The sequence below is a fragment of the Mobula hypostoma genome, chromosome 6, assembly GCF_963921235.1.
Source record: "Mobula hypostoma chromosome 6, sMobHyp1.1, whole genome shotgun sequence".
Classification (NCBI taxonomy): domain Eukaryota; kingdom Metazoa; phylum Chordata; class Chondrichthyes; order Myliobatiformes; family Myliobatidae; genus Mobula; species Mobula hypostoma.
This window is the reverse complement of record NC_086102.1, coordinates 143,176,347-143,248,435: the sequence shown is the minus strand read 5'-3', so window position 1 is coordinate 143,248,435 and position 72,089 is coordinate 143,176,347. Positions and strand designations below refer to the sequence as shown.

At 40.9% G+C, this 72,089-nt stretch overlaps 1 protein-coding gene across 1 annotated transcript; it reads right to left on the bottom strand.

Moving 5' to 3' along the window:
• Positions 1-19,962: 19,962 nt before the first annotated feature.
• On the bottom strand, positions 19,963-48,585 carry LOC134348461 (ETS translocation variant 5-like). Its single transcript, XM_063051883.1, has 13 exons — positions 48,423-48,585; positions 47,824-47,987; positions 47,565-47,652; positions 47,428-47,475; positions 47,242-47,295; positions 37,788-37,914; positions 36,150-36,425; positions 33,609-33,847; positions 32,128-32,196; positions 27,709-27,777; positions 26,486-26,655; positions 23,222-23,323; positions 19,963-22,077 (listed from the first exon to the last, which is right to left on the bottom strand). Exons 2-13 carry the CDS (start codon positions 47,872-47,874, stop codon positions 21,859-21,861), a joined length of 1,512 nt encoding a protein of 503 aa, XP_062907953.1. The 5' UTR covers positions 47,875-47,987; positions 48,423-48,585; the 3' UTR covers positions 19,963-21,858.
• Between the last annotated feature and the right edge of the window lie 23,504 nt (positions 48,586-72,089).

Below are 72,089 nucleotides of genomic sequence, written 5' to 3'. Positions count from 1 at the left end.
ACAGGTGAAGTGTCGCCCCATCTGGAAGGACTGTTTAGGGCCCTGAGTGGTAGTGAGGGAGGAGGTGTAAGGAGAAAATATGCCTTCCCCACCAGAGAGCAGCAGACCGTTTTCTTCTTCTAATATCATGTTATTCCCTTCTTTTTCAAATATTTCTTTATTTCCTTTTTATATGATACTACGGTAAATAGATGACAATATATTAATGTTATGATAACCTTTCAGATAGAATACTGTATATTCTAATATTTTCTCCTTTGACAATTCAGAGATAGTGACTTATTATTTATTTATCAATAGAAACAAACAGTTACAACTGCTTTCTCAAAATAGTCCTGAATTCTGAAAATCTCTGTCATATTCCCTGTTAGTGGAAACATGTAATTTTTTAAAATAAAAATTATTTCCTGTTTGTAATTTTATATGACTGTAATCAGCTTTATTTTTAAAATATTTTTCTGAATTATTTCTACAATTTTTTTAATGGTATCTTGCTTGTCAAAGCCAGTAAGTAGTGTTCCAAAGTTCAGCCATAGCAAACTGAAGGTGTGCTGTGCCTCACTGGGTATCAGTCTGGTGTTTGCACAGGGCTGCTGTTCAGATGCTTCACTGGAAATCCTGGGAAAGTGCAGGAGGTTGGAGCTCCAGGCTGGGTCTCCCATCAGAAAATGCTCAGACTGAAAACTCCTGAGGAAGCAGAGTACTTCTGCACTTCCAAGAGAGGCCCTCTGAACAGGTTCAGATTCTCAGTACTGTGTTGTCCAATCCACAAAATATAGTGCATTCCTGTCACGGGGGAATTTGTTTTTTCTTCCTGTTGTGGAAAGGCTGGCAGATTTAAGATAATATGTTAGAATGAGAATCAGGCATAATATCACTGCATATGCCGTGAAATTCGTTAATTTTGGGGCAGCAGTACAGTGCAATACATGATAATATAGAAAAAACTGAAATGCAGTAAGTATGGATAAATAATAGTTACTTTAAATAAGTAATGCAAAAATGAAAGTAAAAAAGTAGTGAGGTAGTGCTCATGGGTTCTCTGTCCATTCAGAAACCAGATGGCAGAGGGACAGAAGCTATTCCTGAGTCAGTGAGTGTGTGCCTTCAGGCTTCTGTGCCTCCTCCCTGATGATAACCATGAGAAGAGGACATGTCCTGTGTGGTGGGACTCCTTATGATGGGCTCTTCCTTTTTGAGGCACTGCTCCTTGAAGATATCTTGGATACCATGGAGGCTCGTGTCCACGATGGACCTGACTAATTTCAGCACTCTCTGCAGCCTATTCCTGTGCAGTAGCCTCCCCTCCCCTGCATACCAGACAGTGAAGTAGCCCGTCAGAATGCTCACCACGGTACACCTGTAGAAATTTGCGAGTGTTTTAGCTGAGAAACCAAATCTCCTCAAACTCCAAATGAAATATAGCATCTGTCTTGCCTCCTTGATAGCTGCATTGATATGTTAGGTCCAGGTAAGGTCCTCAGAGATATTAACAGCCAGGAACTTGAAACTGCTCACTCATTCCATTTCTGATCCTTCTATGAGGACTGGTGTATGTTTCCTCAACTTACCCTTTCTGAAGTCCACAATCAGTTCTTTGGTCTTCCAGCTCTTTGAGTGCAAGGTTGTTGCTGCCACACCACTCAACTAGCTGGTATATCTCACTCTTGTATGCCCTCTCATCTCCATCTGAGGTTCTGCCAACAATGGCTATATCATCAGCAAATATATAGATGGCATTTGAGCTGTGCCTTGGCACACTCACATGGGTGTAGAGAGAGTAGAGCAGTGGGCTAAGAACACATCCCTGACATGCACCAGTGTTGATTGCCAGCAAGGTGGAGGTGTTATCTCCAGTCCACACAGATTGTGGTCTTCCAGTTAGGAAGTTGAGGATCCAGTTGCAGAGAGAAGTACAAAGGCCCAGGTTCTGCAGTTTTTCTATCAGGACTGTAGGAATGATGGTGTTAAATAAATTAAGGAAACTTAAGGAGGAAATAAATTGGTAACTTGAAAGGACTATATGAAAGCATGACAGCATCAAATTCAAAATATTTTTCACAAGAGAATTAGGTAAGTATATGAAGAGGTAAAACATAGCAAAAAAGGGTGTGTGATTAATTGGATAGTTGAGAACAAGATTAAATGAGAGCATTTCCCAGGATCACACTCTGGGTGAGATAAACCAGCAGGGTACTTTGAATGACTAATGTGGCAATTTCCTTACCTTTATTTCTACTGATTTTAATGGAAATTAAATTGGGCTCATTCTAATACAAGCAAGTAACATGTAGCAGTGGAGCTGAATATGAATGATTCTGCTGGATTACAAAGATTTCGCAGTAACAAACAGGACCTGTGAACAATCTGGTAAATTTTGCCACAGAGGAACAAATGAAAAAGGAATTACAGCTGCTCATGAATTTGTATATGTTTTATTTGGCAAGTGCTTCATTTTTGTCTAGTTTCTGGGTTCTAGATCTTTTTCCAAAACTGATCTCTGAACATTAACACGAGGATTCTGCAGATGCTGGAAATTCAAGCTGCACACATCAAAATTGCTGGTGAACACAGCAGGCCAGGCAGCATCTCTAGGAAGAGGTACAGTCGACGTTTCGGGCCGAGACCCTTCGTCAGGACTAACTGAAGGAAGAGCTAGTAAGAGATTTGAAAGTGGGAGGGGGAGGGGGAGATCCAAAATGATAGGAGAAGACAGGAGGGGGAGGGATGGAGCCAAAAGCTGGACAGGTGATTGGCAAAAGGGACATGAAAGGATCATGGGACAGGAGGCCCAAGGAGAAGGAAAAGGGGGAGGGGGGGAAGAACCCAGAGGATGAGCAAGGGGTATAGCCAGGGGGATAGAGGGAGAAAAAGGAGAGACAGAGAAAGAATGTGTGTATATAAATAAATAATGGATGGGGTACGAGGGGGAGGTGAGCCATTAGCGGAAGTTAGAGAAGTCAATGTTCATGCCATCAGGTTGGAGGCTACCGAGACGGAATATAAGGTGTTGTTCTTCCAACCTGAGTGTGGCTTCATCTACAGTAGAGGAGGCCGTGGATAGACATTTCAGAATAGGAATGGGATGTGGAATCAAAGTGTGTGGCCACTGGGAGATCCTGCTTTCTTTGGCGGGCAGAGCGTAGGTGTTCAGCAAAACGATCTCCCAGTCTGCGTCGGGTCTCGCCAATATATAGAAGGCCACAACGGGAGCACCGGACGCAGTATATCACCCCAGCCGACTCACAGGTGAAGTGTCGCCTCACCTGGAAGTGTCTCCCTCCTGACACTTATCCTTGTAAGCGGAACAAGTGCTACACATGCCCTTATACTTCCTCCCTTACCACCATTCAGGACCCCAGACAGTCCTTCCAGTCCACTAGCACTCTTCGAAGTTTCTGTGGTGTAATTATCAACACCTTGTCTACCAACATAGATCCTTGTGCTTTCTGTTGGTTGTGAGTACTTCTTCATTACTTTTCCTGGCATCAATGAAAATATGTAAGTGATGCAACAAAAGCATCTTAATGAAAATAAAATCCTTGAAAACTTTTCTTTTGTTGGAGATAGAAAACATATGATTTTTGTGTGTCCATACGTGATTTATGTCCTGCCATAGAGCAGTGCACAATGAACAATATGGTCTACTTGGTTGAAAATTACTTTAAATTGTTCAGTATTTGCAGACAATGACTTAATCAGTCTGTTATCTCTCCTGTTAAATTGAAAGTAAGTTTCCATTCAAATGCATGTTTTGAAGCATAAGGCATCTCTGTTGTGTGGACCAACTTTGCTTTCTCTTTCACCGTTACTTAGATGAAGATATTCAAAGAATTTGCAAGTACTTAAGTAAACTAGCAAACCCGATTGCTGACTGTTGTAGATTTTGCACTATTTCCATTTTACTGATTGGTTATTTGGCTTTGCTAAGTGGCCATACATAGTTTGTATTTCTCCCAGGATCCCTTTAAGAAGCTTGTTTGAAACTTACTTAATGTGTAATATCTTTTGAATGGCACATGTACCTCATTACTCCAAACATTTTGAAATCTAATAAAAGCATATGGCCTTGTAAACCCTGATGAGCTGTTATTCCAAATTGGACATGTTTTCCTCATGAAATTGTGGAACTTTTTTTAATAATATTTGTGGTGTGAGATCCACGCTTTGGCTCTGTTTGAAAGCTGTGGAACCAGGGAGAAACAGATTTGATTCCTTGCTGCAGCTCTCTGTTTCATAATCTTAGTCTACTCTTCACAGAAGCAGATGCTGGTGAGTCATACATCCTACTGTGTTTGGCACAACACAAGGGCACTTCCTGTACCCTGTTAGATTGTATTCAAGTTGCTAACATGGTTAAAGAGGTAGAATGAACTGCAGCAGCTATGAAAGATTATTCCTGTTAAAAGCAACTCAGTGTCTTCCCTTTTAAAGTAAAACCTTCGAGGTCAGAGGTCATTTGTTGGTACTTGAGGAAAATGCCTGCAGTTCTGTTCAAAATTTAACAGGCAGCTAATTTATTTTAATTCTGTTGTGCTGGAAATGTTGTTCGGAAATAAAACCTTTCTTTCTTCATGGAAATTTGTTCCTATTCACCATAAAATTTTCTGTCGTTTATTGTCTAAACAGTCAAACTGTTGAGTTCACATGTGGATATCTTGAAAATACCTGTTTTAGAATGCCTTTGATTGGAAAGTTACATATAATTAAATTGTGTAAGACTTATTGATTCCTGTTTCCATAACATACGTTGATATAAAAATACTACTCATTTGTTTTGACATTTTGAAAGCTTGTAGTTCAAACTATTATTCATCAATGAAATATTAATGTCTGCTTCTAATATCCATTTGAGAAACCATTGTTTGATGCAAATATTTAGCTGCATCAAGTAAGTACTTTTCCCATTACCCCTGGTTCTGTGAGTTATTCATGTTGGTGTGAAAGAAGCTGCCTCCTCATGCTGGGGTGCGCTTCCATAGACCACAGTCAGTGCCGATCAGTAATAACAGCTCCTCCTTGCTGACAATCAACATGGGCGCACCTCAGGGATGTGTGCTTAGCCACTGCTCCACTCTCTCTACAGTCATTACTGTGTAGTTAAAACACCATCTATAAATTTGCTGATGACACCACTATCGTTGGCAGAATTTCAGGTGGTGATAAGAAGGCGTACGGGAGCAAGATAGTTGAGTGGTGTCACAACAACCTTGCACTGAACATCAGTAAGACCAAAAAATTGATTGTGGGCTTCAGGAGGGAGAAGTTGAATGAATACATACATCTCAAATTTCTACAGTGATGACTGGTTTCATCACTGTCTGGTATGGAGGGGCCACTCTGTAGGATTGGAAAAAGCTGCAAGGGGTTGTAAACTCTGCCAGCTCTATCATGGGCAGTAGCCTCCCCAGCATTGATGACACCTTCAAAAGGCAATGCTTCAAAGAGGGAGCATTCATCATTAGGAACCCCCATCACCCAGGACAAGCCCTCTTCTCATTGCTACCGTCAGGGTACAGAAGCCTGAAGACACACACTCAGCATTTCAGGAACCGCTTCTCCCCCTGCACCATTAGATTTCTGAATGGACAATGAACACAGGAATGCTGCCTCACTTTTTTTGCTCTCTTTTTGCACTACTTAATTAATTCAATTTTTATATACACTTACTGTATTTATCATTTTTTAATTAATATATATTGCAATTTACTGCTGCCACAAAACAACAAATCTTATGACCTAAGCGTGTGGTATTAAGCCTGATTCTGATTCTGACTCAAGTCAGCCTTGCCTGAGAAGTGAATGCTTGCAGTTTTAACCATGCAGGACTAACAGTTCGTGCTGATCGCTCTCACACCCTACTATTATAAAAAGATTATTCTTCAGTAATCACTGAACCATAATCTGCAAACAATCTACTGTTATGGAGTCATAGAGTCATACAGCTTGAAGCAGACCCTTTACCCACTGAATCCACACCAACCACTCATTTACACAAATCCTTTGCAAGAAGATAACAGGGTTCGGTACTGTGGTCAATTAGCTCTCTTCCGAATCAATAGGAATAATAACAATCTTAAATACAATTTTATAGCAGCTTTAATGAGACAAAACTTCCCATGATGCTCCTGAGGAGTGTTGCGAAACAAAACCTGACAGTCTCCAGCAGTGACTCTAAAGCAGATGATAGAAAGCTTTATCAAAGAAGTAATTGTAAGGAGTGCTTTAAAGCAGGAAAAAGAGTTAAGGAATTAGAAATGTTTAAGGAAAGAACTCTAGAACTTAGGAGCAAAGGAAATGAAGACACAGCCAGAAATGGGAGAATGATTAAGTTTGAGAATACACAAAGGATTCATGTAAATTAGTAGTTGTGATTTCAGTGGGCAGAAGGGCCTGTTTTGAGCTGTATGACTATGACTCCATAAGTGCAGTTTGCTTGAGAGGAATACAGAGAAACAGAGGGGTGAGACCATGGAAGGATCTGAAAGCGAAAATAAAATATCTAATGATCCGGATCTGGGCCGTACCCTCCAAATATCTGGACCTGCCTCTCGATTTTTTTGCACTACCTTACTTTCCATTTTTCTATTTTCTATTTATGATTTATAATTTAAATTTTTAATATTTACTATCGATTTGTAATCCAGGGAGTGGGAAGCGCAGAATCAAATATCACTGTGATGATTGTACGTTCTAGTATCAATTGTTTGGTGACAATAAAGTATAAAGATGCTTTACCTAATGGGAACTGAACAGGGCTAATGGGTGAAATGTATCTGCAGTTTCTTTTTGATTTTTAGAAATGAGTTGAACTTCGTCAGTAGAGGTTTAATTGACTTCAAGTTGATGGAGAATGTGGCGAGAGAAGCTAGGCAGGAGAATATTGGAGATATTACAGGTTAAATAGCATGAATGAGCACTTCAGAAGTAGTTGAGCTAAAACAGTGGAAACGTATCATGTCCAGCTTCAGATCAATTAGTGCAGCATTGATCAGAAATGAACCCTGACACTTTCTGATTGACATGGCATGGTGCATGTTCTGAAAGTAATTTTTATAATTAATTAAATCTCTTCTACAGTGTGAAAGTTTAACAGCACATCCATTTCTTGTGATATCTCTGTTTCCATTGGTTAACTGTATCGGTTGCTATGGTCTCAGATGCTTAGAGTTGATCACAGAAAAGTGATTTAATTTTGGGCAAAGAAGAAGCAAATCATTTTGGCTTCAGCTACTAAGGTCACATTGACTGAGTACCAGCTGAGATTTTATCAAATCCTTGAAACCCAGGAAAAGCTAAGGTGTAACCTTAATCTAAATTTAATATAAAGTGAGCTTAACCGAAAAGCACAAAACTGTAGATGCTGGTAATTTGATATAAAACATTAAATCCCAAAAGTCCTTAGCAGGTCAGCTTGATGACAATAGACCATAGGTGCAGGAGTAGGCCATTCAGCCCTTTGAGCCAGCACCACCATTCACTGTGATCATGGCTGATCATCCACAATCAGTACCCCGTTCCTGCCTTCTCCCCATATCCCTTCACTCTGTTATCTTTAAGAGCTCTATCTAACTCTTTTTTGAAAGAATCCAGAGAATTGGCCTCCAATGACCCTACAATGGAAACATTCAGATGAAAGATTATTGACTTGAAATGTTAAGTTTACTTCTCTCTTCATGGACACCGGCTGAATGATTGAATCTACGTTCAAACATGGACCAATGAACTAAATTCCCAGGGTTAGCTGAGAATGACTGCTCTTGATACGGGGAAGTATTTGTCTGATGAGGAATCAAGAAGCCCTAGTGAGAGCCCAGGTTAGTAGACATGGGAAAAAGACTCCAAGCTTCCTAGGCCCAAGCATATTCAGCTGCTCTATCAATGACTGTCTCTTCACAGTGCAGCCAGTCATAGAGGCTTTTGCTGATGACTGAATAATGTTCAATTTCTGTTGCAACTGGGCAAAATGTTAGTGCAGTCTATGCACGGGTATGCAAGTTCTACATAGCATTCTGGCATAGATCACCATCTCCAAAAATACTCTAACCATTTATTCTTGGTGTTCATTGGCATTACCTTCATCCTAGGGGTAACCATTGACCAGAATCTCGACTGAACCAGTCAAATAAATACCTTGTCTACATTTTTGGATATCCTCCAATGAGTGACTCACATCTGATATCCCAGTGCCTTTCCTCAACCATAAGGCACAAGTCCACAACCAGGGCATCAAAAGGTATGGGGAGAAGGCAGGGGAGTGGGGATGACTGGAAGAATTGGATCAGCCCATGATTGAATGGCAGAGCAGACTCAATGGGCCTAATGGTCTACTTCTGTTCTGAAATGAGGAGGAGAAGATGGCGGCACGACGGCAGTGCACGTGGCCTCTCCGGTGGTGAATATCTGTTTTTTTGTCAAGTAGGGGACCGTGCACAATTCTGATTTGATGGAGACGGATGTGAGAGTGTGGAGGAACATCTGGAAAACTTATGAAATGCCCGCTTCGCTGCCGCTGCTACTGTGTGGTAACTGGAATCTCCAGAGCAGAAGGCCCCGAAATCCTCTGCTTTGCTTGTTTCAGTGGCTGGGGCAAGGTCGAATGCGTTTGGCAGAGGATGGCGCTCGGGAGACTGTATCGGAGGGGCTGGTCAGAGGCTTGAAGTTTTCGGACCGATGGATTCAATGTCGGTTTAAGGCAGGGAGTTTCTCCCTTTTGCCGCTGCTATCGGGGACTCGGGAGTCGATCAACTCGGGGACTTTTGAGACTTTTTTTACTGTGCCCATGGTTTGTTCTTCATCAAATTATGGTATTGCTTTGCACTGCTGTAACTATATGTTATAATTATGTGGTTCTGTCAGTGTTAGTCTTTGGTTTGTCCTGTTTTCTGTGATATCACTCTGGAGAAACATTGTATCATTTCTTAATGCATGTATGCATTTCTAAGTGACAATAAAAGAGGATTGAGTGTTCTCATAATCTAAATGGTGCTCCTATATCTTATGGTCTTATGGCCTTAAGTATTGGGTATATGGGAATACTCTACTTGCCTGGATGAATGCATTTCTAGTGTCTAGAAGCTTAACACCATCCAGAACAAAACAACTGCTGAATCTTGATAGTATAAACATTTGTATGCTTCACCTGCTATTGCTTGTCCAGAAAATCTGAATGCTTCAACTAAATCCATGCCCTCTACTACCAAGAAGGACAGGTGCATGGGAAGATAGAGTTACCTTTAAGTTGCGAACTATTCTGACTTGGGAATACTGTATGGTATTTCTTCATTGTAATTCTATCCCCCACAACAGTGTGAAAGTAGGACTACAAAACCTCAAGAAGGCAGTTCACCACCAAATTCTCCAGCGTACTTCAAGATGATCAAGCAGTGTTGAGATCCTGTAGCTGCAACCTAAAAATGTAAAATTAATAAATTACATTAAACAAAAGTATTTGATGGTGACCCATGACAAGTGATCAAAAGCTTGGTCAAAGATCTCCTCAAAGAAGGGAAGAGTAGTAGGGAGACAGAAAACTTTAAATAGGAACTCTGGGACTGAACAATTTGCCAGTTTTAGTCACAGGCTCCGAAGGAGAAGGGGTTAAATCAATGCAGATCTTTTGGGCTGACAACGTGTGGGCTGGATTTAGTCCATCCCTATGAATTTATGAAGTCAGATTAATTCTTTGCAGTCAACATGTGCTTGATTGAAATAAATGTGAAATTATGAGCTGGTTAATCTTAGATTGATTGCTTCAACTCGCTCATTTTTTAGCATATAATTTTCAGATTTTTTTATGAGATGGTCTCTTAAAAAATCATATTGTAGTGGAAATTTACATCAAACCAGAACAAGGGAATGGATCCATAAGACATAAGACCAGAATTCGGCCATTTGGCCTATCATGTCTGCTCTGCCATTCGATCACTGCTGATTTATTAGTCCTCTAAACCCCATTCTCCTATCTTCTCCCAGTAAGCTTTGACGCCCCCGACTAATCTAGATCCTATCAATCTCTGCTTTAAATATACTCAATGACTTGACCTCCACAGTCATATGTGGCAATGAATTCCATGGATTCATCACCCTCTGGCTAAAGAAATTCCTCCCCTTCTCTGTTCTAAAAGGATGTTCGCCTACTCAGAGCTTATGTCTTCTGGTCCTAGACTGTCTCATTAATGGAAACATCCTCTCCGCATACACTCTATCTAGGCCTTTTTATATTTGTTATGTTTCAATGAGATCCTTCTGTCCCCTTATTCTTCTAAATTCCAGTGAGTACAGGGAGTACGCTCCTCATATATGACCCTTTCATTCCCAGGATCATTCTCATAAACCTCTGGACCCTCTCCAATGCCAGCATGTCCTTTCCTAAATATGGCACTCAAATCTGCTCACAAAACTCAAAATGTGGTCTGACCAATGCCTTATAAAGCATTACATCCTTGCTTTCATATTCTAGTCCTCTCAAAATGAATGCTAATATTGCATTTGCCTTCTTTACTATCCATCCAAACAACCAAAGCTGCAGCTAGATGGCCAACTGGGCTGCTTCCGTGCTGAAGTGCTCTATGATTTATTGTTTCAGTGTCTAGTCAATGTGTAGAATTAAGTTTGGAACTATTCGGGAACCAGCAACTAAGTGACATCACAAAGAAGACACGACAGTGTCTCAACTTTATTAGAAGTTTGCATAGGTCCGGTTTGTCACCTAAAAATTTGACAAACATCTATAGATGCACAGTAGGGAGTATCATAACCAGTTGCATCATGGCCTGGTATGGAAATACCAATGCCCAGGAATGGAAAAGCCAACAGAATGTGGCGGATACAGTGAAGTGTATCACAGGAAATACCCTTCCAACCACTGAGCATATTTACACGGAGTGCTGTCAAAAGGAAGCTACACCCATCATCGAGGCCCCTGCCATCAAGACCCTGCTCTCACTGACACCATCAGGCAGGATGTTCAGGATCCTTAGGTCCCAGACTACCAGGTCCAGGGTCAGTTATTGTCCTACAACCGTCAGGCTCCTGAAATGGCTCACCACAACTCTGAACTGGTTCCACAACCTACAATCTCACTTTCAAGGACTCTACAGCTCATGTTCTCGGCATTATTTATTCTGTTTATATTTGCACAATTTGTCTCCTTTTGCACATTGGTTGTTAATGTATAGTTTTTCATGAATTATATTGTACTTCTTTATTTTCCTGCAAGAAAATGAATCTCAAGGTAACTTTGATAATAAATTTACTTTGACAGCGACCTTGACAAATGTCAAGAACCATAGTCACTTTACATGAAGTAACTAATACATTCTAAGAAATATATCGCTCATTAGTATTGTTTCTATGTTGCAAGTATTCAGTACTAGTCACAGAAAATATATTGCACAGTAACACACACAAAATGCTGGTGGAACTCTGCAAGTCAGGCAGCATCTATGGAAAGGAATAAAAAGTCAACATTTTGGGTCGAGATCCTTCATCAGGATTGGGAAAGAAGGGGGAAGGAGCCAGAATAAGAAGGTGGGGGAGGGTAAGTGGGTAGTGGAGGCTCAGAGAAGCTCAGAGCTGGTAGGTGGAAAAGGTAAAGAAGGGATCTGAGAGGAGAGGAGAGTGAAGCATGGGAGAAAAGGAAGAAGGAGAGGCACCAGAGGGAGGTGATAGGCAGGTGAGGAGAATATATTGCACAGCACTGTTCAAATATATGTTCCTTTCTTGTTTCCTGTCTCTGTTTCCAAGAATCTTCTCAAAACCAACAGCATGGATTAACATTACCCTTTTAATGTGGTACTGTAAAATGTCTCAATGGAAACAATTCAGGTGACATTTAAAACCGAACAGCTCAGGAAGAAATTATATTAAGCAGCCAACAGCTTGGCCAAATGAGTTTTAATGAATGCCCTGCTGAAACAGAGGTTCAGTATTTAACATTCAGATGGTTGACAACTCTGTTGCCTGTGGCTGGCAAAGAAACAATAGAGGACAAATCTGAAGATGTGCAGGCCTGTGCAAGGTTGCCCTTTGTCATGGGGCATCAAACACAAAAATAACACATTTAAGTTTAATGATTTGGTGGGCTATGAGTCAGAGGGCCACTGAGATCCTATGATGGACATGTTAGTAGAAATGACCATACTTGGCAATTCCAAAACGAAGCACTGCCTCCAACTCGGTACAGTAACACATTCTGTGCTGCGTAGGTGGCTTCTGCGTAGACTCCAATTGAGCAGTGCAAACGCTTGCAAATTTTCCACCTTTCAGGTCGAGAGATGCTCTCACAGCCTAGGGTGTTCCAGAGTTCGGAGTTCATTTCTGGCAGCGTCTGCAAGGAGTACGTCTGCTCTCCCCATGTGACTGTGGGTTTCCGCCGGGTGCTCTGGTTTCCTCCCACAGCTCAAAGACGTACCAGTTAGTAGGTTAAATGGTCATTGTAAATGCCCTGTGATCAGGCGAGTGTTAAATAGGTGGGCCGGAACTCTCAATAAATAAGTAAATAAAATTATACATTCTTCTCGAGATTGGCTCGGCCTCCTTAATTTTAGAAGAAAGAAGTAAAAGTGTGTTTTGGATTTGGTTAAAACAAGAGAAACTGTGCATCAGTAAGCAAAGGAAACAAGAGATATTAAGTACGATTGCAATCCATTTATAACTTCTGTGTTGATAGCTCCACTTACCAATATCCAACCAATAGACTCACTCGTAGCATGTCTGGTTAATGGCACATGAATTACTGCAGCTGGTGAGTGAAGCAGTTAGGAGCTTCTGTCCTCCAAGAACAAAGGCAGCTGCTCTTCTCTAAACCTTCAACACTCAATGGGCCTACCTGTTTCAATTAAACACTGTTACTGGGGAATACTTTGTTCTTTGCCTTCATTGTGGAAATAGATACAAATATGAAAAAAGTATTTGAGGCTGGAGATGGACAATATAACTTCTTTGCTCAAAATATAAGATGGAGTAATAGAAAACATGCTGCCAGTAAACTCTCCCAGTAAACAATGTAATAATGATGGACCAGGGAGAACTTCCCAGATCTTCTTTAAAATAATGCCGTAGTTTTTTTTTACATGTTCCTCAAAGGCTTTGATTAAACAGCTCATCCAAAAGTTGGTATCTCCGACCCTCTTAGCAACTACTGTGGAAAGCTTTAAGTAGTTTTGAAGAGCCTATTTGGTTCATGACAACTGAAACTGTGACCAGGTTGAGCATTTTATCCCTTGCCTTAGAAATAAGAATAATTGCATGTGATATAACAACAAATCAAAATAGTTTTATGTCAGCATGCCTTAATAGAGGAGATATTATATAGCATGCCTTAATACATTGTGCAATTGGATCCTCGATTTCCTCACTTGCATACCCCAGTCAGTTTGGATTTGCAACAATATCTCCTCCACAATCTCCATTAGCACAGGCGCATCACAAAGCTGTGTGCTTAGCTTCTTGCTCAACTCGCTTTTTACTTATGACTGTAAGGCTGAACATAGCTCCAATGCCATTTTCAAGTTTGCTGATGGCACCTCTGTATTAGGACAAATCCAAGGTGGTGACAAATCAGCATATAGGGGAGAGAGATTGAAAATCAGGCTGCGTGGTGCCATAATAACGACCTCTCACTCAATGTCAACAAGACCAAGGAGCTGATTATTGACTTCAGGAGGAGGAAAATTGAGGTCCATGAGTCTGTTCTCAATGGGGGATCAGAGGTGGAGAGAGTCAGCAACTTTAAATTGTTTGGTGTTATCATTTTAGAGGATGTCTCCTGGGCCCAGCACGTAACCACATTAATGAAGAAAGTACGGTTATGCCTCTACTTCCTTGGAAGCTTGCAAAGATTTGGCATGACATCTATTGACGTGTGCTGTAGAGTATATTGACTGGTTGTATCACAGCCTGGTACGGAAGCACCAATACCCTTGAATGGAAAATTTTCTCAATTGTTGTGGATATGGCCCAGTCCATCATGGGTAAAGCTGTCTCCTCCGCTGAGCACATCTCCATGAGCACTATCGCAGGAAAGCAGCATCCATTATCAGGGATCCCCAGTCACCCAGCTCATGCTTTCTTCACACTGCTGCCATCAGGAAGAAGGTTCAGGAGCCTCAGAGCTCACACTACCATGTTCAGGAATGGTTATTACCCCTCAACCACCAGGCTCTTGAACTAGTGGGGATAACTTCATTCAACTTCACTTGCCCAGTCACGGGATGGTTCCCACAACCTATGGACTCACATTTCAAGGACTCTTCATCTCATGTTCTTGATGTTCATAGATTACTTATTTATTATTATTATTTTCTTTTTCTCTCCCTTTTGTATTTGGTCAGTTTGATGTGTTTTTGCACATTGTTTGTTTGTCCACCCTATTAGATGTGGTCTTTCATTGATTCTATTATGGTTCTTGGACTTACTGCGATTGCCTGCAAGAAAAGGAATCTCAGGATGGTATATGGTGACATATATATACTTTGACAATAAATACACTTTGAACTTGGAATATTATTTATTGTAGACCAAAATTATTTATTATTATTTTGATGTTCCTTTTTATTTGAACAGTTTGCTGTCTTTTGCACATTGTTCATTTGTCTGTCTTTGTATGTAGTTTATCATTGCTTCTATTGTTTCTTTGTATTTGCTGTGAATGCTCACAAGAAAATGAATGTCAGTGTATGTATATGGTGAAATATATGTACTATGATAATAAATTTACTTTAAACTTTGAAGAAAAGACATAATTCAGTTCACAGCGAGTAAAGACTTGAATGATTTGACAGGGTCTCCTCCCCACAAAAAAACTGGAACATTTGGAATTAAGTCTAAAAATATAGCAACGTTAACGAACTCTAAATATGTATGACTAGTGATATAAACATATTTGTTACAGAAAACCTTCTGATTTCACTAGCCCCTTGTATTGATTGATAGACTGTGTCTTTGATCATCTGAACCACTTTGAAATCTCTGATCCTACCCAAGCAAGAACTGGATAATTAGATCAGTGTGGGATAATGATGACGTTATTTGTGTTTCTTTGGTCAAGATTCTTTCTGATATTTGATATTTTAAGCCATGCTTGTTTATTGACTAGTTTGATGAATAAATCATGTTTAGTCTGGCAATAACTGAAGAGCCAGTCTCATGTCACTCCATTCTTCAAGAAGGCAGAAGAAAGGAAATTATCAGCCAATTAGCCTGACCTCAGTGGTTGGGAAGATGTTGGAGTCAGTCGTCAAGGATGAGGTTTTGGGGTACTTGGAGGCACATCAATAAATAGACCAAAGTCAACATGGTTTCCTTAAAGGAAAACCTTGCCTGACAAATCTGTTAGAACTCTTTGGGGGAATAACAAGCAAGATAGTTGTGTACTTTGATTCTCAGAGGGCCTCGGTTAAGGTGCCACACATGAGGCTGCTTAGCATATTAAGAGCCCATGGTATTACAGGACAGATTCCAGGATGGATAGAACATTGGCTGATTGGCAGAAGGCAAAAAGTGGGAATAAAGGGAGCCTTTTCCAATTGATTACCAGTGACTAGTGGTGTTCTGCAGGGGACAGTGTTGGGACCGCTTTTTTTTATGTTGTATGTCAAAGATTTGGATGACAGCTGATGGCTTTGTGGCCAATTTTGTGGACGATATGAAGATAGGCGGAGGGGCAGGTAATACTGAGGAAGCAGGGAGTCTGCTGAAAGACTTGGACAGATTATGAGAATGGGTAAAGAAGTGGCAGGTGGAATATAGAGTAGGGAAGTGCATAGTCATGAGCTTAGGTAGAAGGAATAAAAGTGTAGAATATTTTATAAGCAAGAAGAAAATTAAAAATTCTGAGATGCAAAGGGACCTAGGATCCTCATGCATGATTCCCTGAAAGTAAACTTGTAGGTTGAATCGGTGGTGAGAAAGCCAAATGCAATGTTAGCATTCATTTTGAGAGAACTAGAATATAAAAGCAAGGATGTAATGTTGAGGATTTATAAGGCACTGGTGAGGCCTCACTTGGAGTATTGTGAGGCGTTTTGGACCCCTTATCTAAGGAAGGATGTGCTGACATTGCAGAGAGCTCAAAGGAATGAACAATGAAGCAACATCACTTCCAGGTCATTGCAAATTCTGTCAAATTAATGGTGACAAACAGATGAGTGATATAAAAAAATCATAAAAGGCAGCAACACACATCAAAGTTGCTGGTGAACGCAGCAGGCCATGCAGCAGCTACGGAAAGAGCCCATAGTTCAGGCAATGAACAGACAGGTAGTTGAGTGGAACACTGCTCCGTACCCCAGAGGAATTATCATAACTAAAGGAGATTCTATGTGTCAGGAAAGAGCTTATGTCAGGGAAGGACTAGTGAAGTTATCAGCATACTAGGATGGAAAAGGTCCCAGGTGATAATGATTCTACCTGAATTATCGAGCACAGGAAGTTGATGCTCCTACAGTATCTGCTGGAACTTCTCTGTCCCTGTTAGAAGGAGATCGCCATTCCACAGGATTGATAGATGCAAAAATCACGAACATCATAAAAATACAACTGCATGAACTGTAACGTGTATCTAGACTTTTCCCCACTGAGTATCTATCAAGGAGAATATTTGTCTGTGTTTCTCTGACCAGAGTGCAGAATCTTAGCTGAATGCACTTACCCGAATCCCAGGATGATTTTGGAACTGAACATCCACAACCTGGCCCAGCTGCTCAATGCAGAAGCTGCACGAGAAATACCGGGAGCAAAGACCATCAAATGTTACCTTTATTGGCCTCACCAAGGTCAGTATGAGCGGGAGCAATTTAGTCAACCTGCTGAAGCCACTCAGAGTGATCGACTTCTCACATGAAAACAACAGACACAGAGAGCCAGCTAATGTGGGGGAACACTTGAATTGTGCCTGATCCACCTCTGGGTTAAGCAGAGTGACGTCTACATCCATGCTTTGGCTCATGTTCTTATCACTGCCGCTCTCATGTGGTGCCAGCTCATTCAGTTTTCTACTGGTTGAAAGTTCAAAGTAAATTTATTACCGTAGTACATATATGTCACCTTGAGATTCACTTACTTGCAGGCATTCACAGTAGATCAGAGAAATACAATAGAATTGAAAATGAAAAATTACACACCAAGACTGCCATCAACTAATGTGCAAAAGACAAACTGTGCAATTAATTAATCAATACTAGGTACGTGAGTTATAGCATCCCCAAAAGTGAGTCCATAGGTTGTGGAATCAGATTAACATCGAGGGGAGTGAAGTTATCTGTGCTGGTTTAGGAGCCTGATGGTTGAAGGATACTAACTGTTCCTTTACAGAAATTAGTGGATATGGCCCAGACCATTATGGATAAAGCCCTCTCCACCATTGAGTACATCTACTTGGAGCACTGTTGCAGGAAATCAGCATCCATCGAGAACCACCACCACCCCCTCCCCTCGCAGTTTATGCTCTCTCTTCTAGCTGCTGCCATCAGGAAGATGGTACAGTTGCCTCAGGACCCACATTACCAGGTTCAGGAACAGTTATTACCTCCCCAACCATCAGGCTCCTGAACCAGTGGGGATAACTTCACTCACCCCATCACAGTACTGTTCCCATAACCTATGGACTCAGTTTCAAGGACTCTTCATCTCATGTTCTTTATAATTACTGCTTATTTATTTATTATTTCCTTTTTTTTTCTTTTGTATTTGCCGTTTGGTTTCTTATGCACATTGGTTGTTCATCTGTCCTGTTGGGTGCAGTCTTTCATTGATTCCATTATGTTTCTTGAATTTTTGGAGTATGCCCTCAAGAAAATGAATCTCAGGGCTGTGTGTGTGTGTGTGTGTGTGTGTATATATATGTATATATATATATATGTATATATATATATATATATATACATACACACACAAACACTGAAAATAAATTAACTTGAGCTTTTGACCTAGGCCTTTGTACCTCCCTCTCAATGGCAACAGGGAGATGGCACAGCAGTTCTGCTGTGTAAATAGATACACAGAGAGCATCTATTTATACATCAGAACCAATGAAATGTCATTCAGATCTACGCGGAGAGCCATGAGAGCCAGAGAGTACAAAGTGCTCCAGGTCTTCCTCAGAGTTTCTCTGTGCAGGTGATATTAAAGCAGCCTCCCACACCTCTCGCCACTGATGGACAAACACTCTGACATCTGTAAAGAGCCATCAGCATCAGGAAGCTGAATGTCATGGCCCAGGATGCTGTTACACCACGATCAATTAGCACTGATAATGTGTTACTGGAGGTTGTTGACAGCTTCACAAATCCAGGCTCCACAATCACCAGCAATCTGTCACTTGATGCTGAAATCAACACGCACATTGCAAAAGCTGCAGCTGTTTTGTCTAAGCTGAGCAAGTGTCGACCAACAGGGCAGTGAGAATCACACAAATAAATGCCTTGGTTTACATTGATAAAGGTCAAAGAATGAGAAAGCAGTATATCACGCCCACGTCCTTGGTACACACCTCTATGCTGACAACACATCAAAAGCAGGAGAGAAAGGCTTATCAACTCCCACCTTTGCAGTCCATATCAGACATGTTTCTGCCATCTTCTAACAGAACAGGGTCACTAACAGATTCTGGAGTGCACCAAGTCCACCATTATGATTATGATTCTGAAGACACGCAGTCCCCTTTTATTGTCATTTAGTAATGCATGCATTTAATCATCGAACCCATGATATTTCCAGTGAATTGGCCAAGCCTGACAGATGGGTAACTGCCACATTCCTAGGGACATTTTACAGTGATGTGGCCAATTGGTCACAAGCCACTGGACCAACATACCCCTGTTGATATCTACCATCTTCCTACTAAGTGAGATCAGAAGGTCAGGAACATTGCACTGGAAACTGGGAGATAGAGGCAATGGCATCAACATGGGTGGTGCCAACAGATCAATAAACTAATTAGAATGGCCGGCTCTGTTACTGGAGTCAAACTGGACATGATGGAGCCCGTGGTAGAACAGAGGACCCGACAGAAAATTCTGGCAATTCTGAACAATGTTTCTCACTCTCTGCATGCCACCCCGGCTGAACAGAGGAGTACTTTTAGTAATAGACTAAGGCAACTGCACTGCTCCAAAGAGTGCCGTAAGAGGTCATTCTTACCCTCAGCTATTAGGCTCTATAATGAGTCAACCTATAGCCAGGGAAGTGATGACACCCTCCTGTTAGACTGCTTGAGGTAAATAACTTTGTCTTTCTACTTCTCTTCTAATATTTATATTGCTGCACTTGTAATGCTACTGTGAGACTGTAATTTTGTTTGGGATCAATGAAGTATCCATCTAACCAGGATGACTTTGGAGAAGTTGTTAATATTTTGTCCGAGAATTTTACTGTGTTTGTTAATGTGATAAATGTCCTCAAGAGTTGCTTGCTTCGTGATGTTTCGATATTTTAAAGTTCAAAGTACATTTATTATCAAAGTTCATATATATCACCATATACTACCCAGAGGTTCATTTTCTTGGGGGCATTCACAATAAATACAAAGAAACACAATAGAATCAATTAAAAACTCCAAGACAGACAAACAACCGAGGAGCAAAAGATAACAAATTGTGCAAATACAGAACAAAAAGAAAAATAACAAGTTAATAAATAAGTAATAAATATTAAAGTCCTTGAAGGAGAGGCCATAGGTTGTGGAACTAATTAGGCTGGACATGTTTCGCAGTATTAAAACAATAGGAATCTTCACATGACCCTGTGTAACTTCACAGTTTACCTTCTTCCAGGCTGGTAACTGTGAATCATCACCACTCTGCTTTGTCATTCATCCTATTTTCTACTAATATTACCATGGCCTTTTGTCTTTCAATATTGCTTACAGGTCAAATATATGGCATTCTATCAAATACCAATTTCAGTATACACATCAACTTCATTACTGTTATCAACCTTCTCTATTGCATTTATCTATAATGTCTGGCAGATTAACCCATATTTTTCCAAGCTACTATTAACTACGAGCACGATCATTGATTCTAGAATTTATTTATGCCACTAATGTTAGATTGGAAGCTTATGGTTACATAGAATAGCCTCTACGTCTCAACTTCCCTTGGCAATCTGGGAAGTGTACTTTTGAGTGTCACCAAACTACTAACATAGAACTTTATACTTTATTTGACAAAGACATAAAATATAAATGAGTATGAGGCCAAGAAACACTTTATTGTACACAGAGAGATCAAACATTTATTTGGTGTACATGAAAGAGTTTTCCTTAAATGCGCAACTGGATTTGAAAATAAAGGTAAATTTGCTTGATGGTTATCAATGGACTTCGAGCACACGATTCAAAAGTAAAAGCAAAACATTTGAACTCCCAAAATAAAATACAATCGAGACCTGGTGTAAAAATAATTTTGTTTCCAAAAAAAAATATAGATCCTGGGGACTTTATACATAAAATGTCACAAACTGAAACAATGTGGATATGTTGCAATTATACAATTGCAGTATGCCATTGCAAGATACAATGAGCAGAAACAGTCATACCATTATTTCATTTCCAAAGATTAAACTGTAAAAGATATTCGGTGCAAAACTTGAAGCAGGCGTGTATAACCTGCAGCTGAATGAACTGTTTTACACAGTAAGCCCTAACCCCCTGATTAAAGCAGTAACATCAAAATATTGGAACTCTAACCTTTAGAGTGCAGTGTCATTAACAAAAAGATTTTGTGTTGAGTATAAAGACAAAACAAATTACAAATTTAATAAATTTTTTTTGAAAATATTTTGAAAAATACCTGCAGATTTCTTCCCTTTTCCCTAACTTACCTTCTCACCCACTCTAAATGAAAATGATAGAATATTACGCAGGTAGAGCTGCTTATGGGGAGCATTGTATGTACAGATGTTATGCAATACAACTACATTCTCTAGAGTTAGATCAAGCCATCAAACATTTGATACTAGCTTTTTTTTCTTTTTTTTCTACAAAGATTAGATGCTGAAAGAGGAGGCAGGGCAACAGAGATTGGGAATTTGAACACAGGTGGGGGGGAGAAAAGAGAAAATATCAAATGCAGTTTTAAACTTGAATAAAGGCCTTTTTTTTCATTTGATAAATACAATGGGTTTTAAACATTTGGAAATTGCTACATTTACATGTGTAGTTTAGAAAAGGAGCAAGACACAAAAAAATGTTTACAAGGTGCCAAAGACTTCAGGTTTCAAAGATTTAGAACATCTAAGCATTTTAAAAAAACAAAATAAACTACAAGCTGTACTCTATTTAAGTCTCAGGTAGACAGGACTTTCGTCTTTAGCTATTTTAATACAGCACCAGTTTGTATCCAGTCCAGGGAACAGATCCACATGCTATAGTGCACACAGTTTCCTTTTCGCGTCTGACCCATGATACAACTGTGGGATTGTGCAAGTTGAAGCCCTTTAACATCAAAAAGGCAGCTGAAAGAACTGTGTTCTACACAAAGCAGATTGTCATTACAAACGCTAGCCACACGGTCTATCCAAGCTCTGTGAATGCCACACTGAACAATCACAAATGCCACACCTGAATGCATTTCTGATAGCAACACACAGCCTGGTTGCCAGGCTTCCCTCCCACCCCCCCTCCCCATACCCACGGCTATCAAAGTGGAGGACTTAGGCAAATTAAGTCACACTTGTTAGTGCATCATCAGTGAAGCACGTGGCAGCTTCTTCAGTAGTGTGATGCTACCGTACAGCTTTTGCATGTTCTGAAGAGCTGCATTCTTAATACAGCCAAGTGCAACAGTACCACATAGGGTGCACTTTATCAGCTAGACGGTGATGCAGTCAGTCACAAGAGCTGCTGTGATTCAGTCAATATGCAAAGCCCTCTGAATACTGAAGATTGTTGCAGTGATCCACTTCCAGCAAGAAGGCTGCATTATCATCAAAATGTGTTAGAGGAACGGTATCCTCCTTAATGTGACAGTCGATTTCAGTCTTCAGAAAGGGACGCTGATTGTCTGGGAAGGCCATAGAGAAAAGTGCCTCGGGATCACACACAAACTTGTACACATACCGCTCCCCCGCAACCTGGATTGCAAAGAAACAGACACATTAAGTTATTCAACCAAACTAGAGATGGATTTATATCTATAATTCTAAAGTAAAATGATTAAGCAGAAGACAAAATACTTTCAATATCCCAGTACAATGGAATCCATTAAAGGGTTTTTTAAAAAAAATAATTAGACAAGATAGTGCCAGAATATAAAGAGTGAGCCTAGGTCTTCTGCCAACCAACCAACAAGCTCCTTGAAGTGGTTGGTCACCTGTCCTTGGAGCCCACTGCTACCTGGAGAAGGGTCCCCATGTAGAAATTTTCAAGAGACCACAGCCAATTTATTGGCAAAGCCTAGTAACTGTGCCACTCCAGTTAAAACAACCAAGCCTCACTGCAGCATGTCAAAACATAAAGGAGAATGAATGTCTAAATTCCTGAGGAGCCAAAACTATTCAAAAGATGTTAAAGTTAAATTGAAACAAAATTAAGAACACTTAAAACAACGAAATACAGCTAAATGAATTTGGCTAACGAGAATGGAATTCCTTGTATTTCGATCTAAGACTGCCCCATCCCATTAAAATGATTGCAATGGCTGTACTCAGCACAGTGGGCAAATTTCTTAGATTAAGTACAAGGAAATCTGTGGAATTAGTCCTACACATTTCACTACACATGGGGAGTCTGATGGAGAAGCAGTTGCCCCAGTGAAGACACTGTGCCGTCATAAAGACAAAAGCCAGCATTTCAGAAGCTAGCTGGAGATTCCCAAGCAGAAGATCTATGTTTTGAAAACCTGAACACAGCTCAAGATCTGCATTTTGGACTAAAGCAGAATTCAAATGCAAACAGAGTTACAGAGGGGTTAAAATAAAGCATGGTAGAGATGAATCCCTAGACACATGTACATAACGCCCAAATTAACAGCAGCTGGACTGCAGGTTTACTCACACACAAAAAAATCCCAGAGTTCAGTTCCACTGAAAATACACTGACATTTAGTGTACGTGAAGAAGAACCATGTTCCACCCTTTTATTAACCATGCCGATTGGATAATAATTGTGCAGATTTGACACCGCAGATGCTGCCACTTTTAGCAAGGCCTGCACAGGGACAGCAGATGCCCACGCGCAGGAAGTGCTGCTGCATTTTATAAATGCTGACCTCCTTACCTTTTGCATGATCCCCTTTTCATAATAATAGCGCAGCGAGCGGCTCAATTTGTCATAGTTCATTGCAGGGCGGTTCTTCTGGATGCCCCAGCGGCGGGCGACCTGCGGCAGGACAGGGGAGAAGAGAGGAAAATCTGTTGATAATGTTTGTAGTTAAGGAAACAGGGCATATGAACTCTTAAAAGGAAGCAACGGGTAAAATGACCGCAAGATTGTGTTTATATGCTATTGATCTTTCTCTCATTAGTGCACATCTTAGCAAAGGCAGGAGTATGAATTTAGCAATCAATGGAAACCCCATAGGTCATTACTGTAACAGTAGCACTGCATCAGCTACTTACTAATGGGCTTGTTGATGTGATAGCATGATTTTAATGAGATTCTGGAGAGCATATAGCACTTATCTGGTCAGCTACCCTTCAACAAGGGTGAGAATGGTAGCTCTTTTGCTTTCACGGAAATCCTTTCCAATATTTTGACCAAATTAATTGAGAGCACAAATACAAATTTGTGAAACACAACTGGAAGAAACAATGTTAATTTAAAAAAAAGAGTAACAAATATTCTTAAAATTCAAGCAGCCTTTAGAGGTCCTAAAATTAGCACAGTGGCCATCAATTGTTGCAACTTAATGCAGGCTTCAATTCCCTTGGAGATCTCCAAGTGATCAAATGAACAAGATGCATCCACCATGCATTTATCATAAGTGTACACAACAACCAAGGTTAGTTGTAATACTGCTTCCTTCATTTTAGCTCATGGTCTCTATAATTAGCACTGAACATTAGCTCATCATCTTCACCACCGACATACAAATCAGATAAAGAAGCTTTCAATTCAAATGAAATTTGGCCAGTGCCTAAGTGTCTTTCATTTCATGCATTTTTAAAGTCACAAGGCTGCTTCTTCAGTAACGTGAAGCTATGGTCTTCAGCCATGTTGTGTTGAAAACACAGGCATCCATAACGTTTACATCAATTGCATGATAGTCACTTAATACAGATTCTGCTGTTCTACAGCAGAATTATCCAGTTCCTGAAATGTTGATTTTGCTTTAAATTGTTCACTGTTATTGCAACAACAAAGGCCACTTTCACAGATCATGACCTCCTAACACTCCTTCCCATTTTTGGTGATAAAACCAAGTTGTAGACTGACGGAACAGTCTAATGTCCTGCACTCACATTTAAAGAGAAAAGGATTGGATTAAAAAAATGTAGTGGGATATGCTGAACTATACAATTTACTTCAAAGGAAGCTAAAACCATGTGATATTCTCTGGTAATAAAGGAGACAAAGTGCTCTATTCCAAGCATTGCATCAAGAGAGCTACCTTCCCTCCTACATTCTGGGTACTTGTGTTGTGTTTACATGTTAGCTGCATTGGTCTGCTTGGATTCCGCAGGACTCTAGGTTTGGAAAAGGTTGTTATTGTCTTTAGGGTTACTGTTTCCCAAGTCAGAACATCAAGATATGGCAGTACTCGGTGTCTGACGCTAATTTTAATGGGAACCTTACATTTAAACATTACATTTTGAATATTCATGCGACTCAAAGGAAAAGCCCAGACTTTCTTGCGCGGGTCTGAATACAGTACATAGTCAAGTAATGAACAAGAACTGATTAAGTATAACAAATGATTTACATCAGTCTAATGTATAACAAAGCTATAACATGTTGATCACCAAAATTCACTCATATCCCTATTTTTCAGCAATCTCATTTTGTTTACAGCTGTTAGTAGCTCAGAAAAATGTCCTCTACTCGAACAATGAGCAACTGTGCTACAGAAAACAGTCAAAGAGGAAATATTTTCTGAATGAGACTAGATCATTTTGCTATTTCATTCTTGAAATCACCTGTGGACTCCACAACCATTTCAGACTGTGCTCCTGCACAAATTAAGTCAGCAAATTAAAATGGCTGATGCCATCACACACACCACCCACACAAATTTAAAAATATGACAAGCAGCTCTAGCAGACAAAGGTTTGTAAGAAGCCACTGCAGAGATGTGACTGCTCCTGTTACTGCTTCATTCATAATTTCTGCAGTGCTCCAGGCTTTTAGTGAAGCTATTTGTCTTTAATGACAGGGTGTGGTCACAGATTCTCATTCACAGATGTGGTCACACCCCAGCAAAACAGATGAACAGTTTTATTAAGATCCTAGAGCAACAGCAACACTAGCATGTGAAAACATGAAAGCAGGCCCATCTCCTTGGTAACAGGGCTCCAGAGCATACTTGTTAGTCTTTCTGTTTTCCAGGAATATGTTCTAGAGCACCACAGAATCCGATTCCCAGGTAAAATGTACTGTTTCCGGGTAACACTAATTCATGGGGGGGTGGGGTGGAATTCTGGCTTAGTTCTGTGAAATCACAATGGAGAGAGAGGGCTGATTCAAGGTTACATAAGGAAGTAGAGTTAAAAACAGGCCATGTTCTTCGAATAGTTACTTTGTGCTGTTGCCTTCAGCTGTATGACTGATAAAAATCTAGCAGGGAATAAGTTCAACACAGATCATTTTCTTCAAATAATGCTTTTGAAGGCACATAATAATCAGATGAACTATTCCAGAGATAAAATCAATTTGCTTGCTCCTCTCATTCATATATATATAAGTTTATCGTTATGTTCCTTTTGGCATAGGAAGCTGCTATGCAAGCTCTCACTGCGAATGCCATCAATCACTTCTCTAACCTGATCACACTTGCTCCTAACGCCCACCAGCCACCTACAACTGGGTGAGTTGTGGTTGTCAATCAGCCTTCCAACCACCATGTTTTGGGGACGTGGGAGAAAACAGGAGTGGCCAGGAGAAACGGAGAGAACAGGAAAACACCACACAGTAAGCACCTGGATCACCGAGGCCACAAAGCAGCCTGCAGAGCTACTGTGCCACAACTTCTCTCAAGGACAAAAATAAATCATGGCAATGTTTAAAAAAAAGTTGTGGAATGGTTAAACTCCACAAGGAGGAGAAAATTTGTACACCAGACTGTGAGTTGTACCCTTTCTCTGTAATAGTATAGTCCAAATGTTTAAGAGCACCATCAGCAAACAAAAGCCAGCAGAAGGTGGACAAAATAAGGATTAAATGTTAAGGAACGTCTATAAGGAGGATTATTTGAGATGCAGAGGCTTAAGGATAGAATTCCAGTGATCAGATCCTAGGCAATTGAAAGCAGGTCTGCCAATAGTGGAACGGTGAGAATCCAGGGTGTGCAAGATGCCAGAGCTCACTAAAAAGTGGAGTACAAACCTCCTCGGGTTCAATTAACTTGAATTCCATGCCTCTGCCCGTCCATGCGATGAAGTGGGAATTTGATGGATCATCCAGCAGCGTTACTAGGAACTGCCACAGTTGTAAAGAACCACGTCGTTGGTAGGGCAGATTTTCTCTGTACACTGGGGATTCTTGTTTGACTTTATCTGTTAAACACACCAAAAGTGAGAAGCTGGTTGCCATTTTCTTGAATCATTTCCCATTCTTTAACAGAATGGGTAGTCACACTGAATTAAACCACTTTCAAAAATAAAATCTTGCCTTGTATAAATCTGCCCAACAGAGAGGTTAGAACTTTGTATATTTTATATTGGCAAAGAACGTCTGTAGAGATTTAATTTTTCCACATGTTCAGCTCCTTCAAGAGCAAACAAAAATTCCATTGAGAGGAACAAGTCACTTGAAAAAACATGAGAGAGGCCCACATTGAACATGATTGGCTCAAACTCAGTTCCTGGTGCACTCTGTAAGCAATTATGAATGACTCAATGTTATCCCTTTCAACAAAAATATTCACTAACAGGGCACTGACCTTGTTGCACAATGACAGTGTGAATAGAAGGATCCCAATCCTTCTGGTGTGTATTTTTGGTTAACATGAAACAATGACGATCTTTACATAATTGCTGAATCAGTATTATTCGTCTTATTAAAGTGATCATCAACCCAAATGACTTGACTCAATCTGATGGTAGTTGCAAAATCAAAACAAAACTTCAAGTCTTGGTTATGAGCCCAATAATGTTAAAAGCAAATCTTAGGTATTTATTAGCAAAGGGCGTCTTAACAGAATGGACTGCATCTTGAAAGATATGGCTCATATTTCCCCTCCAGTAAAGAAATGGGACTCACAGGAGTCTGCCATCCCCAAGGGCAATCTGCTACTGAGTCATTTTGCATGCATCTATATAGGTAAAGTGACTAGACGATGGGATGATAGTGTAAAATCTATCCACATGCCAAATCTGGTTTATGCCAAACACGAGGAATTTCCAGCTGAATGGTACCAAGAAGCAGGGCTCGAGTGATGCCCCTCTACGCCATCGGTTGCGTCCTATCAATGTCCCAGTTGAGATCAACCAAGTAAAAACAGAGACACCAAAGTCAAAACTGATGCTTTCTATACTGAAACGCTGAAGAATGTCTTTCCAATCAACCTTAACCAGATCTGAGATATGTTAAGTATGTATATAACTTACTGTCAATCCTATCTGGTACCACGCATGTATCGTCATAGTACATTCGGGGATCCTTTTCATAAGGAAAACCTGGGAAAAGGAAAAAGATACAGATTGTCAAATCAGTTAGAAATTAATTTTCATTGGCAATCTACTTGTCTAGTTTGCTTTTATAAAGCAAATACTGACTTTGTAGGAATCTTATAGTGTGTGTAGTGACAGAGTGCAATGGGATACCATATCGTACAAGCGTTCTCCAGAACATCTGACAAATTTAGAGATAGGTGTAAGGGAGGAAAATGTAGATAAATGAAAAATACTGGGGGTTTTGAAAAGTAAATAGTAAGGGTGTTAATAGAGTGAAGACTAACGTTTATATGTGCAGGAGAATACTGGACCATCAGGCGTAACAAAAATCCCGTTAAAGTGACATCAAGTCTGTGAACTTCATGGTGGCCTTTATTTTAATTAACATAAAGCACTAAAAGAAATGGTGTTGGGATGAGTTCTTGTGCAATGCAATAAAATGCTCCTCTCAAGTTGGCAACCTACTCCTGCACTTTTAATTTCTTCTGATTATATTCTACAATATAACCTTGGGTAGACCTTCAGTGTTGCTTAGCATTCTAAATTGGATAGCCGAAAGATAAATCCCAGTGACATGGTCACATTATTATTCCACTTAGTAACCAGAGGAATAACTTGAGATCACTGCATCAATCCTATTGGTCCCAGATGGAAGAATTTATTGATTTGTGATTTTACCTTCCAAGGGCATGGAAGAGAGAGGGATTTAAAAAGCCACAGCGTTTCTAATGAACAACTATCCTTGTGTTATATGTTATTGAATGTTATACTTTAACACTGAAAGCGTTTACCATATTTCCTTGTGTCTATTCTGCCCAATGAGCCAACGCTGCCCAAAAGCCTTCCATTCAATCCCATGTCCCTACTGATTTACCTTTAACCTATCCTCTCTCAAACACCCACTAACCCCCTCCCTGATTCTCTTACCGCTGACCTACACTAGGAGTATTTTACAGTAACCGATTAACCTACAGATCTCTGGGATGTGGGAGCACCCGGGGGGAAATCCATGCAATTAAAGGGAGAACATACAAGCACCAGACTTGGAGCAGCAGTGATCAGGACTGAGCCTGGGTTAACGGATCAGTGCAACAGCAGCACTTCCTGATGTACTACGGTGCCAGTGGAAACTTGTGATTATCCAGGAGAAGTGGTAATTAGCTCTTGTGCACGAGTGGCACGTTGGAGCAGCAGTCATTGCTTTTTCCAGTGATCCAGCTTTAACCCCGTGAATGTACACATTTCCTCCGACTGCTCCCGCTTCCCCTGTACATACAAAGAGGTATATTTATTTGCTACTGCAAGATGCCCCTTGTGCAGGTGAGTGGGAGGAAAATTATGGAGTAGACGGGCATGCGAGAGAATAGGGTCCATGGAAATAAGTGTTGGTGGGGGGGGGTTCATCTTTGGGAATGCTCCGACAGCTAGCATAGGTTCAATGGGCCGAATATCTTCCTTCTAGATGTTATCAATGAATAAAAGTACATATAACTCAGTGCCAATTAAAATGCACACACAGACACAAAGAAAGGCAGCCTGAATTTTACATTGAGGTTTTCGGCAATCTTGTATTTTTCTAAATATGTAACTGAGCAATACTTCGTCAGAAGGCTGAGGTACAGTTGCAACAGATGCATCAGCCACAGCAGATAACATTGCTTGGTAGAAAGCATACGAGGAGAAACAGGAACAAGCAGCTAACCAACAGCTGCCTGAGATCTTTGTAGATCCGTTAAACCCTGATGGTTCCAAAATAATTTTATTTTTACACCTGCATTTTTCAATCAGATAAGTTTCAGCAAGTTAAATTGAAGAAACATTGTTCAGCTTGCCAGTAAACACTGTCTTCAAAAAGCATCTGAAAAGTACAATCTATATTTAATTTTTTTGTAAAGTAACAGGTATAAAAATTTATGGCTGGGTACTTGCTGCAAGTTGTTCCTCATTTTGCATGGTAACTTCAGCTCAAGAAGCTCTTTAAACAAAATTCCTACCAGCTACTTGACGAAATAGAATGGGAGTTGTACTGAAGAGCATATCAGCCTATGGAGGGGCTTACAGTTTTGCCTCAGTTCTGGATTCTGTTTCTTTTAAAAACCCATCACTCAAATGTCTTCCTTACCCACGCTTTGCTGAGGTGATTGGAAAGATCAGAGTAGCCAGCCATAACTATTCAAGGTAGCAGGAAAAAAATACTTTGATGCCCTTCTTTGTGATGAAAACATTGGAATCTGTTCTATGTACAGGATTCATATCCTATTTAAATCAATGGTCTTAATAAATTCTATTTGTACATCCTCTGCACAGATTCATAAAGGGCATAGATAGGACAAATGTACATGGTCTTTCTCCCCAGGGAAGGGCTAAAATCCAAAAGGCATAGGTTAAAGGCAAGAGGTGAAAGACTCGATAGGCAGCTTCTCCACGTAGAGTGGATTACGTATGTGGATTGAGCTGTCAGAAAAAGCTGTTGAGGATAGAAACATAGAAACATAGAAAATAGGTGCAGGAGTAGGCCATTCGGCCCTTCGAGCCTGCACCGCCATTTATTATGATCATGGCTGATCATCCAACTCAGAACCCCGCCCCAGCCTTCCCTCCATACCCCCTGACCCCCGTAGCCACAAGGGCCATATCTAACTCCCTCTTAAATATAGCCAATGAACTGTCCTCAACTGTTTCCTGTGGCAGAGAATTCCACAGATTCACCACTCTCTGTGTGAAGAAGTTTTTCCTAATCTCGGTCCTAAAAGGCTTCCCCTCTATCCTCAAACTGTGACCCCTCGTTCTGGACTTCCCCAACATCGGGAACAATCTTCCTGCATCTAGCCTGTCCAATCCCTTTAGGATCTTGTACGTTTCAATCAGATCCCCCCTCAATCTTCTAAATTCCAACGAGTACAAGCCCAATTCATCCAGTCTTTCTTCATATGAAAGTCCTGCCATCCCAGGAATCAATCTGGTGAACCTTCTTTGTACTCCCTCTATGGCAAAGATGTCTTTCCTCAGATTAGGGGACCAAAACTGCACACAATACTCCAGGTGTGGTCTCACCAAGGCCTTGTACAACTGCAGTAGTACCTCCCTGCTCCTGTACTCGAATCCTCTCGCTATAAATGCCAGCATACCATTCGCCTTATTCACCGCCTGCTGTACCTGCATGCCCACTTTCAATGACTGGTGTATAATGACACCCAGGTCTCGTTGCACCTCCCCTTTTCCTAATCGGCCACCATTCAGATAATAATCTGTTTTCCTATTTTTGCCACCAAAGTGGATAACTTCACATTTATCCACATTAAATTGCATCTGCCATGAATTTGCCCACTCACCCAACCTATCCAAGTCACCCTGCATCCTCTTAGCATCCTCCTCACTGCTAACACTGCCACCCAGCTTCGTGTCATCTGCAAACTTGGAGATGCTGCATTTAATTCCCTCATCCAAGTCATTAATATATATTGTAAACGACTGGGGTCCCAGCACTGAGCCTTGCGGTACCCCACTAGTCACCGCCTGCCATTCTGAAAAGGTCCCGTTTATTCCCACTCTTTGCTTCCTGTCTGCTAACCAATTCTCCACCCACACCAATACTTTACCCCCAATACCGTGTGCTTTAAGTTTGCACACTAATCTCCTGTGGGGGACCTTGTCAAAAGCCTTTTGAAAATCCAAATATACCACATCCACTGGTTCTCCCCTATCCACTCTACTAGTTACATCCTCAAAAAATTCTATGAGATTCGTCAGACATGATTTTCCTTTCACAAATCCATGCTGACTTTGTCCGATCATTTCACCGCTTTCCAAATGTGCTGTTATCACATCCTTGATAACTGACTCCAGCAGTTTCCCCACCACTGACATTAGGCTAACGTACAATAACATTGAATAGTCATTTGGCTTAGTATATAGATAGGTGGGGTTTAGAGGGAATGTGGGCCAAATGGGACTAGTTTCGTGGGTACCATGGTCAGCATGAATGAGTTGGGCCAGAGGATCTAACTAAAATACCAACTTTGAAATTCCAAACTATGCTTTAGCTATTAAAACCAGACCGTGAGACAAATTTGTTTCTAGATTCCTCCGGTGATTGTGGCATTGCACATCAGCTGGGTTTCCATATCCCTCAGCACAACATTGGCAAAAGTAAATAACAGCAAATGCTGGGAAATTGAAATGAAAACAGAGGGTGCTGAAAACAGTCAGTAGATCAGGCAGCGTCTGTGGAGAGCGAAACAGTTTTTCCGGTTCAATGACCTTTGGTTGGAGCTTGAAAAGTTGTTTCTGACAGCATAGATTGTTTGCTTTTATTGCATTAGACAGTAGAATGGAAAAATCAGTGCCACTTACCCTCCTGGTTGGTGGGTGCAGTGTAATAGCTTCCTCCCGTCAGATACGAGGATTGGCAGTTAGGCACTTCTAAACAGAAATATTAATCAAAACAAAAGGATTTTCAGATGGAGGCCAGAACATTACTAGACCGCAACAACAGTTTATTTAAATGCAAGGATTATAATCCATGGAAAATTTCAGGGCAAACAACATAGAATAATAGCTCATACATTAGGACACGTGAAAGTTACATTGAAAATCGTCCGCAACAGGAAAATGCAACTTAAATGACCTTTAAGGGACAATAAAAACAGGTATTGGCCCTGTAATCATTGTAAGGTCTTTGACAGAAAGCAGATGGGAGAGTGGAATGCACACCTCACTAATAACCTACCCATTTGTGAAATGCTGATTCTTGCCTCTATCCATGGTGAAGTCCTAAAGAGCACTCACGGCCAATTACAATTGTTTAAACCACGTTTCCTTTGAAATGTAGGTCAGATTGGCATGAAAAGACTGACCATCAAGAGATCTTTGCCATCTCTGACCCGTTGAGATCCATGTGACCCACAACATTTTGCACTGGAAAAGCAGATGAGCCAGACAGTGTATTGAATTAAACTCAGGTTTTTAGCGGAGAGGGGAAGTCTAATTATCTCCAGTGCTGAGTCAAGCACGTTTACACCTGAAGTTTGGTCAGCTGTGTCACAGAACAAATCGCAAGGTGCGGCCATTGGGCTGACTGAACTTTGCTTCTTGGTTGTTGTCAATTTTAAGTAGGATCTCTCTGCCGGTCTGACAAACGGACCAATGATCTTTAACTGGTGATTAGAGACATAAGATGCAGGAAACCTTGACCTACATTTTAAAAATTTGTTCTGTTAAACCCTTAGTCATTGGTAAATGTTGTCCTTTAGATTTAAATCTTAACCATCTGCTTGGCTTTACAGCAGATCCCCAATCACCGCCTCCTATTAGGTTTTAGTATTAATAGGCCTAAGCTGATTAGAAGATTTTACAGTTACGTCACCGAGCATCAAATTAATAACAGCCTTGAAGAAAGAGTTTGGCAAGCCACATATAAAAGCATGATCCTTTAAATATCCAAGCTAAGCTTGGATGCTTTTTCCCTTTAAAAAACAAAAGGATCCACCAAGCAGAGGGCAAATCATCTATCTGAGAAATCAATACAGAGTAATTATTCTAAATAGTAGATGGTTTGATGGTTTCATTTATCTCCCATGTCTGTCAAGCTACCTACATAAATTTAAATTGTGAAATGTCAACCAAGGCCCATCGCCATGGTAACAAATCTCTCATCTTGCCAATTTCAAAAGATAACAAAAGGCCATGCAAAATAGTCTAGGGTAGGAAGAAGGCCCAGGTTTGTTCCTTCAAACGATCAGCACACAATTATTAGCCAACCAGTGGAGAATGGATTACTCAGAATGGAGCCACAGATCAGAACGCTTCAGTACTCGCACAGGAAGAGAACCTACCCGAGTCATAGCAGTAGTCTCTTGGTTCTTGCTTAATCCCAAGAGGGGGTTGGAAATTCTGCCTGCTGGGACCACTGACATGATCGTAATGTGAGTCGTGGTACTCCTGCTTGAAGGTCTGAAGGGATGGTGAAGGCATGGGCTCTGACAGTTGTCGCTGATAAACTTGCCGACTGTCGTTGGGGACTCCTGACTGATGTGGATATGGGTGGCATGGCTCGGACATCTGCCGCTGGAACCTTTGATGACGAGAAGCAAAACTAGATATATTTGGTTGCCTCTCACAGCACAAACATTATCACCAGATATAAAATATTGAATGAGAATTATATATGCCAGAAAATAAAATGCCAGTTGTACATGCACCCCATCATACACAATTATTTAAATTGGCTTGTTGTTGTTGAGTTGTTAAGTCGAGTACGACTCTTCGTGACCTCATGGACCAGAGGGTCCATAGGGTTTTCATGGCAAGATACGGAAGTAGATTGTCAGGCCTTTCTTTTGCGCAGATACTGCCAATGTCCAGGCTGGGACCCGGCCGGCTTTGAACATCTGCCTTGAAGTCCAGCACTGACACCACCACCCCACCAGCCTGCCCAGTAAATTGACTACAAAAGTTTTACTTTGGTACATGCCATCTAGGTTGTATGATTGCCATATCAGAATTGGCAAAAAATTGCTGACATCAAATTTACATGCAAATTTACAGACAACTATCTGGAAGTCAAACTATATGAACCTCTAATCCTTAGCAAATAATTATACAAGGTCATCTTTAACCTTCTTGTCTGGTTAGATATGTGGGACTATGTCATGATTTTTTTTAAAGAATCATTTATTTAGTAAAAGGCTGTGCATTAGGAAAAGTGAACATCTGAACTGCCTGAACAGAATGTACAGGCTAAATTATTATAGAAGAGGATTATCACACCAAAGGAATGTTGCTTTGGCTTTATCATTACTTCCCTTTTGGAAGATTTGTCAGCACAATTCCAAAATAGAACTCTTGAGAATCATTTAGCACCTTGAAAGGCGATCCCACATAGATCAGCTCTCTGCAAATCACCCAGGTCCTCGGGACCACTTTCCATGTAAAATGATCCTTCACAGCTGATTGCATTCAGATTAGTCCCATTTCCACTTTGCATCAACCTGCCTGCCAAACTGTAATCTATAGCTCTGCTGGTATGCCTCCATCGGAACAAACACTTCCAGATGGTCTCCAGCCAGCGTCCCGCACATACCAGTTGGCAGAGGTGAAAACCAAGAGCTGTGGGAAGCACAGAGGCAGTTGCCGTCAAGGGAGCTGCCACTGCCCAAAATACCATCTTTCTGAAATCCTTTGAGATTTCAGAAGCATGACAGAACTTTTATTTATTCTGCCAAGGCTCCTAAAATACCTCCAGGATAACACGGCAATGCAGAGATAGAGGGCTTAACCTTTAGAATAAAATTTCTCTCCTCTCTGCAGAATGGTGCGTCTAATATTTATGACAATAGCTCGGATTTTGACCGAGTTTGATAGGGGGAGGCAGTTATAAGGATATTTCTCCTCACTGGGGGACTTGAGAACCTTGAGACATCATCTCAAAAAAAAAAAGGACCCAACCACTTAAGACTGAGATGTGAAGTCATTTCTTTTCTAAGAGGATTGTGATTCTGTGAAATTCTCTACCACAGAGAGCAGAGGATACTGAGCCACTGGGTATGTTCAACCCTGGGCTGTTGGACTATAGGTTTTGAAGTGGGGGGGGGGAGGGAAGTTGGGGAGGAAATGGTGGCAAGGCCAAAGGTCAAATCAGTCATGATGATGTTGAATGGTGGACGAGGCTTGAGAGGACACATGGCCTAGTGCTGCTTCTCTTTCTTACTTAATAATTGAACACAAGACAGTGTATTTGTTGTCTTTCTCTGGTAAACTAAAGCCAATGTGCTGTGAAATCAAGAAGAGAAGCTTTTCCTGCTAAAATGTTCCCTTCCTCTGCTAATTCTTTGACTCCTCGTAACGCCTCAGCTGGTGTACCATTGCTACAGAACTCTTCAGTCAAACTGCTAAACCTTATAAACACCTAAGCAGGCTGCCTGTTTGGCTCACCGCAAGGATCTACTGCACATAGAGAAGTCCAGTTCATTTCCTCCCCAGCAACCCGCAAAACTCAATGGTCTAAATGGCCTAACTCTGCTCCCAAGTTTTATAACCTTAAAACACTAGAGGAACTCAGCATGTCAGGCAGCTTTTAAGGAGAGAAATGGAAGTCGACTGCCTGTTGCTCCAGATTCCAGCATCAGCGATCTCTTGTGTCTCCCTTGCTTTCCTCTCTAGTTCAGGGGAACAAACACCAACCGTGACATCCTCACAATTGCCTGAATTCAGCACAGACAGCAGAAAGCCCACCCTGGAGGAACAAAACTGATGTGAAAGAATAAATTCTGGGAAAGCAATCAGGAAACGGGGCAGATCCTGCAGACTACAAGCTTCTCTCACTAAGCTCCTTCACTTGCATGACAAGACAGCAGAGTGATTTGTCACTCACTTACCTGTGCTCTGGAGCGTACTGGGACTCGGGCAAGGTCTGGGGCATCTGGAGTGGGGGGTGGGGTGCCTGAGGTACTGCGAAGCTTTGCTGCGGCGGTGGTGGCGGAACAGTCGCAGGGGGTGCAGCCTGCACTGGGGACGAAGTGGGGCCATGGGTTGGCGGCGGCACTGCAGCAGGAGTGAGGTGAGGCAGAGGGGAGTTCTGATGGCCTGGAGAGATGGGGGTGGCTGGTGGAGATAATGGCTTGAACCCAGCGAGGGGCTTCCTGTCGTAGGCACTGCAAATAAAAACCAAAAGGCAAGAAGATTCAGACACTTTGCTGGTGATGCACTTAGCAAGTCCGTGGCTCACACCGTTGTTAGCAAATCAGCACCATAAGTAGGTGTTAACGGTGTGAGGATCACACTGTCCCTCCAACAGCTCTCCACTCCCCAGCACAGAATTCCCGAGCAACACACAGAAAAGTGCTGGAGGAACTCAGCATTTCCAGCACCTGCAGAATCTCTCGTGTTACAGAGTTCCTTTATCACCTTTCCAAAAGATGCCGAGTCCTGATTTTCACAAAGGCAAAGGCCAGATTTGTAAGCTTCAGTATCTGGGCAGCGCAGTGTGGCAACAGGAAGAGCAGCAGGTGGGTTCAATCCTGACCTCCCGCGGGGTTGCCTATTCTCCCTGTGGCCAGGCGAGCTTCCCCTGAGCATTCGCTTCTGTGCATGCGTGCCCACGCAAGACACATGAAAGGGTGGTAGAGTTTGTGCTGCTGCCTGACAAACCCGGCAAACCCAGGTTCAGTTCTGGCCTGAGGCTACTGTTTGTGTGGGGTTTGCACATTCTTCATGACCATGAGGGCTCCTTCTACATACTACTGCTTCCCCTCATGTCCTGAGTTTACATTCAACTAGATCTGTGATTACCATACTATATGGAACAAGAGTATACTGCTAAGGTTCTTCAGAATCCTGCTTAAGGGTCTTGGCCCCAAACATCGACTGTTTACTGCTGAGTTCCTTAGGCATTTTGTGTGTGTTGCTTGGATTTCCAGCATCTGCAGATTTTCTCTTGTTTGAGGTTCATCAAAAATCCCATTCAATGGTAAATCCTGGATGCTACTATTTGTGATGTTGTCAGGAACATTTAAAAACTGCAAAAAAGTCGTAAAACTGTATTGAAGCCTGCATTGGACAAGAGATCTTTAAAAAAATGCTTCTATAATCTGCTTACATGTTACCTAAAAAGCAGGCAACGTCATCATTGTGAGAAGTAAATACTGTTTCGTCAACTGCTGAAACAAGTGCCAACAATGGGGAAAGAAACACAGAAATGGAATAAAGATGGTGGGAGGATTAGCTCTGTCAAGAGTTATAACACAACCAAGAGCAATTAAGTAATAAAGCCAAATAACAGGACAAGAGACCAGGAAAATGAAGTCTAAGCTGACAGGAGCAAAAGAACTGACTTTTGCCACTACCGCACTAACCACTAAAGCACCTTTGATGCGCTCAGAGGCTCCCAGTAAGCATGTAAAATGTTAACTAACTCTGTGCAAATCTTCACTGCCAATGGTTTAGTTGTGAAGCACAGTCACTGTCATCATGCAGACAGGAGGGCTGTCCAAAACTAAGAATAAGTCATTGCGTACCTGTAACTGTAGAGGCAATTTTCTCCATAGCCGGAACTGAGACTCTGCTTGTGACGGCAGGACACTTCTGTATTCGGGCTCTGAGTTTCGCGCTTGATCTTTGCCGGGGAAGGTCCATGAAATACCACTGAAATAAAATAAGTTCACTTTGTAACTCTAGCCGTAGATAGTGACAGATGCAAAACTAAGATAGCCAATGACAAGCACGTACTAACTAGCATTTGATCGGGCGTTAAGGGGGCAAGCATAATTGTCCGGATGCAAGTGCGTGAGTGGGGGAAGCCGAAGCAGATCCATTCCTCTTTATCAAAGTGTCAGCTTTAACGTAGATTAATGAAGAATGACTGGTAAAGCATTGGGAATGAACTGATGATGGATGTCCTCATATCTTACAGACACACATAATCTAGAAAAAGATGCTTCATTTGCCAATTTGCAATGCTTCACAACAACAGTTTTAAGAATGACCTACACTCCCTTAAAAGTCAATAAAAATACATACTCTTTGTGCAGATCAGCTGTCAGGTTTTACTTTGATATCAACTCATTAAAAACTCACCAAGAGCGAAAGTGCATGTGTGCAGATATGAATTCTCACACAGCGGTGCAACAGAATCATTGAGCTAACAGGTGTGTTCCAAACCTCGAGATTTACTGTGAGGAAACATTCTTACAGAGACAGTGAATGGTTTACAGATGGAGGCCAGACATTGGCCCTTACATCTTGTGAGAAAGTTAAAGACCTTATAAAGATTGAATTTCACTTCACAAGGAGAGATTCCAATCCTTGAAAGAATGTAGATCTTCTTGAAAACAGAACAGCCCAACTCCAGGGTTACTCCGACGTAACTCAGTTTACTTCATTAAGTAAGGCCCAGGATTAAAATGTGACCATTAAAGTATTTGTAGACAGTGCACTTTATCCCAGTCATTATTTTTGCTAAGTGAAAACAGCAAATGCTAGAAATTCTCAGCCAGCCAAATGAAACATTAACTCTGTTTCTCATTTCACAGTTCCTGCTCGACATGTGTATTTCCAGCATTTCTGCTTCCATTTCAGACCTCTAGAATCTGCAGTAGTTTGCTTTTATTCCTTAATGCCCACATCCTGGTTGTAGTCAAAGTTCAGTGGCAGATAATAGTTACCTTTGTTAAGGACGTGCCTTTTCTGAACCATGCATGCAAAACAGATTTTCAACACCTGTAACAAAGGCTGCTCAGTTTTACGACCTGTACTTTATACAGTGCCTTTAATATTTAGCCCATGTACCATCACATATTTTCTTAGCAATTCCCATATAATGTTGCAATTAACTATGAAAAATGAGGAACTAGCAAGTTTTCCACATTTTTTTTAAGATTTTGCTTTTCCAAAAGAACCTATCATTTATCTCTTCCCTACTGTCAACAGTTGTATCATTTTACAAAATCACCACTCAGCACTGAACACACGTCAATTGTTATCCCCATAGCCGCAGTCTAAGGTTAAATGATCCAGGATGAAAATGGTGCACAGCTGCAAAATGGTGGCAGCTGCAAATCACCAGAACAGTCTAACAATGGTTACATATTTTATGCACGTGACATTTCAAAACAGATGCACGGTGGAGAAAGACCTGCATTTATATAGTATCTTCCAAAGCTTCAGGGCATCCCAATGCAATTTAGTGCTAAAAAGTACTTCTGTACTGTGGTCACAGTGTTAATTAGAAAACCATACTAGAAAGTATCAGGACATTTATACAGTACTCATGCAAGAAAGACACCGTCTCTGTCAGGACAACACTGGAATATCAGTTTACATTCCTGTTGCTCTGTTCTCTCAAATGGAACTTGGAACAAATTAACCACTGAGTTAGGTCCAGGAGTGCTAACAACTGAGCAACAGTGGCATTTAAAATTTTTGAATAATGAGATTCTATAGGGTTTTTAAAAAATGGATTTCATTAATACCTAAATGCACACACTTCAGGCTACAGAGGACTACAAGCTGTGACCAGCTCATCTCCCCGTGAATAATCCCTTGAACAGAGGAAAGACAATATTAATACCATTAGAAGACATCACCTCACCTGACCTGATGGCAGGTGGGTGGTTGAAGGTGTCCTAATAAACTTGGCGACACAGGAGGAAATTCAATAGATTCCACAGCCAAATCTTTACAGAAGACAACTCCTGAAGTCATGTTAAGAGCATGAAGAGAATTCCTAATGTTGTGAATTTTGGTACAGAACCACTGAGATACAATCAGAACCAAAGATCACTTAGGCACTTCCACGTGAACCCAGTGAACAAACTACATGAAAGGTGGTGCCCTGGGTTAATTGCTTCCATCCATCTTTCCCAAGAGAATGATGCAACAGATCACTAGAGATGACTTGCCCACTGTTGAATAATCTGATAAACTGCACAAACGCAGCTGGCAGCTGACCGAAGGAATTCAACTATGCAAATAAAAAAATGCTTACAATAACTGGACAAAAATGATAATCCTCCTTGTAGTTACAAAGGCAAGTTTTCAAAAATCAGCTTTATGCTTGCCAGTTGAGGAAAATTGCAAAGTGCCATTTAACAGGACAAAAGTGCTGCATTTGGTGGAAATCAAACCAAATGTTCCTTACAGATCTCCCATTTTCTTTTAAAGTTGTTTTCCTGCTTGAGGACATTATTTTCTGGTGGTCAGCTGGGACAGTAAACCAGGAGAAAGAGGAGAGTCAATGGATCCTTTAATGTGCTAATTATCTCTGCAGTCTGCAAGGATCAAACTGCTGTTGCAGTATTTCCAAGTCTTTCATGTTTTGCCGACTTTTAGTCATCGCGGATAGTCAAGGTCAACACTGGACCTTTATTCTGCAGTTGTAGTGGGTGGTTTGACATTTGTGGAATAATCTGTTGTCAGGCAACAACAAATTTCAGTGCCACGGTCCTCAACAACACCAAAGTCAAATGAGTGCTTACATTTTGTGCTCCATATTGTCTTTACACCCAGCAAAGCATCACATGGTAGTAAATTAAATATTACAGGACATGTTTCACATAAAGTTCAAGATTTGTTCTTAATTAACTACAAGTAATATGTGGAGCATTATTTGATATTTTAAAGCAATAATGCCATCTTTGAATTAGTAAAACTAAGAAACATTTTAAGAATAATCAGCAGTCTCTGTGCCAGAGGAGACATCAGCATTGGTGGCTTGAGAAGTTTTAAAGAGTTTTAATGATTTGCTTTTTTTATCACATGTACAGTGAAATGCATCGCTTGTGTCAAATCAACAAGGATTGTACGGGGAACCCACAAGTGTAACCATGCTTCCAACCTAGCGTGACCACAACTTACTAACCCTAACCATACGTCTTTGGAAAGTGGGAAGAAACAGGAGCACCTGGAGGAAACATATGCAGTCACAGGGAGAACGTACAAACTCCTTACAGGTAGCAGCGGTAATTAAACCCATATCGGTGTTCGCTGGCACTGTAAAGTGTTGAGCTAACCACTACCGCGCTGTCCCATCTAACAGGGGAAGATCATTAGAAATGGGGCTGAGTTTGAGAGAGATGTAGATAGCTGCGGACCTAACAACTGAAGCCACATCACCAATAGTGGTGTGAAGGGACAGAGCAACAAAGGGCAAGAGTCTATAGTTCAAATACATGGACAATTGGGGCACCTTGAAGACACTACAGAGAAGGCGAGTGGAGAGGTGAAGAGAGGAATTTGAACTGCAGATGAAAACTTTAAAGACAGCAAGAACAGGGGTAGCATGATGATGCAGCTGTCTCACTGCTCCACTAACCAAGTTTTCTACCCTAAGACTGGGTACTAACTATGTGGAGTTTGCATATTCTATATGTGTCCTCGCGCGCTTCCTCAAATTGTTTCACTTCCCCCATATCCCAAAAGCCATACAATATTGGAGTAGAATTAGGCTATTTGGCCCGTCGAGTCTGCTCCATCATATGGTTGGTAGCCACAAAATTGTTCCTAGTGTGCAGATGAATGGTGGAATCTGCAGAGTTGATGAGAAAGTGGGAGAATAAAATGGAATCACTATAGGATTAAATGTTTAATAGTTGACTCAGATTCAGTGGGCAGAAGGGGTTCTTTCTCTGCTATCCAACTCTATAGAGATTGAACAGGACTCAAGTTCATAGAAAGTAGAGATGGGAGTCGGGGAGCACTGGAACGTGCTAGTGTACAGATGGATGGCGATTTCAGTTGCATGAGGTTGGTGGTATGGTTGATGATGGCAATGCTAACAGGACTGAAAGCAGATAAGCAAAAGTAACCAAATACCTGACTCAATCCATGATAGAACTCTAATGGGTAAAACTGGGGTTCCTTCCCTGTGTTTTAAATGTGAGTGCACAATGATATTTTAAAAATCCACTTTGCTTTTAAATATGTGTTGTTTTGTTTATAGACACATAGTTCAAAGGAAATGATTTTATTAAATCAACACTGCACTTTCTGGAATGGCTTTTACTGGGCACTAGCTTGGATTTTAAAAAAACTGTTTTTTCCTGTTGCATGTTTAAAGGGAACTCACCAACTAAAATCTCTCATTTGCACTCACTGGCACACTCAAGGGCAATTATACGACATGATACAGGTTCTCACCAGTTGATTTTTTTTCCAGTTTATTTAGAGATACAGCGTGGAATAGGCCTATCTGGCCCCTTGAGCCATATAGTTTAGTAACACCCAACAACCCTGATTTATCACTAACCTAATCACGGGACAATTCACAATGACCAATTATCCTATCCGGTCTGTCTTTGGACTGTGGGAGGAAACAAGAGGACCCGGAGAAAACACACGCATCCCACAGAGAGGACACGTTCCTGTAGTCGAGTGTGATCAGTGAAAATCTGACTCAATTCATTCACCAAAATTTCAATTGTAAACACTAGTTAAGTAGTGAGATTTAACATTGTGTAATTTAATTTTCTTTAGACTTATACCGCAACCAGCTCTGCAAAAGTAAAGCAGCATATTTCTATTTTACTGATTAGCAGATAGAGTGCTGGAGTAAAAGCTCTTCAGGGATGAACTGTAAATAAGTGCCAAAGGAATTCAATATGTGGTGATCATTAAAAAAAATGAGGACACTACAGTTACACAACATGAAAATCTAGTTTTGTTGATGGTGGTCATGACATCAACAGATATTATTATTACTGCATGGATATGCTTAATATACAATGGCTTTAAGCTACAGCTAGAGTCGATTAGAAAATATTTTCTGAGTTTAAAAGAAAATTAGTTTCTTCCCTAATCAAGTGTGTTGTTCCAACCATACCACAAAATCAAAGAATCACTGAACTAGTTAGAGATGGCTATCTCACTAGCCACAATACGTACAGAAAATTACTCTCAAGGTTAATTTTTCTTCTCCATCTTACATGTTGGCAAAATTCAACGTCAGTAACCTTTACTCCACACCTCTATATAGATCACCAGGGTAGAGGAGAGGCTAGCACAAAAATTCAACAGAGCGAGGATTATGTGAATTAAGACAGTCTTTCTTTAATCTGCCTCTCGTGGCAGAATCCCAGTGCACACACTTCGATAATGAATTTCTTTTGAACTTTGAACATGAGAGTCATGATGCGTTGAACCAACTGTCCACTCATAAACGCAAAAGCAGCAGCAACTAAACTTCTCACTGCCGTACTGGCACTTCCTCAACATTGATTTAGTATAATCCATAATTTACAGTTAAAGGCAAGAACAAAAAGGCATACCTGTTGTGCACCAACTCTCCCAGGTACTTTGTACTGGAGGTTCATTTCCCAGGGTATGTCTTTTACGCTGGGGATATTGATGGGGATGCACTATGCTAGATGAGTTTTTTGTGAACCCCATAAAAATGTTATGTGTATCAACAGCTGAGGTTGCATTGGCATGAGATGTCACATTACAGGGATGGCAGTATCTCCGCCATAAAATACTGCACTCAATAAAACAGGTCCAATTACACTGAATTTGAATTTGCTGCAGTGTGCCAAAGAATCATTATAGCCACATACGTTCCAAGTACATCTCTCTGCTCCTGAGGGAAATCAGAGGACTTTAAGGCAAACAGCAGACTGACTTGCCACATCACCACCACAACAGAAAACAATTTTGGAAAGAAGACTGAAGACACTACAGGAAGCCAATAACTTCAGTGAAATCTCTATAGTTACAAAGATAATTCAGTAACAAACAATAATGCAAAGCAGAATTCAGCCTTCAACATTAGTCTATGTTCTTACAATATAATGTTTTCTAGAAAAGCTCTTCAAAAAGGCAGGCCTAATCTAATTTAAAATTTGTTTTTAAGATGTTTTCCTGATAAGGAATTGTTTGATGTCTGTCTCCCTTAACCATCAAATGGTAAATTCTAGGTTGTTGATCACTTAGTCTGATCAGAAAAATAATTATTTACAATGTTGATCTTTTAAATTGACTTCATATCCTATTACAATCAAGGACAGTTTTGTATGTTTCATTAAGCATAATTAAAGTGGCAAGTCATGTGTTGTACCAGAAATAGCAACCCATGTTACTAGCTCGGTTTAAGTTGACACTCATTTGACTTCCTACAAAAACCATTAGGACTGACATCTGAGAGTGAGGAATGAGGAAGACAAATGCCTTACTCTTCAGCAAAGAGAATTCTGTATAAAACTCTGACTCAATTTAGCAGGAGATCATTGCCTTTTCAATTAAAACATCATTGTTACTAAGGATAAATTTTGCTTCAACACCAGAAGAAATGAATTTTATTTAAATACTATCCACTGCTGGACAGTACAGAAAGAGACTTTGCCTAGGGTAGTATTTTTATTTTGGCGCTTAAGCCAATTTTCAGTGAGAAATAGAAGCGAGCAGGCAACTTTAGCAGTGGGGTGAGAGAAAATAATACAGCATTTGTCGAGGCCGTGGAAGTCACTAAAAGTAGACAAGACAAACATTACACAATTCCCAGATTTCACAGAAAGTCTCAATTTTTGTTATGTCTTTAGGAGAAAATCACTGCAGGTTGAACTAATTTATGGACCAGTTCTCCATTCTCCCCACCCCCATCCTGATTATTCCTAGAGAATTACCCCTCCTTCCTCAATTCCCAACTGTAACTCCTTTCCCGTCTTGTCACTAAGCTAACAGCAATTCCCCACCCACTCATTATTCTGCAAGGCACCTTCATGAATGTACTGGAAGGTGACTTTGCACTTGACCACGTGGTAGAGCAAGTGCAGCATGGACGGGAAATTCCACAAGGATTCAATAATACACACTGATGTGCTGGACCCAAAGAGTCCATGAAGAGCAGACTCGCACAAGCCAGCTTGCCAGCTATCCCAATATTTTACAATGAAGGTTCCCAAGTGAAGCACATTTGCTGTTGGGAACCTCTCCAATCAATGCCTCATTTTTAAATGCCCATACTGTGTACTTAAATCATACTTAATATTCGGGTTTAACATAAAGCAAAATCAAACACAATTAATTAAAATTCTACTTTAAAGTGTTGCTAAATAGGTCAAACAAAGGAAAGCATAGTGAAGAAATGCTAGAGTACAAATGGTGAACAACTCTTCTTGCTTTTGAAATGATCAGAATTGACTAAAGAGTTAAGGTAGCAGAAATAAAATTCAATACTATTGCACAAAGCAGTAGTGTACAGCATAAAGAGCTTCACTGGCTATACACATGCTTTGAGATTAGGAAAAATGCTTCAAAAGTACAAATCTTTCATTTACTATCACTGCTCCGTCCCAGTAAACTTCACCACAACAAAGGACATTTTTTTTTAAAGTGCATTGGTAGCTTTCCATGTGCAGAAAAAATCAAAATGACTAATGCTATCTAAAGCTGGTAACAGATGGCCAAGTTTCAGTTATACTGTTTTTTAAAAAATCAGTCAGATCATTATATAACCGTAGAGCCAAAATCTGTAACAGACCTGATTAAGGTCTTTGTGGCGCAAATAACATTGGGATGGAATAAACTGCCGTTCGTGGTTAGTTCATGTCAAAAGTCTGACCAGGAGTTAAATGCCAAATAGTCACAGGAACCATAAATCAGAATGGACATAACCCAGGACTACTGGCTTGGTGCCAATTCCTCCTCCCCATCCAATATCAAACCAGTCACATGACCTTTAGTGGAGTCTACAATTTCCCATGTGGCTGGAGTAGCCAAGAATAAATGGACTAAAAGGAAAACAACAAATCCCATTCCTATTTTCCATTCAGTTCTATTTATATAATCTTTGTCAATGAAGCAACTCGTAGAATGTAGGCAAAGAATCCCATCCAAATCCACAACCTCTTTTGGCAGTCCTAACAAACTGCGACCATCAAGGTAAAACACTCTGAAGTGAGCGATCTGTTATGTGTCAGTACATGGACATAGACAAAAAAAATTTTTAAATGCTAAATTTAGAAGTTGCATCAAATTGAAAAAAAAATTCTTCCAGTGAAGAAGCCTGTCTTTGTTAGATTCAGCAAAAAAAAGTTTCATTTTCCAGGAATGTGAATTTTGATGGTCAATTTGAAAGTCAAGTTGTACAGCAAAGATTCATTTCCTATAACTTCATACATTTGCTCTACTAATTTTATTACGAATATAACTTATAGTAATTTGTAATGCCTGCCCCATACTGCTGTCACAGAACAACTAATTTCACGACTTCTGTCTATGACAATAAATACCGAATTATGACCTAAACCTGATTCTGATTCTTCAAAAGTCTATTCCCTGCACTTTCTCTGTGATGGGAAGCTTAGATGCACACTGACCTTGAAAACCTACAATTAACCAGTTACTCCCCCGCCCCCGGCCCCAGGAACAGTCACTCCAAACGTACTCCACTCTGATGATCTTCTGTCCCAGGTGATAAACACTCGGAAAATGCCCGTTTCTACTATTATCCAAACATAAGCAGCTTTAAGGAGCCTATTTACTATTACTAAATACATTATTATTTACGAGCGTTAAATTGCAAGATTGAAAAAAAATTTAGAAATTAATATATTTGAGAGCTCCTTTGCCCTAGTAATATCATTTCATCAAAAGCTTCTGGTGCAGCCAAAGATGAGCCAAGATTAGCGCCACCTCCCCAAGTAATTTGCATCTCAACAGGATCCCGAACACAGGAGGGATACAAACATAAACGGTAATCGTTAAAACAGAAAATAACGTAATTTTTTAATTCAGTATTTGATGTTACAGTTAATTTAAATACAGACAGGTAGTTTTCCCAGGCCGGGGTCGGCGCACAGGGCTGCACTTTGCCTGGATATTTAAAATTAATCGTCAGCCTTCCCGTGAAATCTTAGAGAATTGTCAACTCTTCTGCACAGATATGTATAAAATACAGCATTTTCCGGCCAAAGATTACCCCTGGTTATTCTTTCCACTAAAATAGCCACTATCTTAAAACAGCAAAAGAGATATACTTACAATTAACCGATTGGAAGTCTGGTACAAACTGCTCATCATCTTCGGGAACCTGGGCTGCGCAAAGAAAGAGAAAAACAATCACGTTCGCTTGAAATAGTTCACTGTTCTATTTTACTCAGCAAAGCGCTTAGCTGTCAAGCATAAACGTGCAATTACTGTGATCTGAGATGGGTGATTTATACATACCTTCTGCTAGCCATGTTTCTTGCAACTGGCTTAAATCTTGGAAAAGTTCTGGGGAAGCGAAACAAATCACAAGCATAAACAAGACAAGTCTGTGCGATTGGTTCTACAATCCGCAGTAAATCCAGAACAGTCATTACCTTCCGAATCATGGGCAAGGTCAGTCTCCACTAATTTCCTCTTTCTCTCGTTTATTTGTCGCCCACGAAGTTCTTCCCCGCGAGTTTTCTGTGAAAATCAAATAAACTCACATAGAAAATCGAGCAAAGAAGCGCAAATTTTACAGTAACACCCGTCCTCTATTTAATGCACAAATCGATCCAACTTTGTTCATATTTAAGAATGAATTCTGAAAATAGTTGCCTTAAAAAATAAAGTGGGAATAAATGGCTTACTTACCGGTATATTGTGCACCATAAAAGGAACTTGCTGATCGTAAAATCCGTCCATTTTGTAGCTGATCTTCTATTATAAGTCGACCTACAATCCTTTAACATGGACTCGCAGAGCACAGTCGAGATTTTTTTTTCAGGTTGTTTTGTTTCGCTCTTTCTCCACAGCTCCTAAGAGACGACAGAGCAAAAATTATGAATGGGGCAGGCAGGCTGGCTGGCGTCAGGTATGAGCGTAACGGGATCCGAGCGCCCCATTCACAAAAAACACACACACGCAGCTGAGCCCCACCGCCCACCGCCTCCCACACAGCAAACAACAACTCGCATTGAGTTTAAAGGCCGCTGGAAAAGCAATCGCCCCAAGCTCCAGAGATTGTCTGCAAAAAAAAAATCGGCCTCACAGACGGCGGAACAGTTTTTTTACCAATTGCAGAGACGTATTCAAGAAAAATGGCGAACATTTTTCTAGCCAAGCTCTCGTTAGTATCTATCTTTAGCAGTAAAATGCAACACTTTCATTCCCTTTCTAAGTCTTACGCGCACTAAAAAAAAACAAACTTTATTCGAAATGATATTGTAGACTCGGATATATTTTCTGCTTACCTGTGAAATTATTTGTATTGTATTTAAAAATTACTTTTTAAAAATACACCATCTTTAAAAAATAAAAACACCACACATTCAGACTCACGAGTCGCCGTCAGAAAAAAAAGTTGAATGGGTTTTTTTGCTCAGTTTAAGTGAACGCGATTTCTTTTCCCCAGAGGCAACTCGGGCTCGCGCATCTCGCCTGCGCACTGACTGGACAGATCGCACGCTTGTCACAAAGCGAAGCATTTCATTGGTCAGCGTTGAAGGGACATGTGAACCAATTGTTCAATAGCAAAAGGAAACTTCTAAAGCCTATTGGTCAAAAACGGATGGTGCCTCGACAAGCGCAAAAATAACTTCCATAAACCAATCAGAAAACTGGGCGTGTCTTTGATTGATAACTGGCCTGTTGATGGGTTTCATTCACGAAAATTTGGTCAGGGCTGAGTAACTGCGCCATTGAAGGATTGGAGATCACAATAGCAACTCGATGTATCTTGATCCCATGCAAGGTCACAACAGCATTAAAAGCATATAGAACAGATTAATCAAAGCTTAATCAGTTGTACTGTAAAATTAGACACCATTTTATTCATACTTTTTGAGTAGGATCTGGTCTTTTATTATACTTTTAAAAATGCGCATCTCGGAAAATCATTCGGCTAAACGCACATTGCATTGTTAAATGTCAGAGGAGATTTGTTTTTTAAAAGTAGAAGAATGTACATGAACAAAGGATATTTATTCTACTTTGGCAATTTTGGAAGATTGTTTTTAAAAATCAACAGTATTTTGTTTAAAAGTATTACATAGCCTGTAGATTTTTTTTGTCTGCTGATTCAACGCTCTGCATGCACCACATATAGGTCGTTTGAAAATAAAACCATTCTTGGCAGAAAGTTTGGAAACATATTTTCAGGTGCTGGCCATTTAAGGGCTTCCAGTGCACACGGATTGGGCAGCCTCAGCCTTAGGCTCCCGGGCGACATTTAAAGCTGATATGTGGTAAGAGTGGGAGGAACGAAAACATATTAGAAATGACAACATCTCGGGTTCAGGACGAGGTTTCTCGTATCCCGCGTGTTTCGTTAATTCCAGCGTCCAGTTTTTCTTCCTAATCTCCCCTCCAGTTCCATTAGTGTTACTTAAAACAACAGCCTAACCAATCAGCCATGGCCCATATCTGCCAGGTATTTCTGTGACCGATCATTCGCTAACATTCGATCAATAATATTCAGCAATACAGTAGACCTGTTACCTAATTCCTCTAGAACTGCGCCCCACAAGGTTAGACTCCGACTATTTCCTGAACTTTCCCCTTAACAAATGAAGCTCGCTCGGCCCAGGACATCGAGGGCCCCAGAAACTGGAAGCAATTAGCATATCCGCAAGGTGGGCAGGAACACTGCCATCCAGACCCTTTTCTTAATGATTTGGTCAACTTGCCTCTTCTCACAAATGGTGAGTGGGCTGTCGGTAGCTTACAGCGTTTACTGTTTAGGTGTTGCCTTCGTATCTCCCCGCTGTGGGGAAAATAGAGGCTACCTGGGCGGCTCTGTGGTTCAGTGGATAACATGCACTCATTGCTGGAAATGCAGGAACGGGGCAACCAGTTGCATACAACTAATCTAAGGAAATAATACTATCTGTTTTGGTGATATCTACTGAGCGATGAAAAATAGCCAGGACTCCATTCGCTAAGCATACAGTTCGTTTTTAAATCTGGGTGGGGTGGGTGTTATTATGCTCACCTAAGAGGATAGAGAAGCTTATTATAAGATTCTCTTTTAAAAGGCAGCATCTCCGGCAGTGCAGCAGTTTCCCAGTTCATGAATGAGTGTTATACCACAACACCGACTCAGAAACGAGAATGTGGAGCTGGCGGATAGATTTATCGTGACTATCAATGGACCAGATTCACTCTGTCATAAACTTGATGGTATAAATCGAGTAACCTGAGGTTGTTGGAACCAGACTGTAAATTATACCCGTTACAGGATCCCCCCCTGTGTTGTAGATTGGAGACCAGTAATAATGTCAGTGCGGTGGGAGGGAGAATACTTTGATCTCTTTGTGTATCTCCGGGTTACAAGGAATGTAATTGTAATGACTTCTAGTTAACATATTATTGTCGAGGCTGACACTTAAAGTGAAAGCCCCCCTGCAAAGAGAAGTTCCCTCTTCGACTCCAGCCAACCATCGCTTTGAGCAACTTCCCCAGTGACGTGTATCATGGGTTTCGAATGAGTCGACATTGTGGGCTGCTCTCTCTCTAAGGACACAAAAACAGAGTTACATTTGAGTCCAAAACTGAAATGAAGTCATCTACTGGTATTATTTTTAGTTACATCCAAAATGCTGTGTGATAATTTGCAGTGTTTTGTTTCTTTTTCCAGATTTTCAGCATCCACGTGATTTTTGGATCCCTTTGCAGTCCTTGCGTGGATGCACATATCTTATAGTGAGTGGGAGCAAAATTCTCTCCTTAACTCAGGAGAGTTTAAACTGGCCACTGCACCTCTAGTGCGTATTCCCAGCACTGCTGAAATTAATCCATTCTGATCAGGGTGAGAATTAAACGTACAGTTTTGTTACTTGCAGTTTGGAAGCAAGAAACATTTTATTATTGAAACTGCTGCTTGTGAAGAGTATGGTGTCATGGTGTTATTGGTCTAGCATTTAATGATCATTCACAGTGTCAATTAGTAATTTGATTAACTACATAAAAAGGGACTTAAAACTCGGATGTCAAAAGTTTCTAATTTTATGGACCAATCCTTTGTGTCTCCAAATTCAGATCAAAATGGTTGATTCTTACTTGGATTGGCCGAGAATGTTACAGTTCAAGTGCACTGGTCTTTACTGGTGATGTTCAGTTCTCAAGATAGATTGTGTTAACTGCACAGCATTTTTCTTTAATTGGGAGATAGCAAATTTTGAAAATGAATCAACAGCCTCACTGAAATATTGCTCAGCTTATTGTTTTAGAATCATCCAGGCTGCCTTTTCTATATCATGTGACCAAAACTGCATAATAAATAATAAACTTTCCCGTCCTTCCCATTTTAAAAAAAAACTATCATATGCATTGTAATTTTGTTGTACTTCTTAAAATTGAGTATTTATTTGAGGAAAGGTGTTCAAGGGGATTGTGACTACAATTTGCATAATGCACCTATCCCCTTTTCCTCTCCCCTGTCTACCCCATTCCGGGTTTGGCATTGGAAGCTGGAATTGCCAATCCTCTGAACTCGGGCCGAAAAAAAAACAAATCTGGAGTCGAGACAGGAAAGCAGAAAAGGAAGCTTTTTGCAAGTATTTTCAACATTACAATTCTAACTTTATTTGTACTGTATATATTGTATGTGCTTATCACTTCTCTTATTACTTATTGTTAACTGAGCTGTAAGTGGAAATTTAGCAGTGTCACTTGACTTGGAAGCAAAGTCTAAGGGGCAAAGTGAACTGATTGTACTTCTGGAATTTATAAATGGTAGTAATCAGATATTTGACAAATGAAAATGGTGGATTAAATACTCCCCCATTACCTAAGACCAACATTAAAACATGAAATCATATTTTCTCTTACATATAAGTGTAAGAATCTTAAAGATGTGAAAGACCATTCTAATTTCATTTGAAAAGAAAAAGCCGATATTCCCTCCACTGCAACCTTTAGTGAATTGAGTAAATTCAAGGCTTCCTGGCAAAGAAAAGCCTCCAATTGGAAGTTCTAATGTTATTTTGTAACCATTAAGAATGTGTGCCTCTTTAATATAAACCACCCTGTTAGATTAGCATTTCTATGTCTTATATATTTCTATAAGAGCATTTCTCTTTGTTCTAAGCTGTAAAAGCTGGGCCTTGAAAATATAATAGAAAGCACAATGTTTCTGTGACTTCCATGTTGAAATTGAAATCCTTGCAGCTTTATTTTTGCCAGTTTCAGGAAAAACCCATAGCAGACGCACCTGAGGTTGCGGAGTCTGAAGCTTGACTCCGTGCACACAAACACACCCTCCTTCCGACAATTGTAATTTAGGCTCTGTCCCATCATGACACTTCCTGTCACAGAGTGACCCTTGGAGATCTATATTTTTTCCTGAACACTCTGATTGAATATGCATTCTTCAGATACATAACGTGTAAAAGAGGTGAGAGGGGAAATCCAACTGCTGGAAAACACTGCTGGAGAAGTAGTAATGAAGGGACAGTGGAATGGTGCGTGGACTGAGTAAGTATTTTACATCAGTCTTCACTGTGGAAGACAATAGCAATAAGGTGGAAGTTTCAGGTGTCAAGGGGGCATGAAGAGTGTGAAGTTACCACAACTAGAGACAGGATTCTTGGGAAACTGAAAGGCCTGAAGGTAGATACACCTCAGAGTTTGGAAAGAGGCGGCTGAAGAGATTGTGGAGGCACTAGTAATGACCTTTCAAGAATCACTAGAACTGGAATGGCTCTGGAAAACTGGAAAATTGCAAATGTCACTCCACTCTTCAAGAAGGGAGAGGAGCAGAAGAAAGGAAGCTATAGGCCTGTTAGTCTGACCTCAGTGGTTGGGAAGATATTGGAGTCAATTATTAAGGATGAGGTCTCAGGGTACTTGGAGGCACATGATCAAATAGGCTGTAGTTAGCTTGGTTTCCTCAAGTGAAAATCTTGCCTCTCAAATCAGTTGGAATTCTTTGAAGAAATAACAAACAGCATAGACAAAGGAGAATCAGTTGATGCTGTGTACTTGGATTTTCAGAGGGCCTTTGACAAGGTGCCAGACATGAGATGACTAAACAAGCTATGAGCCCGTGGTATTACAGGAAACATTCTAGCTCATAAAGCAGTGGCAGATTTGCATGAGGTAGAGTGGGGTAAAGGGAGCCTTTCGTGGCTGTCTGCCGGTAACTAGTATTGTTCCACAGGAGTCTGTGTTGGGACCAATTACTTTTATGTTCTATGTTAATGATTTGGATGATGGAATTGATGGCTTTGTTGCAAAGTTTGCAGAGGATATGAAGATAGGTGGAGGGGAAGGGAGTTTTGAAGAAGTAGAGAGGCTACAGAAGGACTTAGACAGATTAGGAGAATGGGCAAGGAAATGGCAGATGGAATACAATCTGGGGAAGTGTCTGGTCATGCACTTCGGTTGAAGAAGTGAAAGGGATGACTACTTTCTAAATGGAGAGAAAATTCAAAAAACTGAGGTGCAAAGGGACTTGGGAGTCCTTGTGCAGGATTCCCTAAAATTTAATTTTCTGGTTGAGTCTGTGGTGAGGAAGGCAAGTGCAATGTTAGCATTCATTTCAATGGGATTAGAATATAAAAGCAAGGATGCAATGTTGAGACTTTTTAAAGCACTGGTGAGGCCTTACTTGGAGTATTCTGAGCAGGTTTGGGCCCCTTAAATATTATAAAGGATGTGCTGAAACTGGAGAGGGTTCAAAGGAGGTTCATGAAAATGATTCCAGGATTGAACGGCTTGTCATATGAAGCGTTTGATGGTTCCAGGGCTGTATTCACTAGAGTTCAGAAGAATGAGAGGTGACCTCATTGAAACCTATCGAATGGTGAAAAGCCTTGTTAGAATGGATGTGGAGAGTATCTTTCCTATGGTGGGAGAGTCTCAGATCAGAGGACACAGCCTCAGAATAGAAAGGCGTCCTTTTAGAATGGAGATGAGAAGAAATTTCTTGAGCCAGAGGATGGTGAATCTGTGGAATTCTTTCCCATAGGTAGTTGTGGAGGCCAAGTCTTTATGTATATTTAAGGCAGAGATTGATAGATTCTTGATTGGTCAGGCATGAAGGGATACAGGGAGAAGGTAGGAGATTGGGGCTGAGAGGAAAATTGGATCAGCCATGATGAGATGGTGGAGCAGGCATGATAGGCCAATTGAACTAATTCTGTTCCTGTATCTTATGATCTTATGATAATCCTACCCAATCCCATGAGTATTTGACATCTATCAGACTTGTGAACTGTGATCTCGTTCCTAAATAGGCAGAGATGATAAAGGGAAACCCTTTGTGTAAGTAAAGAGTGCAAGTCCCTGAGCTTTTTGTGTACATAACAGCAATAAAAAGGAGTAGGAGTAGGAGAAGGCAATTGGGCCCCTCCCATCTGTTCCTCCATTTTGTAGATTAGTGGCCAATCTTTTACCTCAACACCAATTGCTGTACTAACCTTGCACCCTTTGAGTTTCTTAATATCTAAAATTACTACAGTAATAGAGACAAAATATTTGGCAAAATATTGGAGTAGACAGACCCACACATAAAGTTCATACTGACATCCTTCACATAGGCAAGTTAATGGACTTTGTTCCTGCTGTGGAACAGTTTTTAGGCCCTAGAGTCTCAGATTTTTTTCCCTGGAAGTCAGATCCCTGTTGCAGACTCCTATTCTTGAAAGTTTTCAATGCTCAACATTTCTCTAGTTCCTTAGGACTCGACCTGGTCACAGTTTCCCCTTTGTATGTACTAAGTGATTTGATTGCAGCCAAATTGCACATTGTTGAAAAAAATTTGATTCGACTTGAACTTCCACATAAACACTTTTCAATATATCAAAGAGAAAATAAGTTGCAAATAGGCACAGTATCTAGAATGTGGCTTAGAATGTAATTTGTTTTAGAAACTATATTTGGAATTGGGCTTATTTGCAGTTTCATTACAACAGCTGAAAATATTATTGAAAACAAGAACCACATTAATTGGTGTGTATATTAACAAAACTGTTACTGAATTGATGTAAACTGAAAATGTCTCAAAAAGATCTGTTTACAAACATTTTCTAGTTAAGATATGCAGAAACTATTCTCTTGATGAATTTAAAAAATTCATTCAGAAGCTTTTTTTTAAAATGACTGTTTATATCCTTACGAGTAAAAGATTAATTTTAAGTTAACAAACTTGTCAAACTTGAAGGCTGGGTACAAAGTTAATGTGCTGGAACAGATGGATCTTGGAGTCCAAGTCCATAGATTCCCCAAGTTGTCATGAGAATTGAACGAGTGTTTAATAAGGCCTATGGTGTGCTGGCCTTTATTGGTCAGGGGACTGAGTCCAAGAGCCGTAGGTTATATTGCAGCTCTATAAAATTCTGGTCAAACCACACTCGGAGTATTGTGTTCAGTTCTGGTTGCCTCATTATAGGAAAAATGTGGAAGCATTAAAGAGGATGCAGAGGAGATTTACAAGGATGTTTGCCTGGATTAGAGAACACGTCTTGTGTGGAAAGCCAGCGCTTTTCCCTTTGAAGTGAAGGAGGTTGAGAGGTGACTTGACAATGGTGTATAAAATTATAAGGGACACAGGTAGCACGGTCAGCCAGCACTGTTTTGCTAGGCAGCAATGACTAACACCAGAGGAAATCCTTTAAATGGGAGTGGAGGAAGGTGTCAGGGAGATGTCAGAGCAACACACACAAAATGCTGGAGGAACTCAGCAGACCAGGCAGCAGCTAGGAAAAGATTACAATCGACGTTTTGGGCCGAACCCTACGGCGGGACTGAAGAAAAATAAGATGAGGGGTAGAGTTAAAAGGTGGGGGGGGAAGGGAGAGAGAACCACAAGGTGACAGGTGAAACCGAGAGGGGGAGGGATGAAGTAACGAGCTGGGAAGTTGATGGTGAAAGAGATACAGGGCTGGAGAAGGGGGAATCTGATAGGAGAGGGCAGAAGGTCATGGAAGAAAGAAAAGGGGGGAGGAGCGCCAGATGGAGACGATAGGCAGGCAAGGAGATATGGTAAGAGAGGGAAAAGAGGTTGGGGAATGGTGAAGGGGGGGGTGCCATTACTAGAAGTTTGAGAAATCGATACTTATGCCATCAGGTTGGAGGCTACCCAGATGGTAATTCCGCCCCCCCCACTTCCCCCCTTCACCAGTCCCCCATCCGCTTTTCCCTCTCTCGCCTTAACTCCTTGTCTGCCCATGGCCTCCCCCTGGTGCTCCTTCCCTCTCACCACCCCCCGTCTTTCTTCCATGGCCTTCTGTTCTCTCCTGTCAGAGTCCCCCTTCTCCTTCTCCAGCCCTGTATCTCTTTCACGAATCAACTTCCCACCTCTTTGCCTTACGCCTCCCCCTCCTGATTTCACCTATCACCTTGTGTTTCTCCCTCCCCTCCCCCCACTTTTTAACTCTACCCCTCATTTTTTTTCTCTCCAGTCTTGCTGAAGGGTCTTGGCCTGAAACGTCGACTGTACTCTTTTCCATAGATGCTGCCTGGCCATAGATGCTGAGATCCTCCAGCATTTTGAGTGGGCTGCTTGGATTTCCAGCATCTGCAAATTTTCTCTTGTTTGTCAGGGAGATATCAGAGGTTGGTTTATTACACAGAGAGTTATAATTGTCTGGAACACACTGCTTGGGGTGGTGGTAGGGGCTGATACAATAGGAACATTTAAAGATGCTTTGTTAAGCACATGGATGAAAGAAAAATGGAGGGTTATGGGTTATGTAGGAGGAAAGGGATCATGAAGTAAGTGTATGTACTATAGGTTAGCACAGCATTGTGCTATGTTCCTCAGTAGATCACAAATTAAAAACAGTGGTAAGAGTGATTTGAGACTAAGGTGTGGTTGTAGAGAAATACTGTTTTCAGATAATATAAACTATAGCACAAATTTAATTTGTACTTAAATGTCTGTGACATTCAGCTGAGCTTTGGACAATTACTTTTGGAGAGAATCAAAAACTAAAACAGTTTAGGAAAAGCTTTAGGTCATCAAAGATCCAGTTGAGCTGATTTAAATGATCATGCAGCTTGATAATATTCTAGTTTGATGTCTGTTGCAGTTCATTAGCCTAGGATGCTGAACTTACTGAGGCGTTTAGGTTTTGTTTTCAATTTGCTTCTTAGCTTTACCCACACTCTTTATGAAGTTTGCATGTTAGCTGTTCTTTCCGACATTTCCTTATTGACTTATACCTGTTCAGCATTTTTACCCTGCTCACATACCCTCAGTAGTCACTTTATTAGGTACACTGGTACACTTGCTCGTTCATGCAAATATCTAATCAGCCAATCGTGTGGCAGCAACTCCGTGCGTAAAAGCATACAGGCATGCTCAAGAGGTTCAGTTGTTGTTTAAACTAAACATCAGAATGGGGAAGAAATGTGATCCAAGTGACTTTGACTGTGGAATCATTGTGCCATGCAGAGTGTCCTTGTTGATGAGAGAGGTCAGAGGAGAGTGGTTGGACTGGTTCAAGCTGACAGGAAGGCAACAGTAACTCAAATAACCACGTGTTACAACAGTGGTGTGCAGAAGATCATCTCTGAACATTCAACACTTTGAACCTTGAACTGGTGGGCAGAAGACCACACCGGTTCCACCCCTGTACCTAATAAAGTGGCTACTGGGTATATTTTGCTCCTGGGATATCTCCTTTCATTCTGCAACTCAAATTTAATGGTTAAGTTTTGAGTTTAATTAACAGTCATTTGTTGAGCTGTATCAAACTGTGTTTGGAAGGCTTACATTGTCACTTTGAGGTGTTTGGGCAAGCAAGGTATCACCTGTAAAAGGTGTATTGACTATTACAGTGGTTTTATTTCATAATTAATCCTTTAACTCCTGTTAATCAAATGTTATTTTGCATTCAATTTAAATAAGATGAATGAATTTGTATTTGCCTCTGATTAATTTATTACGCATCTACAGAATGGTCACTAAGATGCCCAGTTTTCAATCTGAGAACCTCCCTAGTGTGTTTTAAGCCTTTTCTGCTTGCCTAAAGCTTGCACTTCATTACAACAAAGTCTTGACTTTTATCTGGGTAGGCTTTCAATGAAGTGGGAAAGGATCTGATGAGGAACCTACATCGCTCATCTCTTCTGTCATGCATATCTTGAAGAAGTAATTGTTCAGGAATTGTTATTATCTTCATGTCACAAAATACTCATCTATTTTTGTGTCTGATGACACTATATTGGAATAGCCTGAAATAAATATTGTAAGTACCGTATAAATTGTATGAATAAAGTCAGCGTGATATGAGGATGCAATTCAGAGTACAGGTGGTCCCCGTTTTTCGAACGTTCACTTTACAACAGCTCGCTGTTACGAAAGACCTACATTAGTACCTGTTTTCGCTAACCAAAGAGGATTTTGGTTAGCAAAAAAAAGATGCCCGCTTTATAAATGTGTTTACTAAAAAAAGATGCCCACTTTATACGTGTGTTTACCCCGAGAAAGACTACCATGACTGTGAGGCCTTGTGCAGGCAGTTGTGTGCGCATGTGTGTACGTGCATAGGCGTGTATGTGCGTAGGTGTATACGTGCACATGTGTATATGCTGATTTTTTTTTTTCTCCAAGTTGATTTTGGCTCGCTGTCTTCCCGGTTTTGATAAGTGAAACTACACAGTACATACATTATATATGCTGTGTATTTATCATATCATTTCTGCTTTTACTATGTGTTCATGTTATTTTAGGTTTTGTGTGTTATTTATTATGATTTGGTAGATTATTTTTTGGGTCTGGGATTGCTCAAAAATTTTTCCCATATAAATTAATGGTAATTGCTTCTTTGCTTTACAACATTTCGGCTTACAAACAGTTTCATAGGAGTGCTCCACCTTTGGGTAGCGGGGGATGCCTGTACTCTGAACACACTGGTTGACATAGCAAAACATTTGTCTTTTATACAAGAAACTGCAGTGTACAGAAGCTAACCCCTTTTCTATTACTGCATGAAATCATGGGCTGCACAGTTCACTGAGTCGAGTTGCTCCTTCACAGTGCCATAATTGACCCTGACCTTCGGTGCTGTCTGTGTAGAGTTTGCATGTTCTGCCGATGACACGTGAGTTTCTGCTGAGTGCTCTGGTTTCCTCCCACATACCCAAGGAGTGTGGAAGTGGGTTAAGTTTGTCATTGTACATTTCCCTAGTATGTATGGTGTGGTATAATCTGGGGTGTGTTGACAAGATTGGAGGGAAAAGAAGATCGGATTAATGTGGGGTTAGTGTAACTGGCTGGTAGGTGGCTGGAGTGGCTCCTTGAGCTGATGGGACTGGTCAGTGCTGAATGTCTCTATAACTGCCCCTCTCTCCATGATGTTACCTCATGGCAAGTATCACAAGCTGCTTAGCTGTCTCTTTCCCTACCGAGTGAGTAGTTTGGTCTTGAAAGTATGCTGCTTCAGGCTGCATGTTCGGACCTTGTGCCTGGGCAGTGTGCTGTATATGCTGTTGGTGTGCTGCAAGCACATTGTTCTGAAGGAGCGCAGGCTCAGAGACTCTTGTTATACTGCGGATGACAAGAACGTTGGTGGTGTTGCAGATGGTGTAGAAGGTTGTTGTAGATCATAACAGAACACTGATGGGATGCAGACCTGGGATTAGATTTAACAGATGGAGTTTAATCCTGAAAAGTTTGGAGTGATACACTTTGGAAGATCGAACTTGAAGGCAGAGCACAGGGTTAATGGCAGGATCCATAGACCCTCAAAGTTGCCGTGCAAGTTCATAGGGAGGTTAAGAAGGCATATGGTATGCTCGCCTTCATTTGTCAAGGAATTGAGTTCAAGTGTTGCAAGATAATGGAACTCTGTAAAACTTTGGTCAGACCATACTTGTAATATTGTCACAAACAAGAGAAAATCTGCAGATGCTGGAAATCCAAGCAACACACACAAAATGCTGGTATCAAAGTACCAGTGATTCAAAGTGTGGATCTGGTGGAAGATAAAGTATCGTACAGGTTCATTACGGCAGAGAGAGAATCCCAGAGTTGTGGAAGTGACTGGTATAGGGACACCAGGTATCTCCTCATGGCGGAAAACGTGGTGTGTAGAACACAGTGGGAGAGGCAGCGGGAGAAACAGTCAGTTGAATGTGAGTACCTGGGGTCCTCAGAGGGTCCATATCAAGAAGCTTGAAAACAAATCTGTAAACCGTGTGGTGCAAGCTGACGGCGAAGACATGCTCCCAGAAAGGATACGTGACTGTAGTAGAGGGTCTGGGCAAACACATGGTCGAAGAGTCAGGGAGCAGCAGAGATCACAGAGGGGGAGCAATGAGAGAGGGTTTCACTGAACTCCCATCGAAGGGAAGATTTAAACTTTTCAGGGTGGGCATCCCTGGATATTGTATTCAGTTCTGGTCACCTCACTACAGGAACGGTGTGGAAGCTTTAGAGGGGGTTCAGTGGAGATTTACCAGGATGCTGCCTGGATTAGAGGGCATGCCTAATGAGGAAAGACTGGGCGAGATAGGGATTTCCTCTGGGAGCAAAGAAGGATGAGAGGTGAATTGATAGAGGTGTAAAAAATGATAAGAGCCACAGATGGAGTGGACAGCCAGCACCTTTTGTCCCAGAGTGGCTAATATGAGCAGGCATGATTTGAAGGTGATTGCAGGAAAGTATAGCAGAGATGTCAGAGGTAGATTTTTTCATCAAGAACATTAAGTGTGTAGAATGCAGTGCCGGGGTGGTGGTAGAAGCAGATAAATTAGAAACTTTTTAAGAGACTCTTAGACACACTGATGATGGCCCTACGTTTTTCTATGTGGGAGGGATGCATTAAAATGATCTTGGAGTAGGTTAAAAAGGGACGAAAGGCCTGTACGGTGCTGCTTTGCTCTATGTTCCATACTGCACGCTGAAGCTCAGAAGATTGGCAAGTCTAATGACTCCTATAACACCTTGAAAACCTGAGTGTCAGAAATCCACAGAGGCCACAATGGTCATGAATCTGTCAGATTAATGAGGCAAATATTTTCCTAATTAGCTGCAGTTTCTTCAGCATGACACTTCAATCATTCCATTCCCAGTCTTTAAGGCTGGATTTCCAATTTCTAGTTGCCTCTAACACATTACATTTCTTTGGTAGGTAGGTCAATTGGATTTTTCCAGTGGGTGTAAGTAAAATAGTGAAGTTCTGGTGAACACCAGAGCTTTGCAGAAGGAACTAGGAAAGGGTTTATAGAAGTCTGTGGGATTGTTCTACTCTTGATAGGTTGACTGGTCTTTACTGTGCTATAATACTTCAGCAATTCCACTCAAAACTTGTAGTCACATACTGTTTAATGTAGCTCAGAGATTCAGTGGAGTATTATCTGTTGGAAAATATTCGATGACTGGAAGAGTGGTCAGAAAGACAGAACTTTGAGAGCTTCTTAAAGGGGTAAAATGTAGACATGTAGGAGGGAATTCCAGAACTTGGCTCTCAGCAGCTGAAACACAGCAGCAACATTGAAGTTATAATCTGAAGGTTGAATAAGGAGCACATGTTGGATTGTTGGACAATAGGTGATTACAGGGATGAAAAGCTGCAATACAGTGGAGGAGACTTGAGAGGACAATTTCAAAACCATGGCCTTACATGACCTTACATGAACCTAGGCCAGGCACCCACATGAAGATGAGTGAAAGGGCTGATCATATTAGGAGATGGGCAAATTGCTTTTGTACAAGCTCATGTTTGGGGAGAGGGTGGCCAGAGTACTGTTTGTTGGAAAAAGTCAAGCCTGGAGAAGAGTTGATGATCAGGGCTTTAGGAACGAATGAACCAAAGGAAGGGTGGAACTGCATGCGTAAGTGTTACATAATCGTAACGTGCAAATGCTATGTAATCTTAGCATGCAAATGTTATGTAATCTTAGCAAAGGCTTCAATTTTGTGATCCCATCCAAATCAAGTACGACAGTATTGTGAACAGACAGTTTCAGATGACTCCAAGATGAGGAATGTGGTGTGAAGCAAAAAAAAACAAAGTTAAAGGTAGGAACTGAAGATGGAAGCTTTAGTCTTCCCAACATTTATTTAGAAGAAATGTCTGTTCACCTAATAAGACCATAAGACATAGTAGCAGAATAAGGCCATTCGGCCCATCAAGTTTGCTTCACCATTCCATTATAATTGATTCATTAACTCAATTCTCCTGCCTTCTCCCCGTAACCTTTGACACCCTTACGAATCAAGAACCTATTAACCTCTCCTTTAAATATACTCAATGATTTGGCCTCCACAGCTGTCTGTGGCAATGAATTCCACAGACTCACCGCCATCTGGCTGAAGAGATTCCCCTCATCTCTGTTCTAAAGGGACATCCTTGTATTCTGAGGTCCTAGACTCTTCCACTGTAAGAAACATCCTCTCCACTATATCTAGGCTTTATGCTTAATAACTGACAATTAATTTGTTAGTTTAGACATAGTGAGGATGGTGGAAACTAACATTGTTTAAAAGTGATGTTGCTAAGGGGAATTGTAAGATCGGAGAGAGCAAGCAAGAATTGTTAGGGAAATCCGCAGGTAATAGAATGAATCAGGGAGATCAGTCATTGCTGATTACCCTTGACTATGACTGAATGGAGAAGGCTGGAACCAACCTTCATAGGTGTGCCACGGTTCAAAGGTGTGGGAGAAAGATGGTAGAATCAACTGAGTTAAGATGTAGTGAGTGGGTTGAGAAGGAAAAAAAGACATAGGTTAACTTTGTTGTGACAATTCATTTCAATAGTGACTTGGTCTAGAGCTGTTTTGATGTTGTGCTAGGTTGGATCAAGAACCTGGGTGGAAGAATTTGGTTGAGGATTTCTGGAAAGGAGGACAGCCAATTTCAGTGGCTACTGGACATTTGGGTTAGAGAGTGAGTTTGGGATGGGGCAGCAGAAGGTAAGGACCAGGGGTTCAAAGGTTGTTTATTTAGGCAAGGGGAAGACTTAAAAGAGAGACAGCACGTGAGAAGAGAGAAGTGGATAATTAACATAGGAGCCAGAGAAGCTGGTCATCAGGTAGTCATCAGTTTAGTACTGAGATTGCCCTGAGGGTTGAAGAGGAGGAGGAGGAGGAGGATTAGACTTGAGCAAATTTAAAAATTACATGATCTATATCTGTTGTGTTAATTGTTTGGGGGAAATTACATTAAAATTTCATTAAAGGTTGCATTTGCTCGAGGCACAAGATGGAAAACAACAATATGAGGCACTACAAGCTTTCCACAAATTGCCCTTTATTGGAATATGTGACATTAAATCAATAATAGTCAACACTTCACCTCAGTGGCTTTTAAACCATCCCCAGCTAGATTTGTAGCATCCACTCAGCTCAAAGCACCGTTAGTATTTTATCTCTCCAGTGTTTAATTTCACTCTCCTTACTCTGTGGAAGGTCTGTGGATGCCTATTTCCCATTTGTGATCCATCCCAATGCTGGCTGTTGTCTGTTAGCTCTGAGAGTGTAGATCATCATGTTTGCTGGTGACTGAGGGTATCATTAGAAGGTGAAGAAGGTGGGCACAAAATTATTGCATGCTCTATCTTTCCTCTCCACTGCCTCAAATTCCAGTAGGTATTTGATGCTACTGCCCAACTCTCTGCCTCACCAGTGTCAGGCCATGAATTTTAGGAATGCAGTAGTGGCAAGCAAGATTGGGGTGTAGCTCCTGACAGCTGGAGGCTGAGGAGCTATCCGAGGCCGTGCTGCAGACTGCGGGCTTTCAGTTATGAAAGTAAGAAATGCACAGAGGCTGCCCTTGGTGTTGCTCCCTGTGGTACAGTATGATAGCAGCACTGGGAGCATCAGTGAAACAGCCAGTTCTGAGCTCCCTCAGGGGGAGGCGAGAATCTTGATAATAAGTTCCCCTTTTCCTGTCATTTCCGACTGACTTTAAATTTAAGGTAGCTCCGAAGCGAGTAATTGTTGAGAAAATCCAGCTTCAATGTGTGAGGCCAAAGAGTGGAGAGGTTGCTAAATTGACACTTATTTAAAAATGCACTCCTCAGAGTCATGAAGTATACAATGGGTGCAAAACGTTGCTAAAACAGTGAAGACAAAGCAACATCTTATTGATGGCAGGTCAAAGGCTTCTAAATGGCTCCCATCTGCTAACCTGATATTATTCCTCTTCACTTTAGTCACCTTCTTGACCGATTTCCGCAGCTGAAAAGGTGCCCACAGTGACTGAAATTAATGAGTAGTATTGAGTACCTCCTCTTCATTAATGCTATCTGCCAGTCAGAGTCACAGATGGTATTAGGAATTGGTGATCAAATCTATCCTCCTATGTTTCAGTATCCTCTTCTTTTTCCTATATCTATTGGCCTTTCTGCTTTTTTTGAAACCAGCTTTATGGTTTCCTGAATCTCTCTTTCCTTTGATTTTTCTGAAGGCTGGGCTCTATTTATTTTTGTGTTCTAGATCCGTAACGTGGCAACACTGACATTCACGTTTCATAAACACAGGTAATAGTCAGACTTAGTTTATTATCGAAGTACATTTACTGTATGGCACCATGTACTACCTGAAGAGTAATTTTCTTGCAGGCATTTACAGGAAGAATTACAACAGAATTTATGTTATACGTAAACAAAGACTGACAATCAATCGCTGAGCAAAAGAAGGCAAACTGTGCAAATAAAAAAATAAGTAAATAAATAATACTGAGAACATGAGTTGATGAGTCTTTGAAAGCGACTCTACAGGTTGTAGAGTTCAGGTGAGTGAAGTTACTCCTGCTGGTTCAGGAGCCTGATGGTTGAAGGGTAATAACTGTTCCTGAACCTGGCAGTGTGGGACCAAAGGCTCCTGTCCTTTCTCCTGATGGTAGTAGCGAGAAGGGAGCATAGTGGGGATCCTTAATGATGGATGCTGCTTTTTTTGTGGCCGTGCTCCTTGTAAATGTGCTCAATGCCACGACTTGGCTGTTCCTTGTGGTACAACTTTTTTTTAAACTTCAGAATGATAGGAAATATACTTGACTTATCAGGAACACTTAACTTGTTTACCGAATCATCGGGTGCTATGGTGCAGAAACAGGCCATTTTGTGCAATGGATCCATGCCAGTGAATTTTTGCATTAGAGCTGAGCCGATTAATCCTACCTTCCTGCTCACCCTCCACACCTTTCAACATTCCTTGTTGTTTTCAAGTCTCTATTTAGTTTTTAAAAAAAGACCATCTTTCGTTTGTGACGGAGAATTCCACAATTTAACCACTCTGTGCATAAAAAAATTTGTCCTCGGGGCCCTAAGCACATGTTTTAATAACAGCTGCATATTGGACTTGCCTTTCAAAATTTAGGATCATTGAAGTTAATGGAGCTGAACGTTGAAACCTGAGTACAATACAACTGTATTGAGCAAGTATTCAAACAAAAATGTTTTTACCTCATTCATTCTAAGTTAGCATTTATTTCTTTGGTTTTATTTCTCTGTGTTTGAGCAAAAACTTGCCCTGCACATTGCTTTGAACATTCCCTCTTTGAACAAAAATGCATCCTCTCCAGTATAAGACACTTTGACCCTGGGGAGAAAAGATACTGGCCTCTCATATGTCTCTAAAGATATCTATGCTTCTCATAATTTTATAACTTCCATCAGATCTCCCATCAGCTTCCACCACTCCAGGGAAAAAAACAAGTTAACCTCTCCTTGTTGAGCATGCCCTCAAGTAAGGTACCATATTTCTGCACCTTTTCCACATCCCTTCTAAACAAGGCAACTAGGACTGAACACAATACTCCAGATGTGGTCTAGGATTTTATAAAGCTACGACATGATTTCCTTACTCCTGAATTCACTGTCTCGACTAATAAAGACAAGCATGCCACAACATGTTATCCTTTTAAATTCTATTGTCTTGCTGTAGTCTGATAGACCAGGGGAAAAGTAACCCATCAACAGTTAACTTACCTCAACCAACCTTTATGGCAAATATACCTCCATCAGGTTAACAAATATTTTCACCCCAAAATCCCTTTGCCACTCCTCCCTAACCCACCCCTCATTATTTTGAAAACATCCCAATCGATCCATGGTGAAATTTATCCACTGTTTTCTGAAAGCTCATTGGTTGGAGCTATGGACCAGCTGCAGCTTAGCATTGCCCATATGTTGCAATGTTTGGCTCTGGATATAGGAGCAAGGACTTAACAGAGACTTTTGAAGCATCTGCTATTTGCGTCATTAGAAATGACCTATCTGCCGAGGGTTTTTTTCCCTTTCACCTTCTTGATAGTGGTGTAGATTCCACCCTAGGTCAACACCAGGCAGGTTCTGGAGGAGTGAGTAATGTAATCAGCAAGCACAAAACCGCACACCATGCTGCCTTCCCTATCATTGCGAGAGATTTCGACCAGGTCAGCTTGAAGAAGTTTCTGAACAACTGCCACCTACGTATCACCTGTGGAAGCAGAGGAGCCAGAACACTTGACCACCGTTATACCAAAAAGGTTTACCATTGCCATTCCACAGCCACTTTACCATGCCAACCCACAAGTCCAATCACCCGGCTGTACTTTTACTCCCTACGTACAGGCAGAGACTAAAGACCGCAGCACCGTGGTGAGGACCAGGAAGATATGGTCAAGGGAGGTGGAGGAGCCCTTGCAGGACTCCTTTGAGTCAGTAGACCAGACAGCGTTCAGAGATTCATCTTTGAGTCTGAATGAATATGACACAGTTGTCACTGACTTCATCAAAACCGGTGTGGATGAGTCATCGTGAACATACTGAACATACCCAAATCAAAAGCTATGGATGAACCAGGTGATAAATCATACTCTGCTGCAGACTAGATCTCTGCCATTCAAAGCTGGTGTCCAGAACTATATGAAAAGTCTGGATATGACCTACAAAAGTCAAATTTAAGGGTGATAAAACAATTCTAATTGAGTTTAGAAACAGAATCAGAAGCACATCAGCTCTGGCAGTGTTTTCAGGCCATTAATTCCGACTAAGCGAAATCTAACATCATGAATCATGAATGCTTCGCTCCCAGATTACCTCAATGCCTTTTATGCATGTTTTGAAATGGAGAATAAAACTCCTGCTGATCCCTGCAGCACCTGGTGACCCCGTGCTCTCTGCCTCTGAGGCCAATGTCAGAATATCTTTCAAGACGTTGAACCTTTATCGGGTGTCAGGCACCAGAAAAACACTGAGTCACAAAAAAAATAATATGGCCCATGATCCTGATGGTGTACATGGTAGGGCCCTGAAACACTGTGTCAACCAACTGGTGGGAGTGTTCAAAGACATCTTCAATCTTTGACTACTACAGATTGGGGTTCCCGTCTACTTCAGAAGGGTGACAATTATACCAGTGCCCAAGAAGAGCATGGTGAGCAGCAATGGCTGGAATTTCTGGAAGCAATTTGGAAGGCACAGAATATATACATCCCAAAGAGGAAAAAGTATTCTAAGGTCAGGATGACACAACTATGGCTAACAAGAGAAGCCAAAGCCAACAGAAAAGCCAAAGAGAGGGCATATAATAGAGCAAAAATTAATAGGAAGTTTGAGGATCGGGAAACTTTCTAAAAACTAACAGAAAGCAACTAAAAAAAGTCATTAAGAAGGTAAAGGTGGAATATGAGTGATGAATCTGTGGAATTCTTTGCCACAGGCAGCTGTTGAGGCCAGGTCTTTATGTATATTTAAGGCAGTGGTTGATGGGTTCTTGATTGGTCAGGACATGAAGGGATACAGGAAGAAGGCAGAAGATTGGAGCTGAGAGGAAAATTGGATTCGTCATGATAAAATGGCAGGGCAGAATCAATGGGCCAAATGGCCTAATTCTGCTCCTATATCTTATAGTCTAAACATGGACTTTTCCCCTCAATACAAGATTTGAGCAATTGAGTTTACAGGTGACAGATAACGTGAATGCCATGTGTATTGGTAGTCAGTGATTATCATAACAAAAATAGGCTCATTTAATACCTCTTGACCTTTAGCAGTACCTACACCCTTAAATTCTATAACTATCTACATCCTGCAAGTCATAATTGATTGGAAGCATGATTTAATCCACTGATGGTAATGTGCCTGTAGCTTCTGAAAAGTGGCCAGACAGTCTTTTATAAGTGACTCGTCTCCTGGTTTTTCAGACGATCTCCATTACCAGCAGAAGTTAAGTTAGGTCTCTGATGCAATATTCGGCATCCCTGTATAGTCATAGCTATAGACAGATCTGTGAGAATCATTTCTACCTGGATCAAAATAGTCCATTAGATTGGTGCTGCACTATCAGACTCACTGTCCATTCTCTGACCCCAATGTGCACAGTGTCTGCAATCTACATGGCTTGTAGCAATTTGCTATTTTTTTAAACTATACTTTCTGTTCTATAGCATTCATCACTGAGAAGAAGAAACAGGATAACATCCTGAGAAGTTCATGTTCAAGTTTAAAGATTATTCAAGCATACATAAATATAGCCAAACGTAGTAGCATTCCTCCAGGGCCAAAGTGCAAAACACATTACCAACAGCACACAGCACACTACACATAGCATATAGCAGAAATATCACATATGGTTATGATTTCAGAAAAACATTGACTCACAAAAAAAATAATATGGCCCATGATCCTGACTGGCATGACTGTAAAATTGATGGGAAGTTGTCCTGATCCAGTTTGTTCTTCTACCGAGCGAACACCGTAGGGCAGCACTGATGGGAGGGCCCAGCTCCCAACCTAAGTACAGATTCCAGCGCGCCCCGCAGGGCTCTGCCATACAGCCTTGGCGTCTCCTCTCCTGGTCGGCTGTAACAGGCGACTTCTTCGCCTTGTCCTCGCCACAACTGAGGCAATGGAGCTCCCCTGCCATCGGCTTTGCCAATGAATCAGTGAACCGGACTTGCATTTTTGTCTGTTACCAACATTCAACAGGGTCTTGTGATCGCAATAAATAATGTTCAAGACAATCATTTGCACTGCGCACCAACCAAGTCCAGCTGACAACACAACAACGGTGCACAATATGTCCAGCTCCATCGCTATCGAGCAACTCACTGATGGGATAGTCCTGCAAGACTTTGATGTTCTTAGTATCCAGCAGTGACTTGCAGTTGTGGAAAGGACATACAAGACAAACAAATTCACCTTTGATTGTACCCAGAGTGGCCGCTGCGTATGTGCGTGCTGCCATCTTACAGGAATCATCACTATCACTTCTGAGTTATGGAATACCCTGACTTGGGTATACAAAGCTAATTTGTCAGTGATACTGAGCAAACACATCAGTTCCCTACACCATCATGCAAGAATAGCAATATGGCCATCAGCGTCTTTCAGCGGGCAACCAGGAATGGCTGACAAAGGTACCTTTATCATTTGTGTCCCTAGAACAAACTTAAAAACTGCATCAGTAACTGCTAAAAATGCATTGAGAAACAAAATCCATGCAGGGCCCATTTGTACATCTAACATCTCAATGGGGAGTGAGTTTAATAGTTTTTCAACCCGCCATCGACGACATGTATAAGAAAAGGTGCCAGTAAAGGGCCAGTAATATCATGAAGGATTCCCCTCCCCATGTCTGCTCATGGACTGTTTGTCCCACTCCCATCAGGAAGGAGGCTATGTAGCATCCACATTAGGACCACCAGACTCAAAAACAGTTACTTTCCACAAGCAGTAAGATCAACATATCCACCCACTAACCCACCCCTCCACACCCCCAAGCACCACCATTTTATCATTCCCTGTCATTCACCTTATGTACAGACACTCCTGTGTCTAGCATTATTTTATGGACGGACAATCTCTCTGTATATAAGCTGTCTTACGTATCTATATTTATTGTGTTTTTTGTTATTGCGTTCAATATCTTAGTGTGTATTTTTGTGCTGAATTGGATCTGGAGCAATAATCATTTTTTTTCCCTTGCACTTGTGTACTGGAAGTGACATTAAACAATCTTAGTCTAAAACTTAAACAATGCAATATAATTCATAACTCATGTATGGAGTTTTGACAAAGTAGTCATTTGTCAGCCAATAATTGTAATTCATGTTCCTAATGTATTCAGGTAGGAGTGTGATTTCCAACATTGGTTTCCAAATCTGTTTCAGTTAATACTCAAAAAGTCGTATTTAAGTTAATAAATTGTCCTGTGCTGGTTTGGTACTTTTTCTTTCTGAGACTCATTAGCATTCTTGATATAAATACATATTTCAGTGGAAAGCTTTGGGAGAGGCAGAATGAAGTAATGGCTCCCTGGTGCTGATGAAAGACGATAGCCTGAAGGGAAATTAGAATAGATATTTGCATTGGACCAACTTCTATCAACTTGCCCAAATTCCAGCTGACTTTGTATTCTAGTATGCTCCTAACATTTGATAGAGAAACCATGTCCTGCCCTTTGTAATTCCTACGTGTCCTTTGTCCCATCCACTGTATTTCATAGGTGGATCTTTGCTTCCTGTTGGCTGCATTTAAAAAAGAAGGAAATACTTCTCAGTGCCCTGCCCATGTCATAGGGTCCTTCTGTTCTTCCCACTCTAGCTGATGGTGCAGGAATCATGTCACCGTCCTGTCCGCTGTGTCAGAGCAAAGGAACGGTCTCCCCGTTTGTTGCCCAACATATTTGATAGAGCAGGAAGCAATTCAGAATCAGAATCAGGTTTAATATCACTGGCGCATGTTGCAAAATTCATAGTTTTGCAGCAGCAGTGCAGTGCAATACATGAAATATACTCTAAGTTACAATAATGAGTAAATAATGCTAAAAGACATCAAGATAGTGAGGCAGTGTTCATGGGTTTGTGGGATAGCAGAGGGAAAGAAGCTGATCTTAAAACGTTAAGTGTGGGTCTTCAGGGTGGCTGCTTCCTCCCTGATGGTAGTGATGAGGAGGGCATGTTCTGGGGTGGTCGAGATCCTCAATGATGGATGTGTCTTCTTGAGGCACAGCTTTCTGGAGAGGCAGGAACTCTCACAATGTTGAAGAAGCCTGTAGACCAAAACTTGAATTGCCAAAGCATAGCAGACTACAGCCATGTGCTGGTAAATGGATCAGTATAGATGGGTCTTTGGTGGTCAGTAAAATCATGCTGTGCCAATGAACCTGTTTCTGTGCTGTATGACTGTCTTCTTATATTTATCTGTTGTTGCCATATTTTAGGAGAGATGTGAAGATGTCAGCGACGGGGCAGAACTGTTTTATTAGAATTGTTCTAGGAATGAAGAATTTGGTAAACTTTTAGAAGACAGGTTAAAAGAGGATTTGTTAAAGAAAATAATAGATTTAGATATGGTAAATATAAGGAAGTAGTTTCTTTAGCAGGTGATTCAGGAACTAGTGGATGGCAAAAGACTTGGGTAAGTATTGAATGGTCATTTGTTTATGTAGGGCTTGATTGTGAAGCTCATTGTCTTTAAAGGTGGTAGAAACAGTCAGGGAAAGAGAAGTGAAATGGAACAGAGTCCTAAAACACTAGATCCTTTTTGGGACAGAATAGTTTGCTGTATGAACTGCTGGTATAGATTTGATAAGTGGAACAGCCTCCAGTGACTTAGAATTCTTTGAAGCTCTTGCATCATGTACACAGTTTTTAAGGAGAGTGAGGGAGTTATCTCAAAGCCCTGGCTAGTGTTTTATCCACCAACAGATCTCAGTGAAACAGATTATCTGGGCATTATCACAACATTGTTTGTGGGAGCTTGCTGTGGTATTTGTTGACTATTGTCACATCCACCAAGGTACAGTGAAAAACTTGGTTTTGCAAACCATCCATACAATTTATTTTAATACAAAAGTACAACAATGTAGCACAAGAGAAAATCAGTAATAGGATGCAGAATACACAGTGCAGTGCAGGTAGACGAAGGTGCAAGGCACATGACAAGATAGAATGTGAAGTCAAGAATTCACCTTATGAATGCTGCTTGTATTTCGCTATGTGCCTGTGATGTTGTTGCAAGTTATCTTTTCATTGCATG

Excerpts from the sequence above, each read along its gene's own strand:
- LOC134348461 (XM_063051883.1), bottom strand. The coding sequence starts at position 47,874 with ATGGACGGATTTTACGATCAGCAAGTTCCTTTTATGGTGCACAATATA. Across the intron at positions 37,915-47,241 it reads AGACTTCCAATCGGTTAATT|TGGTATTTCATGGACCTTCC; the intron begins GTAAGTATATCT and ends ATTTTATTTCAG. Across the intron at positions 23,324-26,485 it reads AGTTAATTGAACCCGAGGAG|GTCGCCCGCCGCTGGGGCAT; the intron begins GTTTGTACTCCA and ends GTCCTGCCGCAG.